At 39.9% G+C, this 62,411-nt stretch overlaps 3 protein-coding genes across 9 annotated transcripts; all 3 read right to left on the bottom strand.

Annotated features, from left to right (window-relative positions):
* Positions 1 to 1,859: 1,859 nt before the first annotated feature.
* On the bottom strand, positions 1,860 to 42,530 carry LOC135533542 (zinc finger protein 664-like). Of its 4 annotated transcripts, none has more exons than XM_064960828.1 (5): positions 42,432 to 42,530; positions 41,195 to 41,428; positions 10,171 to 10,416; positions 5,857 to 5,979; positions 1,860 to 5,185 (listed from the first exon to the last, which is right to left on the bottom strand). In XM_064960828.1, the coding sequence occupies exons 2-5, from the start codon at positions 41,262 to 41,264 to the stop codon at positions 4,269 to 4,271; spliced, it is 1,356 nt and encodes a 451-aa protein (XP_064816900.1). In that variant the 5' UTR covers positions 41,265 to 41,428; positions 42,432 to 42,530; the 3' UTR covers positions 1,860 to 4,268. The 4 variants fall into 4 exon arrangements, with proteins under 4 accessions (XP_064816900.1, XP_064816901.1, XP_064816898.1 ...); XM_064960829.1 differs by having other exon boundaries at positions 41,195 to 41,416; positions 42,432 to 42,518; XM_064960826.1 differs by lacking the exons at positions 41,195 to 41,428; positions 42,432 to 42,530 and adding exons at positions 11,488 to 11,718; positions 12,714 to 12,782.
* LOC135533540 (zinc finger protein 883-like) lies at positions 22,315 to 34,249 on the bottom strand. Of its 4 annotated transcripts, none has more exons than XM_064960822.1 (5): positions 34,142 to 34,249; positions 32,989 to 33,219; positions 29,775 to 30,008; positions 26,892 to 27,140; positions 22,315 to 26,098 (listed from the first exon to the last, which is right to left on the bottom strand). In XM_064960822.1, the coding sequence occupies exons 2-5, from the start codon at positions 33,089 to 33,091 to the stop codon at positions 24,831 to 24,833; spliced, it is 1,854 nt and encodes a 617-aa protein (XP_064816894.1). In that variant the 5' UTR covers positions 33,092 to 33,219; positions 34,142 to 34,249; the 3' UTR covers positions 22,315 to 24,830. The 4 variants fall into 4 exon arrangements, with proteins under 4 accessions (XP_064816894.1, XP_064816893.1, XP_064816895.1 ...); XM_064960821.1 differs by having other exon boundaries at positions 32,989 to 33,225; positions 34,142 to 34,248; XM_064960823.1 differs by lacking the exon at positions 34,142 to 34,249 and adding an exon at positions 32,369 to 32,464 and having other exon boundaries at positions 32,989 to 33,067.
* A 14,444-nt stretch (positions 42,531 to 56,974) lies between the features above and the next one.
* LOC135533539 (gastrula zinc finger protein XlCGF17.1-like) lies at positions 56,975 to 59,990 on the bottom strand. Its single transcript, XM_064960820.1, has 2 exons — positions 59,682 to 59,990; positions 56,975 to 59,103 (listed from the first exon to the last, which is right to left on the bottom strand). Exons 1-2 carry the CDS (start codon positions 59,779 to 59,781, stop codon positions 58,088 to 58,090), a joined length of 1,116 nt encoding a protein of 371 aa, XP_064816892.1. The 5' UTR covers positions 59,782 to 59,990; the 3' UTR covers positions 56,975 to 58,087.
* Between the last annotated feature and the right edge of the window lie 2,421 nt (positions 59,991 to 62,411).

The raw sequence follows: 62,411 nt of genomic DNA, 5'->3' as shown, positions 1-62,411 counted from the left end.
TGGTGCAGGTCTAGAATTTTGTTTCTGGTTCCTTTGACAGCTCTTTGGTCTTGGCCATAGTGGAGTTTGGAGTGTGACTGTTTGAGGTTGTGGACAGTTGTATACTTCAAACAGGTGCCATTAATACAGGTAACGAGTGGAGGACAGAGGAGCCTCTTAAAGAAGTTTCAGGTCTGTGAGAGCCAGAAATCTTGCTTGTTTGTAGGTGAACAAATACTTGTTTTCCACCATAATTTGCAAATAAATAAATTAAAAATCCTACCTTGTGATTTTCTGGATTTTTTTTCTAATTTTGCCTGTCATAGTTGAAGTGTCCTTATGATGAAAATTACAGGCCTCTCTCATCTTTAAGTGGGAGAACTTGCACAATTGGTGGCTGACTAAATACTTTTTTGCCCCACTGTATGCTGTATTGCATGGAAACTGTAGGCTACTAACAACAGCAGTTACATAGTCTAGACTACAATAGGCCTGTCCCTCAGGCCAGGGTATACAAAGTGGTAATGTTGTGTATTGTATATACAGTTTTTCACTTCAAAAAGTGTATTTAATTGAGTTATACACAAAAGAAAAGCAGCTGCCCAGCATAAATTAATGTACAAACATTTTTCATTGCTTTGTCAATTAGCAGATGTTCTTATCCAGAGCAATTTACAGGACAAATAAGGGTCAATTGCTTTGCTCAAGGGCACAATTACATATTTTTCACCAAGTCGGCTCGGGATTCAAACCAGCAACCTTTCAGTTACTGGCCCAACACTCTTAGCCGCTAGGCTACCTGACACCAGATCAATTCACAAACACACAGTTATTCAAATACATTCATCATCAATGACAAAAATAATGAATCTAGTATTCAAATACAATTTAATAAACACAAGTAGTCGATTCATAGCCTGTTTACCATTAAACAAAGTTGTTTAGTAATATAAAATAATCTACCCAAACTAATGCTAAAAACTGATCATCACACCATCTTTATCTGATATACACGGAGTACAAAACATCAGGAACACCTTCCTAATATGGAGTTGCACCCCCTTTGTCCTCAGAACAGCCTCAAATCGTCACGGCATGGACTGTCCAAGGTGTTGAGAGCGTTCCACAGGGATGCTGGCCCATGTTGACTCCAATGCTTCTTACAATCGTATCAAGTTGGCTGGGAGTGGATCTCTACTCTGAATAGCTCGTTCCATCTCCTCCCACAGTAAGCTGAATTCTCTGTAATGTTCTTGGAACCATTCCTGGACAATTCTTGGGGCATAATCCTGCTGCAAGAATCCATTTGCAAATGGATACACTGCTGACATGAAGGGATGCACCTGATTGACAATGACGTTTCGATATCATGTGGCATTCAAACATTGCTCAACTTTTATCAAGGGGCCCAATGTGTGCCCCGAAAACACACTCCACGCCATCACACCACCACCCTGCAATGCTGACACACGGCATGAATGCATGCAGTGGTGTAAAGTACTTAAGTAAAAGTGATTTAAAGAACAAATTCAGTCGATTTTTGGGGGTATTGTTATTTCACTTGGCTATTTATATTTTTGACCATTTTTATTTCACTACATTCCTGAAGAAAATTATGTACTTTTTACTCCATACATTTTCCCTGACACCCAAAAGTACTCGTTATATTTTTTATGATTAGCAGTACAGAAAATGGTCAAATTCACACACTTAGCAACATAACATCCCTGGTCATCCCTACTGCCCCTGATCTGGTGAACTCACTAAACACAAATGCTTCATTTTAAAATTATGTCAGTGATGTAGTGTGCCCCTGGCTATCCGTAATATCTTTTTTAAACAATGTAGGAGAATACCACATTAGATCTGGTAAAAGATAATACAAACAAAAAAAACAGTTTATTTTTCATCATCTTTGAAATGCAAGAGAAAGGCCATACTTTCAGATAGGAGTCTAGGTGTAATTTAGATTTTGGCCACCAGGTGGCAGCAGTGTGTGCTCAGTTTGACTGATCCAGTGAAGAATTACATTACTGCACTGTTTCAAGTAGAGGTCGACCGATTATGATTTTTCAACGCCAATACCGATTATTGCAGGACCAAAAAAAGCCAATACGGATTAATCGGCCGATTTTTACAAATGTATTTGTAATATTGACAATGACAACAATACTGGAATGAACACTTATTTTAACTTAATATAATACATCAATAAAATCAATTTAGCCTCAAACAAATAATGAAACAGGTTAAATTTGGTTTAAATAATGCAAAAACAAAGTGTCGGAGAAGAAAGTAAAAGTGTAATATGTGCCATGTAAGAAAGATAACGTTTAAGTTCCTTGCTCAGAACATGAGAACATATGAAAGCTGGTGGTTCCTTTTAACATGAGTCTTCAATATTCCCAGGTAAGACATTTTAGGTTGTAGTTATTATAGGAATTATAGGACTATTTCTCTCTATACCATTTGTATTTCATTAACTTTTGACTATTGGATGTTCTTATAGGCACTTTAGTATTGCCAGTGTAACAGTATAGCTTCCGTCCCTCTCCTCGCTCCTCCCTGGGCTCGAACCAGGAACACAACGACAACAGCCACCCTCGAAGCAGCGTTTGCCATGCAGAGCAAGGGGAACAACCACTCCAAGTCTCAGAGCGAGTGACTTTTGAAATGCTATTAGTGTGCACCCGCTATCTAGCTAGCCATTTCACATCGGTTACACCAGCCTCCTCTCGGGAGTTGATAGGCTTGAAGCCATAAACAGCGCAACGCTTGATGCACAACAAAGAGCTGCTGGCAAAACACACGAAAGTGCTGTTTGAATGAATGCTTACGAGCCTGCTGCTGCCTACCACCGCACAGTCAGACTGCTCTATCAAATCATAGACTTAGTTCTAACATAATAACACACAGAAATACGAGCCTTGGGTCATTAATATGGTCGAATCCGGAAACTATCATCTCGAAAACAAGAGGTTTATTCTTTCAGTGAAATACGGAACCTTTCCTAAGGGATGAGATCCATTAGTCTAAATATTCCTGTTACATTTGCACAGCATTCAATGTTTTGTCATAATTACGTAAAATTCTGGAAAATTAGGCGGCCCAAACTGTTGCATATACACTGACTCCGCGTGCAATGAACGCGAGAGAAGTGACACAATTTCACCTGGTTAATATTGCCTGCTAACCTGGATTTCTTTTAGCTAAATATGCAGGTTTAAAAATATATACTTCTGTGTATTGATTTTAATAAGAAAGGCATTGATGTTCATGGTTAGGTACACATTGGAGCAACGATACGCACCGCATCGATTATCTGCAATGCAGGACAAGCTAGATAAACTAGTAATATCAACCATGTGTAGTTGATTGATTATGATTGTTTTTTATAAGAGAAGTGTAATGCCAGCTAGCAACTTACCTTGGCTTACTTCATTTGCGTAACAGGCAGTCTCCTCGTGGAGTGCAATGAGAGGCAGGTGGTTAGAGCATTGGACTAGTTAACTGTAAGGTTGCAAGATTGAATCTCCCGAGCTGACAAGGTGAAAATCTGTCATTCTGCCCCTGAACAAGGCAGTTAACCCACCATTCCTAGGCCGTCATTGAAAATAAGAATGGGTTCTTAACTGACTTGCCTCGTTAAATAAAAGGTGTAAAAAATACATTTAAAAAAACGCCAAATTGGTGTCCAAAACCAGTAGAACCAGTTCCTACATTTGAACATAAAAATGGATTTTATTAGACGAAACTACGCTACATTTTATCTGTGGGACCCTCAGGATGACAAATCAGAGCAATATGACTGAATGAAAATACATTCACCTCTGAAAGTAAATAATGTATCAAATCATTTGCGAGATAAGCTTGTTGTTGTGCACTCTCTTCAAACAATAGCATGGTCTTTTTTCACTGTATTAGCTACTGTTAATTGGACACTGCAGATTGATAAACAAAAATTTAAGCTTTCTGCCCATATAAGATATGTCTATGTCCCAGAAAGATGGCTGTTGTATACAACGTCAATCTAGTCAGACTAGCGCACCTTAGCTACAACCGTCCCAGTTTAGGGACACCCATCCCGTAGGGGTAATTTAAGGAATTGGAAATTATGCATACTTTTACTTTTGATAATTAAGTATATTTACAACCAAATACTTTTCCTCAAGTAGTATTTTACTTGGTGACTATCACTTGAGTTACTCTTGCCACATTAAGAGCAAAAGTAAGGTTCCCTCTTGACCTTTCAGCTCAGCTGTTTTTTCAAAAAAAATTCTACAGTCAGGTCAGTGGTAAGGCTTCTCTCCTCTATGTACACGTTCATGTGTTTTTAAGAGACCTATTCGAGAAAAACTCTTCCCACAGTCAGAGCAGGAGTAAGGCTTCTCTCCAGTGTGTGTTCGCTGATGAACTTTTAGTTCAGTTGATGTTATGAAGCATTTTACACATCCAGAGCAGGAGTACGGCTTCACTCCTGTATGTATATGTTCATGTCTTTTCAAGTGGGCCAGTTGAGAGAAAATATTTCCACAGTCAAAGCAGGAGTAAGGCTTCACTCCTGTATGTATACGTTCATGTATTTTTAAGAAAGCCAATTGAGAGAAAGTCTTCCCGCAGTCAGAGCAGGAGTAAGGCTTCTCTCCTGTGTGTGTTCTCTGATGAAGTTTTAGCTCAGTTGATGTTATGAAGCATTTTACACAGTCAGAGCAGGAATAAGGTTTCACTCCTGTATGTGTATGTTTATGTCTTTTCAAGTGGCCCAGTTGAGAGAACATCTTTCCACAGTCAGAGCAGGAGTAAGGCTTCTCTCCTGTATGTATACGTTGGTGTGTTTGTAAGGCATCGAGTCGAGAGAAACTCACCCCACAGTCAGAGCAGGAGTAAGGCTTCTCTCCTGTATGTATACGTTCATGTATTTTTAAGAAAGCCAATTGAGAGAAACTCTTCCCGCAGTCAGAGCAGGAGAAAGGCTTCTCTCCTGTGTGTGCTCGCTGATGAACTGTCAGAGCCCCTGATGTTGTGCATCTTTTCCCAGAGTCAGTGAAGGAATACAGATTCTCTCCTGTGTGTATCTTTAGGTGTATTTTTAGCTTTGATAGTGATGGGAAGATCTCCTCACAATGTGGGCAGTGGTGAGACCTCTTAGCTCTGTGATCTTCCTGCTGTTGCTCTCTGGATGTAGAGAATGTGGCACCATGGTTTCCTGTGTGAACAACATCAGAAGAACCAGTCAGTTGGTGTGATATACATGTCAATCAAATTTATATTATGAAGCCCTTTTTACATCATCAGCTGTCACAAAATGCTTTATAGAAACCCGGCCTATAATTCCCAAAGAGCAAGCAATGCAGATATAGGAAGCACAGTGACCAGGAAAAACTCCAGAAAGAGCAGGAACCTTGGAAGAAACGTAGAGAGGAACCTGGCCCAAAGGGGTGACGTATTTATTCATATCAGTAGGCTGTACAACACAAAAGGGGAATGAAACAATTCTAAAAGTGGGTAAGAGTTGAAAGCTAAAAAGGGGGCGTGTCATCCTCTACTCACTATCACAGGGGTTAGTAACTACACAGACTAATTTCATATCATCCTCCTCTCACTATCACAGGGGTTAGTAACTGCACAGACTTGTTTCATATAACTTTAAAAACACTGGCAGTTGGTCTACTTCACTTCTTTAGTCTACACTCTGATCACTCCAGATAGCCCAGTTAATAAAACTAATGCAGACAATACTGGTGTCAAACCATGCAAGTCTCAGTAGCATGAAATAACATCTACCTTCTCATTGAAACAGTTCATCTGCACCTTTTCATACACAGTGTGAAGTTGGAATGAATAACCCAAACTTAGTTAGATAGAACCTGCTCTTACCATGAGAAACATATGTCCCAATCTTCTCCTCCTCTTCTTCATCTTTAATGTCAACATTCAGCTCCAGTGTTTGACTGCAGTCTTCCAACTTCACTGATGTTCCCAGACTTAATTCTAGTCGTCCTGTAGTAACAATGAGAAACAGACAAAAAGTTAGCCTTGACAGTTCCGTCGATTTCTTTCTACTTCTAAAAATATATTCTATTTCTTCTTGTTCAATTATCTAATTCAGTGCTCGACTTGGACTGAAATAGGTGCAGGTACTGTTTATATTTAGGTTCAATAGCTCCACAACACTGTTGAGCTAATATTCTATAAGAGGAACATGAGCTCAAACAGTAGAAATTTGAGGTGAGCTCTTGTCCAAGTCAAGCACTGATCTCATTTCAATAGATCTGGTAGCGAAGCATTGACAACAAAACATTCATTAATGCACATTAGAAAAGGACACACTTTAAAATTAGGCTACACAAACATAAGTTAACTTAATCAAAAGTAATGTCCTAAATTCACAAATGACAGAAACACTTAGTACAAGGTTGGAGTCTGTTTTAGGCAGCACTATGCACTATTGTTATGAATAACCTTGTCTTCACTGTATTTCCACATCAAAAAAACAATTGTATTTCCCGTTCACACCATAGAACCATTTACAGATAAATATGGAAACAAATGTGTCTGAATATTACTACACATGATAATCATTACATTCAGCTTCAAAACTGTAGTGCGATCGTGAAATTGTCTCTCTGCATCCGCACTGCAGTCCGTTGACGCAGACAGTGGGCACGCTCTGTTATCAGTCCACGGATTTCACACAAACCAATTACATGCCAAATGAACTCAAATCTCAAATTAATTAATTAATTAAAATTACCATGAAGAAATTATGTACATCCCATTCAGACAAACCCAAAGTTTCTGTGACTTTTAAAATAGTTTATCACGTTATTTTTGTGTCAAACCAAGTGAACAAACCTTTACCAAACGTGATAATATCTTAACGGATTTGTTACCTAGCATGGAATGACATGTTCTTTTGTAGAGCAAGGGAAACAACCACCCCGAGGCTCAGAGCGAGTGAAGTTTGAAACGCTATTAGCGCGCGCTAACGAGCCAGTCATTTCACTTCGGTTACACCAGCCTCATCTCGGGAGTTGATAGGCTTGAAGTCATAAACAGCGCAATGCTTTGACGCACAACGAAGAGCTACTGGCAAAACGCACAAAAGTGAGTTTGAATGAATGCTTAAGAGCCTGCTTCTGCCTACCACCGCTCAGTCAGATACTTAGATACTTGTATACTCAGTCAGATTATATGCAACACAGGACACGCTAGATAATATCTAGTAATATCAACCATGTGTAGTTAACTAGTGATTATGATTGATTGTTTTTTATAAGATAAGTTTAATGCTAGCTAGCAACTTAGCTTGGCCTACTGCATTTGCGTAACAGGCAGTCTCCTTGTGGAGTGCAACGAGAGGCAGGTCGTTATTGCGTTGGACTAGTTAACTGTAAGGTTGCAAATTTGGATCCCCAAGCTGACAAGGTGAAAATCTGCCTTTCTGCCCCTGAACGAGGCAGTTAACCCACCGTTCCTAGGCCGTCATTGAAAATAAGAATGTGTTCTTAACTGACTTGCCTAGTTAAATAAAAGGTGCAAAAAAATGTGTTTAATAAATAAAAAATATATATTAAAAAATAAAATATACAAAAATTTGGCAAATCGGATCCCAAAAACACAGATTTCCGATTGTTATGAAAACTTGAAATCGGCTCTAATTATTCGGCCATTCCGATTAACCGGTCAACCCCTAATGTCTACAATGATGCTTATTAGCGTTTTTTAATCGGAGAGGAAATAGAGACTAATATATTGGTAAGTCACCAAGTCCGAGATAAATTTCCATGGTTATCAAAACGTCACGCCAGGGTAAGCCTACACGAAACGCAGCCTTACTTTTATTGTTTCTAAAAAAAAAAATCACTGAAAAATTATTGGAACCATTTCAATTTCCCCCCCCCCCCCCAAACGGAAATAACACATTTACATAAATATTCAGAACCTTTACTTTACTCCATACTTTGATGAAGCACCGTTGGCAGTGATTACAGCCTTGAGTCTTCTTGGGTATGAAGCTTCAAGCTTGGCATACCTGTTTTGGGGAGGTTCTCCCATTCTTCTCTGTAGACGTGTCGCCATACAGCTATTTTCATATCTCTCCAGAGATATTTGATTGGATTCAAGTCTGGGCTCTGGCTGGGCCACTCAAGGACATTCAGAGACTTGTCCCGAAGACACTCCTGTGTTGTCTTAGCTCTGTGTTTAGGGTAGTTGGAAGGTGAACCGTCACCCCCATTGTGAGGTCCTGAGTGTTCTGGAGCAGGTTTTCATAAAGGATCTATCTGTACTTTGTTGTACTTTCCAACTAGTCTCCCAGTCCCTGCCGCTGAAAAACATCCCCACAGCATGCTGCTGCCACCACCATGCTTCACTGTAGGGATGGTGCCAGGTTTCCTCCAGGCGTGATGCTTGACATTAAGGCCAAAGAGTTCAATCTTGGTTTTATCAGAACAGAGAATCTTGTTTCCCATGATCGGAGTCCTTTCGGTGTCTTTTGGCAAACTCCAAGCAGGTTGTCGTGAGCCTTTTACTGAAGAGTGGCTTTCATCTGGGCAGTCTACCATAAAGGCATGATTAGCAGAGTGCTGCAGAGATAGTTGTCCTTCTGGAAGGTTCTCCCTTCGCCACAGAGGAGCTCTGTCAGAGTGAGCATCGGCTTCTTGGTCACCTCCCTGACTAAGGCCCTTCTCCACTGATGTCTCAGTTTGGCCTTGGCATCCAGCTTCCTAAAAAGTCTTGGTGGTTCCAAACTTCTTCCATTTAAGAATGATGGAGGCCTTTCGATCATATCCTTGGACTAAAATGATTGACACTCACATGCAAAGGAACTTTGGGTAACGTGGCACATATTCAATGGCATATTTTTCTCACGGAGGCTGTTCATTTCTGATCTTTGATACTTTTTTTGGTTTGTAACCATATCATGGTATACTATGTTAACGCTATATGGGAGGGCCACTTTGTTACTTGGTAGCTACTAGCAAAAAACCCTGTGTTGTGGATCATCTACAACTATTTTGGACTGTCCATACTGTAACGTTAGTCTCAGGCTTCACTAACTAGCATTACTGTTATAGGTGGAGCTATTCTTTCCTACTTTTCAAACAAATACTGTAATATTTCACATATCTTGCTAGATATGTATCTTGTTGTGATATTTCACATAACTAGTATGTGCTTTGAAAGCCTTCCATCTGGTACTTGCTGACGTTTGGTCAGTGTTCAATGTAAAATAAACATCTATATGCACTCCAACATAATGTAAGAAGTCTGGGTCCTGTAACCATCTGGGACACAAACGCCATCTAGATGATCCTTTTACTAGTTTTGTATCCCTATAGAATAATGACACAGGGGAACGGTCACTCAGAACAATACTATCATATCCGCTTCCTGCTACATTGGGAAGCAAGGAGCAAGAAACTAAAAAGTAGTCTGTACGAGAAAATGATTTAAAATGTTAACGAGTAACAGGAATACTCCCTTTTACTCTGGTTCTGAATCCTCCAAGGTTCACATAGATTTAAGTCCTTAATGAAAAGCTGTAATTTCTTTCTACTCTGTTAGTGGGAAGTGTCTAAACCAGAGGAGCGATCGAGATCAGGAGCAATTAAAATCCCCTGCCATGAGGACTTTACCAGGAAGGGAGGTAACTAGACTAATTAATTCTCAGTTACTCTAATATCTAAATAAACGATAATACTTCATACGGCGTCTAGTATGTTCAATAAGAAAGGAAAATGACGAAGAGAGCGCCCTCGTTCACGCGGGCAAAGAGACTCATTTTCTCTCAGTGCTCTCCATGGATAAACAACCATTACTGGTTTGTTTTTCAAAAAACAAGCCTGAAACCATGTATAAAGACTGTTGACATCTAGTGGACGCAATATCATCCTCCACTCACTATCACAAGGGTTAGAAACTACACACTCATTTCATAGAACTTTAAAACACTGGCAGTTTGTCTACTTCATTTCATCGGTCTACTCTGAACACTCCAGACAGCCCAGTTAATAAAACAAATGCTGACAATACTGGTGTCAAACCATGCAAGTCTCAGTAGCATAAAATAACATTTACCTTCTCATTGAAACAGTTCATCATGAAACAGTTCTACTGCAACTTTTCATACACAATGGGAAGTTGGAATGAAAAACACAAACTTAGTTAGATAGAACCTGCTCTTACCATGAGAAACAGATTTCCCAATCTTCTCCTCCTCTTCTTCATCTTTAATGTTGACGTTCAGCTCCAGTGTTTGACTGCAGTCTTCCAGCTTCACTGATGCCATCTCTGGATCCTCCAGTGCAAACTGGGCTCCACTGTCACAATCAGAACCCAGTGACTGTAGGTTTGGAGTCAGTGTGGAAGGAGAGAGGCCTGCGTTTGTCCTCACTGTTGAGGTTACCGGCCTCATACCAGAGTCGGCAAGTACTAGAGGAGAAACGGACACAAAAGTTGTGTCTTCAAAGTCCTGGCACTTTCTTTATTCACTATTAAATATATTTGATTTTTTCTTGGTCAATTATCTAATTCAGTGCTTGACTTGGACTGAAATAGTTGCCGATACTCATTTTGTGTGCTGGTACTGTTTATATTTATGTGCAGGAGTTTCATAATACATTTGAGCTAATACTTAACCTGTAGTAGATAAAAGCATAAATCACTCAAAAACTATTTAGTACAAGGTTACAGTTTGTTTTTGGCAGCACTATGTACTATTTTCCTTAACCTTCTTCACGGTATTATTCCAATCAAAAAACAATTGTATTTCCATATAGAAATACATAGACAAACTGAATGTGTCAATATTCTACACATGTAGAAACTGATAATCATTACATTTAGCTTCAAAACAGTAGTGTGACCTGAAAATGGTCTCTGCTGCACCCACACTGTCTGCACTAAAGTCCGTTGACGCAGACCGGATTGGCGCCGCCATTTTGCCAGCTTGTGAATTTTTCCTTCCATGGACCTCTACGGACAATTCCTTCCACCTCATGGCTTGGTTTTTGCTCTGACAGGGCTGGGCGATGTGGCCAAAATATCATACCATGACATTTTTCACATTTTTGATGGTATTTTATGTTTTTGATTAATAAAAGTTTGACATTTGCTTTATGAGTAGTGCATGACCCCAGGGTGGCAACACTTATATTCTAAATTAATTCAATGGGTCTTTCTCAATTCTGATTGTTTTATACTGTTCAATTCAACTTCAACCTAAAACAATTTCCTGCACTCATTTGAGATCATTTACACTGCCACGATATGGGCAAAAATACTAGGGCTTATTATTAACCAAATGTTGCAATTTAGATCAAAACACCAAGGTGAACTTTTGGAATCATGGAAATAGAATGATTATTCTAATTCTATAGTTAGAATATAAATAATGGGCACTTCTACCTTCTCATTGAAACAGTTCATCATGAAACAGTTCTACTGCAACTTTTCCTGCACAGTGGGAAGTTGGAATGAAACAAACTTAGAACCTGCTCTTACCATAAGAAACAGATTTCCCAATCTTCTCCTCCTCTTCTTCATCTTTAATGTTGACATTCAGCTCCAGTGTTTGACTGCAGTCCTCCAACTTCACTGATGCCATCTCTGGACCCTGCAGTGCAAACTGGGCTCCACTGTCACAATCAGGACCCAGTGACTGTAGGTTTGGACTCAGTGCAGAAGGAGAGAGGGCTGGGTTTGTCCTCACTGTTGATGTTACCGGCCTCATACCTGAGTCGGCAAGTAGTAGAAGAGAAACAGACAAACATTATTGTCTTGCCAGTTCTGGCACCCTCTTTATCCTCTAAAAATATATTCTATTTCTTCTTGTTCAATTATCTAATTCAGTGCTTGACTTGGACTGAAATAGGTGCCAGTACTGTTTATATTTAGGTGCAGGAGCTCCACAACACTGTTAAGCTAATATTCTATAAGAGGAACATGTGCTCAAACAGTAGACATTTGGAGGTGAACTCTTGTCCAAGTCAAGAACTGATCTCATTTCAATAGATCAGGTAGGTAAACATTGACAAGAAAACATTGATGCATTAATATTAGACACACAACGTAAGATCACTTAATATATAGATTTCCTAAATTCACATAAAATGACTAAAAAACCATGAAGAACAGGGTTAGTTTGTTTCAGGTCGCATTATGTTTTATTTTCCTGAAGAACCGCGCGTCTTCGTTGTTTCAATCAAAAACCAGCAGTATTTCCGTTCACACCATACTCAAATGTATAGATAAAGATAGAAACAACTGCATGTGTCTGAATATTAGTACACATGTAGAAAACCAACAATCATTACATTCAGCTTCAAAACAGTTGCGCAACCGTAACATTATCTGCACTTTAGTTCGTTGACCCAGTCCGAGTCGACGCCGCCATTTTCACAGCGTGTGAATTTTACACAAAACCGATAACATGCAGCTCGGAAATCTCAAATAAATTGATTCTTTATTAAAATTAACCTGAGCAGAATATGTACATCCACTAACACCAACACCAACGTCTCTAGTTACGTGACTTGTAAAATAGTTTAACGTCACCACTTTCTCCACTCGGTTTGACACAAAAATAACACATCAAACCTTTACCAAACCTGATAATAATTGAATGGATTTGTTACCTAGCATGTAATGACATGTTCTTTCGACAGTAGAAAGTTTAAACGTGCTATTACGTACCTGTAGTAATAAAATGAAACGGGCACAAAAGTTACCTTATTGACTGCACAGTTCTGGCGCATTTTTTATTCTGAAGAATGGTGCGTCTCTGTCGGGAACTTCCTGTTCACCCACTAACACAGTCCGTGCATTTCGGGATCCTTGGGTTGGCCCTATCCCATTTCATGGGAGGGGAGTAGGGGCTGCTGCTGGCCTGGCTGCTGCTCCTTCTCTGGGACACTTCTCCTTTGCATAGTGTTGATCAAGCTGTCGATTGTTTCCTGTGGAATGTTGTCCCACCCCAGCTTGCACAGTGGATCTGGGCGGATTCCGGCTGTGTGTGGGGGCACTCGGCTGAGAGTCAGACTCGGCCGACATCATGTGGCCTGGGATGCGGGGATTGAGCTCGGGCCCAAATATTTAACCAGGCAAGTCAGTTAAGAACAAATTCTTATTTTCAATGACGCCCTGGGAACAGTGGGTTAACTGCCTGTTCAGGGGCAGAGCGACAGATTTGTACCTTGTCAGCTCGGGGGTTTGAGCTCGCAACCTTCCGGTTACTAGCCCAACGCTCTAACCACTAGGCTACCCTGCCCCCCCTAAATTATAGGCTATTATCCATCGATTCTGTCAGCCTATTCCTTCAGTCACCATTAGAGTTGAATAATTTCCCGGGATTTTACAAATGTGCCATCCTGAGTGGAGCAGTGGTCTAAGACACTGCATCTCAGTGCTAGAGGCATCACTACAGATCCTGGTTTGATTCCAGGCTGTATCACAACCGGCTGTGATTGGGAGTCCCATAGGGCAGAGCACAATTGGCCCAGTGTCGTTTGGATTCCTTCTGCATTTTGCTGTGGGAATGAGCTAGTAGACACAACAACATACTCTGAGTGTACAAAACATTAACGACACCTGCTCTTTTCATGACAAACTGACCAGGTGAATCCAGGTTAAAAGCTATGATCGTTAATAATGTCATTTTTGTGTGTTTATTATGGATCCCCATTTGCTTTCAGCAAAAAAACAAGAAACTGTGGTTGCAGTGGGCTAAGGAATGAAAACACTGGACACTGAAAAATTGGAAACATACTGCCTGGTCTGATGAATCCCTGTTCCTGCTGTTTCATGCTGATGGGAGGACTGGGGTATGGAGGAAACCACGAGTACATACATCCAGTGGTGGAAAAAGTACCTAACTGTCATACTGAGTGAAAGTTATGAAACCTTAATAGAAAATTACTCAAGTGAAGGTGAAAGTCACCCATTAAAATACTACTTGAGTAAAAGTATTTGTTTGTAAATACACTTAAGTATCAAAAGTAAAAGTATTAATCATTTCAAATTCTTGAAATTTAGCAAACCAGACTGTACAACTGTCTTTTTTATATATATTACAGATAGCCAGGGGCTCACTCCAACACTCAGACATCATTTACTAACAAAGCATTTGTGTTTAGTGAGTCTGCCAGATCAGAGGCAGTGGGGAGGACCAGGGATGTTCTCTTGATAACTGTGTGAATTGGACCATTTTCTGTCCTGCTAATCATAAACAATGTAACAAGTACTTTTGGGTGTCAGGGAAAATGTATGGAGTAAAACGTACATTTTCTTTAGGAATGTAGTGAAATAAAAGTTGTCACCAATATAAATAGTAAGGTACAGGTACCCCCAAAAACTACTAAAGTAGTTCTTTAAATAATGTTTATTTAAGTACTTTACACCACTGCCTGCTTCCATACCGTGTGTCAGCATTACAGGCTGGTGGTGTGATGGTTGGGGTGTGTTTTCAGGGCACACATTGGGGCCCTTGATATAAGATGTGCAATGTTTGAATGCCACAACGTTTTCGTCTTTTGAGCTTCTATTGATGAAATCTATGCAGCCTACTCAATCACTTTTTATAGCTACTGTTTACAGGCCTCCTGGGCCATATACAGCGTTCCTCACGGAGCTCCCTGAAGTCCTATCGGACCTTGTAGTCATAGCAGATAATATTCACATTTTTGGTGACTTTAATATTCACATGGAAAAGTCCACAGACCCACTCCAAAAGGCTTTCGGAGCCATCATCGACTCAGTGGGTTTTGTCCAACATGTCTCCGGACCTACTCACTGCCACAGTGATACTCTGGACCTAGTTTTGTCCCATGATATAAATGTTGTGGATCTTAATTTATATTTTTCCTCATAATCCTGGACTATTGGACCACCCATTTTATTATGTTTGCAATCGCAACAAATAATCTGCTCAGACCCCAACCAAGGAACATCAAAAGCCGTGCAATAAATTCTCAGACAACACAAGGATTCCTTGATGTCCTTCCAGACTCCCTCTGTCTACCCAAGGACGTCAGAGGAAAGAAATCAGTTAACCACCTAACTGAGGATCTCAATTTAACCTTGCACAATAACCTAGATGCAGTCGCACCCCTAAAAACTAAAAAATTTGTCATAAGAAACTAGCTCCCTGGTATACAGAAAATACCTGAGCTCTGAAGCAAGCTTCCAGAAAATTGTAACAGAAATGGCGCCACACCAAACTGGAAGTCTTCCAACAAGCTTGGAAAGACCGTACCGTGCAGTATCAAAGAGCCCTCACTGCTGCTCGGTCATCCTATTTTTCCAACTTAATTGAGGAAAATAAGAACAATCCAACATTTATTTTTGATACTGTCGCAAAGCTAACTAAAAAGCAGCATTCCCCAAGAGAGGATGGCTTTCACTTCAGCAGTAATAAATTCATGAACTTCTTTGAGGAAAAGATCATGATCATTAGAAAGCAAATTACGGACTCCTCTTTAAATCTGCATATTCCTCCAAAGCTAGGTTGTCCGGAGTCTGCACAACTCTGCCAGGACCTAGGATCAAGGGAGACACTTAAGTGTTTTAGTACTATATCTTTTGACACAATGATGAAAATAAGCATGGTCTCTAAACCTTCAAGCTTCATACTGGACCCTATTCCAACTAAACTACTGAAAGAGCTGCTTCCTGTGCTTGGCCCTGCTATGTTGAACATAGTAAACGGATCTCTATCCACGGGATGTTTACCAAACTCACTAAAAGTGGCAGTAATAAATCCTCTCTTGAAAAAGCCAAACCTTGACCGAGAAAATATAAAAACCTATCGGCCTTTTTCGAATCTCCCATTCCTCTCAAAAAAAATGAAAAGGCTGTTGCGCAGCAACTCACTGCCTTCCTGAAGACAAACAATGTATACGAAATGCTTCAGTCTGGTTTTAGACCCCATCATAGCACTGAGACTGCACTTGTAAAGGTGGTAAATTACATTTTAATTGCATCAGTCCGAGGCTCTGCATCTGTCCTCGTGCTCCTAGACCTTAGTGCTGCCTTTGATACCATCGATCACCACATTCTTTTGGAGAGATTGGAAACCCAAATTGGTCTACACGGACAAGTTCTCGCCTGGTTATCTGTCGGAAAGATATCAGTTTGTCTCTGTGGATGGTTTGTCCTCTGACAAATCAACAGTAAATTTCGGTGTTCCTAAAGGTTCTGTTTTAGGACTACTACTGTTTTCACTATATCAGAGGTCAATCGAAAACATAATGTTAACTTTCACTGCTATGTGGATGACACACAGCTGTACATTTTGATGACACACGGTGAAGACCCAAAATTTCCCTCGCTGGAAGCCTGTGTTTCAGACATAAGGAAGTGGATGGCTGCAAACTTTCTACTTTTAAACTCGGACAAAACAGAGATGCTTGTTCTAGGTCCCAAGAAACAAAGAGATCTTCTGTTTAATCTGACAAATAATGTTGATGGTTGTACAGTCGTCTCAAATAAAACTGTGAAGGACCTCGGCGTTACTCTGGACCCTGATCTCTCTTTTGACGAACATATCAAAACTGTTTCAATGACAGCTTTTTTCCATCTACGTAACATTGCAAAAAACAGAAATGTTCTGTCCAAAAATTATGCAGAAAAATGAATCCATGCTTTTGCCACTTCTAGGTTAGACTACTGCAATGCTCTTACTTTCCAGCTATCCGGATAAAGCACTAAATAAACTTTAGTTAGTGCTAAATAGTTAGTGCTAAATGCTGTCTCTGCCTGGCCGGCTCCCCTCTCTCCACTGGGATTCTCTGCCTCTAACCCCATTACAGGGGCTGAGTCACTGGCTTACTGGTGCTCTTCCATGCCGTCCCTAGGAGGGGTGCGTCACTTGAGTGGGTTGAGTCACTGACATGGTCTTCCTGTCTGGGTTGGCGCCCCCCTTTGGTTTGTGCTGTGGCGGAGATCTTTGTGGGCTATACTCTGCCTTGTCTCAGGATGGTTAATTGGTGGTTGAATATATCCCTCTCGTAGTGTGGGGGCTGTGCTTTGGCAAAGTGGGTGGGTTTATATCCTTCCTGTTTGAGTATCTCTACCACTCCTGCTGTCTCTAGAGGCATGGTCCACTGTGGCCCCATCCGATGATACCCCCGGACAGGGCCACAGTGTCTCCTGACCCCTCCTGTCTCAGCCTCCAGTATTTATGCTGCAGTAGTTTGTGTCGGGGGGGCTAGGGTCAGTCTGTTACAGTGCCTTGCGAAAGTATTCGGCCCCCTTGAACTTTGCGACCTTTTGCCACATTTCAGGCTTCAAACATAAAGATATAAAACTGTATTTTTTTGTGAAGAATCAACAACAAGTGGGGCACAATCATGAAGTGGAACTACATTTATTGGATATTTCAAACTTTTTTAACAAATCAAAAACTGAAAAATTGGGCGTGCAAAATTATTCAGCCCCTTTACTTTCAGTGCAGCCAACTCTCTCCAGAAGTTCAGTAAGGATCTCTGAAATATCCAATGTTGACCCAAATGACTAATGATGATACATACAATCCACTTGTGTGTAATCAAGTCTCCGTATAAATGCACCTGCACTGTGATAGTCTCAGAGGTCCGTTAAAAGCGCAGAAAGCATCATGAAGAACATGGAACACACCAGGCAGGTCCGAGATACTGTTGTGAAGAAGTTTAAAGCCGGAATTGGATACAAAAATATTTCCCAAGCTTTAAACATCCCAAGGAGCACTGTGCAAGCGATAATATTGAAATGGTATCAGACCACTGCAAATCTACCAAGACCTGGCCGTCCCTCTAAACTTTCAGCTCATACAAGGAGAAGACTGATCAGAGATGCAACCAAGAGGCCCATGATCACTCTGGATGAACTGCAGAGATCTACAGCTGAGGTGGGAGACTCTGTCCATAGGACAACAATCAGTCGTATATTGCACAAATCTGGCCTTTATGGAAGAGTGGCAAGAAGAAAGCCATTTCTTAAAGATATCCATAAAATGTGTCGTTTAAAGTTTGCCACAAGCCACCTGGGAGACACACCAAACATGTGGAAGAAGGTGCTCTGGTCAGATGAAACCAAAATTGAACTTTTTGGCAACAATGCAAAACGTTATGTTTGGCGTAAAAGCAACACAGCTCATCACCCTGACCACACCATCCCCACTGTCAAACATGGTGGTGGCAGCATCATGGTTTGGGCCTGCTTTTCTTCAGCAGGGACAGGGAAGATGGTTAAAATTGATGGGAAGATGGATGGAGCCAAATACAGGACCATTCTGGAAGAAAACCTGATGGAGTCTGCAAAAGACCTGAGACTGGGACAGAGATTTGTCTTCCAACAAGACAATGATCCAAAACATAAAGCAAAATCTACAATGGAATGGTTCAAAAATAAACATATCCAGGTGTTAGAATGGCCAAGTCAAAGTCCAGACCTGAATCCAATCGAGAATCTGTGGAAAGAACTGAAAACTGCTGTTCACAAATGCTCTCCATCCAACCTCACTGAGCTCGAGCTGTTTTGCAAGGAGGAATGGGAAAAAAATTCAGTCTCTCGATGTGCAAAACTGATAGAGACATACCCCAAGCGACTTACAGCTGTAATCGCAGCAAAAGGTGGCGCTACAAAGTATTAACTTAAGGGGGCTGAATAATTTTGCACGCCCAATTTTTCAGTTTTTGATATGTTAAAAAAGTTTGAAATATCCAATAAATGTCATTCCACTTCATGATTGTGTCCCACTTGTTGATTCTTCACAAAAAAATACAGTTTTATATCTTTATGTTTGAAGCCTGAAATGTGGCAAAAGGTCGCAAAGTTCAAGGGGGCCGAAAACTTTCGCAAGGCACTGTGCATCTGGAGTATTTCTCCTGTCTTATCCGGTGTCCTGTGTGAATTTAAGCATGCTCTCTTTAATTCTTTACATTTACATTTACATTTAAGTCATTTAGCAGACGCTCTTATCCAGAGCGACTTACAAATTGGTGAATTCACCTTCTGACGTCCAGTGGAACAGCCACTTACAATAGTGCATCTAAATCATTTAAGGGGGGGTGAGAAGGATCACTTATCCTATCCTAGGTATTCTTTCTTTCTTTCTCTCTCTCAGAAGACCTGAGCCATAGGACCCATGCCTCAGGGCTAACTGGCATGATGACTCCTTGCTGTCCCCAATCTACCTGGCCATGCTGCTGCTCCAGTCTCAACTGTTCTGTCTGCGCCTTTGGAACCCTGACCTGTTCACCGGATGTGCTACCTGTCCCAGACCTGCTGTTTTCAACTCTCTAGAGACAGCAGGAGTGGTAGAGATACTCTCAATGATCGGCTATGAAAAGCCTTCTGACATTTACTCCTGAGGTGCTGACCTGTCGCACCCTTGACAACTACTGTGATTATTATTATTTGACCATATAATATTTGACCATGTAAGAACTGTGCAGTCAAGAAGATAACCTTTGTTTCCGTTTCAATTTACTACTACAGGTATGTAATAACACATTTAGACTTTCTAGTGTCGAAAGAACATGTCATACCATGCTAGGTAACAAATCCGTTAAGGTATTATCACGTTTTGGTAAAGGTTTGATGTGTAATTTCTGTGTCAAACTGAGTGAAGAACGTGGTAAACTATTTTACAAGTCACATAGCTCGAGACTTTGGCTTTGTCTGAGTGGATGTACATATTTTTCACAAGGTAATTCCATAAAGAATCAATTTATTTGAGATTTCTTTGTTGCATGTTATTGGTTTTGTGTAAAATTGACGAGCTGGTAAAATGGCGGCCCCCACTCGGTCTGTTACTGTAGTGTGAACGGGAAATACAATAGTTTTTTAATTTAAATAATACAATGAAGACGCGGATGTTCAGGAAAATAGTAACAGTGCTGCCTAAAACAAACAATGACCTTGCGATGTACTACATGGTTTTTGAGTCATTTTATGTGAATTTAGGAAATCTACTATAAAGTGCTCTTACGTTGTCCTTTGTGTCTGTGAATGAGTTCATGTTTTCAAATCACATTTTATTTGTCACAAGCGCCAAATACAACATGTATAGACCTTAAAGTGAAATGCTTACTATCTACAAGCCCTTAACCAACAGTGCAGTTTGAAGAAAATACCTTAAAGTAAGAAAGAAAGATAATTAAAGAGCAGCACTAAATAACAAGAGCGGGCAATGTACAGGGGGAACCTGTACAGAGTCAATGTGCGGGGGGCACCGGTGTCGAGATAATTATGTATTTGTAGGTAGAGTTATTAAAGTGGTTATGCATAGATACAAGTAGTAGCACCGGTGGGTGGGTGGGGGGGGTGCAAATAGTCTGGGTAGCTATTTGATTAGCTGTTCAGGAGTCTTATGCCTTGGGGGTTGAAGCTGTTTAGAAGCCTCTTGGACCTAGACTTGGTGCTCCAGTACTGCTTGCCGTGCGGTAGCAGAGAGAACAGTCTATGACTTGGGTGGCTGGAGTCTTTGACAATTTTTAGGGCCATTCCTCTGACACCGCCTGATATAGAGGTCCTAGATGGCAGGAAGCTTGGCCCTAGTGATGTACTGGGCCGTACGCACTACCCTCAATAGTGCCTTTGTGTCTCAGGGTTCGATTTTTAAAATAAAATGCTCATTTAGATTTGTTTATTTCACATCCATTAAGTAGATACTAAAATAACCTTCAACTCTTTTTCTTCCAGCATGTCATGTCTGTTTTTGTTCTGTCTCACACGACTTTTGACATTCTTCTTTGTATTACACTTTAAAAAAGTATTGATAATTACAAAATATTTAATGCACCTGTTTAAAAAGAGTCAATTACATGGAAACTATATATATATTAGATGTGCATAAGCCATTTGATACTTTCTTTACACAAAATACAGTCGTCTCTAAGTATTGTGTCATTAACACCACGACAAGCTAATGACATGACAATAACCTTTTTTCAAAAGTGTGTACTTGGTTACCATGGATATGAATAGTGACAGTGGAGCACATGGATGTCATGGAGTCTATTTGGTCATTACCAAATAGGCTATAATTTCATCAAATTATGTTAATTTTTGAAATTGTTTTAATTATGTGTATTTAGGGTACATTGTATGCTAGCTGTTCAACTGGAGTTAGCATGCTAGAATCCCTGCTATTTATGACCAAATGTCATAAAATTGTTACTCCCACCACGTCATTACTACCACATAATGAACTGTGATGGTAAGGACAGAATCTGGTGGTAATGACAATGTTTTAGTTCATACATTTTCACTTGCCGTAAGACCCGAAAAGACAAACAAATGACATATGATCATGGTTCAGTTGAAATTGAACACTAAATAAGACCATTACATGATGTATTATGTTAGGATGGTTGAGTGATTTTGATGTCTATTCATGTGACTTACTATGGTTATTACTGGGTTAGGGTTAAATAACATTTAGACATGACAACTCACTACCGAGTTACTGGGTTAGGGTTAAATATCAACATTTAGACATGACAACTCACTACCGAGTTACTGGGTTAAATATCAACATTTAGACATGACAACTCACTACCGAGTTACTGGGTTAGGGTTAAATATCAACATTTAGACATGACAACTCACTACCGAGTTACTGGGTTAGGGTTAAATATCAACATTTAGACATGACAACTCACTACCGAGTTACTGGGTTAGGGTTAAATATCAACATTTAGACATGACAACTCACTACCGAGTTACTGGGTTAGGGTTAAATATCAACATTTAGACATGACAACTCACTACCGAGTTACTGGGTTAGGGTTAAATATCAACATTTAGACATGACAACTCACTACCGAGTTCCAAACTGCCACTATCACAAGGGTCAGTAACTACCAAGGGCGAGAAAGAATTCATTTCAAGTAGTTCCAGTGAAAGAAAATAACGCTCGAGCATACGATGACATTCTAGATGATTCTGTGCTTCCAGCTCTGTGGCAACAGTTTTGGGGAAGGCCCTTTCCTGTTTCAGCATGACAATGTACCCGCGCACAAAGCAAGATCCATACAGAAGTGGTTGGTTGAGATCAGTGTGGAAGAACTTGAATGGCCCGCACATTGGCCTGACCCCATCGAACAACTTTGGGATGAATAATAATAATAATAATAATATTTCACATTACTTTAGAAATTAAGATTTTGATGTGGTAAATACACGTTTGAGTATCATCAAGGCATACAGTGGGGCAAAAAAGTATTTTGTCAGCCACCAATTGTGCAAGTTCTCCCACTTAAAAATATGAGAGAGGCCTGTAATTTTCATCATAGGTACACTTCAACTATGACAGACAAAATGAGAGAAAAAAATCCAGAAAATCACATTGTAGGATTTAATGAATTTATTTACAAATTATGGGGGAAAATAAGTATGAAATATTCATTGTCTCTGTGAATTGAAATTATATTGTTGCCCACCAGTGCACTCAGAAGAGGAAACAATGATACAATACAGTCTAACAACAGCTCTCTCAAACAGCACAATGTGATTCACTGTAGAAGCACTGGTCCTCTTACATTTTAATTCCAGGTTGCATATTACAATATTTAAGGGCATATCAGATGGTCTGTTCTGACCATACCAGTCACACCAAGCACAGGGTTGGTTGGTATAAGATTGAAATGGGTAAATAATGTACCTCGTAGTTACTTAGCCTGATAACATATCACTCCCAAAAGACATAAGCAGAAATGTAGCAGCCTATACACCTAATCATTAGTGATCTGACATGCTGTATTACATGGAGACTGTAGGCTACTGACAGCAGCAGTTACATAGTCTAGTTTACTATGGTCCTGTCCCTCTGACCAGGGTAAACAAAGTGGTAATGTTGTTTATAGTATATACAGTTTATTTCATTTAATTATACACAAGAGAGAAAAGAAATGTACAAACATTTTTCATTACATTCTTGTAATTTAGCGGATGCTCTTATCCAGAGAGATTTACAAGACAAATAAGGGTACAGGACAAATAAGGGTTAATTGGCTTGTTCAAGGGCACAATGACAGATTTTTACACCAAGTCGGCTCGGGATTCAAACAAGCAACCTTTCAGTTACTGGAATAACACTCTTAACCGCTAGGCTACCTGCCACCAGATGAATTAACTTCAATACAGTCTTTCAAATACATTCATCATCAATGACTACAATAATGAATCAAGTATTAAAGACAATTTAATAAACAAGTAGTAGATTCATAGTCTGTTAATCATTAAACAAAAGTTTAGTAATAAAATAATACACCCATACCAATGCTAAAAACTGACCACCTCATCTTTATCTGATATACACCGTGTACAAAACATTAGGAACACCTTCAAAATATTGAGTTGCACCTCCCTTTGTCCTCAGAACATCCTCAATTCATCAGTGCATAGACTGTCCAAGGTGTCAACTCCGAATAGCTCGTTCCATCTCCTCCCACAGTAAGCTGAATTCCCTGTCATGTTATTGGAACAATTCCTGGACAAGCCTTGTGGCATAATCCTGCTGAAGAAAACAACTTGCAGATGGATACACTGCTGCCATGAAGGGAGGCACCTGATTGGCAGTAATTATTTAGATATCCTGTGGCAGTCAAACATTGCTCAACTTTTATCAAGAGGCCCAATGTGTGTCCTGAAAACACACCCCAACCATCACACCACCAGCCTGTAATGCTGACACACGGCATGGATGCATGCAGTGGTGTAAAGTACTGAAGCAAAAATTATTTAAAGACCTACTTTAGTTGTATCTGTACTTTACTATTTATATATTTTTTGTTTGTTTTTAATTTGACCCCTTTTTTCAGAATAATTTCTTTAAATAACAAATTTAGCAGTTTTTTGGGCGTATCTGTACTTTATTATTTATATTGTTGACAACTTTTACTTCACTACATTCCGAAATAAAATAATGTACTTTTTACTCCATACATTTTCCCTGACACCCAAAATACCCGACATTTTTTACGACTAGCAGGACAGGAAATGGTCCAATTCACGCACTAAAAGACAACATCCCTGGTCATCCCCACTGCCTCTGATCTGGCGGACTCACTAAACACAAATGCTTCGTTTGTAAATGATGTCTGAGTGTTGGAGTCTGCCCCTGGCTATCCGTACTATATATATTTTTTAAAGACAAATGTGCCGTCTGGTTTGCTTAATTGAAGGAATTTGAAATTATTCATACTTTTACTTTTGATACTTAAGTATATTTACAACCAAATACTTTTACTCAAGTAGTATTTTAATGGGTGACTCACTTTCACTTGAGTCATTTTATATTAAGGTATTATTACTTTTACTCAAGTATGACAGTTAGGTACTTTTTCCACCATTTCGTCCCATCAGTATGAAACAGCATGAACTGGGATTCATCAGACCAGGCAGTATGTTTCCAATAAATACACAACTAGATCATTAAAGATCATAGCTTTCACCTGGGTTCAGCTGGTCAGTCTATGTCAAGGAAAGAACAGTTGTCGTTAATGTTCTGTACACTCAGTGCATGTTGTAACTACTAGCTCAATCCCACAGAAAACTGCAGAGTGAAGCAGTACCACTCAGTTAACCATCAGACTCCACTGTGAGAAGCCTCACAAAGGATATTCAACCTTAAGGGCAAATCCAAGGTCATCTCAATATCTTTACAGTAGATGCTAACAAAACTCACCAAAACTGTCAAGGTGTACAATGATCAGTAAAGACAGGCTTACATTCTATAATGCTCCATTCCCTCTGAACAGTTCTCTCACAGTGAGAAACAACAAGAGTGTTCTACGCTTTCTTCATTTGATTCAATTCAACGTTGCCAATTATTTAATGACATGAGAATTAAGTGGTGTCTAATCTTAGCTGGTCTGAGAGAACTGATGAGACTTCTCTCCTTTATGTATACATTGGTGTCTTTTTAAATGGCCCAATCTGTAGAATCTCTTCTCACAGTCAGTGCAGTGATAAGGCTTTTCTCCTGTGTGTAAACGTTGATGTCGTTTTAAGTTGCACAGTAGAGAGAAACCCGCCGCACAGTCAGAGCAGGAGTAAGGCTTCTCTCCTGTGTGTATACTTTCATGTCGTTTTAAGTGGCACAGTACAGAGAAACTCGCCGCACAGTCAGAGCAGATGTAAGGCTTCTCTCCTGTGTGTGTTCTCTGATGAACTTTTAGCCTAGTTGATGTTGTGAAGCATTTTACACAATCAGAGCAGGAGTAAGGCTTCTCTCCTGTGTGTGTTCTTTTATGAACTTTTAGCTCAGTTGATGTTGTGAAGCATTTTACACAGTCAGAGCAGGAGTAAGGCTTCTCTCCTGTATGTATATGTTTATGTGTTTTTAAGTGGCCCAGTCGAGAGAAACTCTTTCCACAGTCAGAGCAGGAGTAAGGCTTCTCTCCTGTATGTATATGTTTATGTGTTTTTAGGTGGCCCAGTCGAGAGAAACTCTTTCCACAGTCAGAGCAGGAGTAAGGCTTCTCTCCTGTGTGTATAAGTTCATGTCGTTTTAAGTTGCACAGTAGAGAGAAACTCGCCTTACAGTCAGAGCAGGAGTAAAGCTTCTCTCCTGTGTGTAAACGTTCATGTCGTTTTAAGTTGCGCAGTAGAGAGAAACTCGCCTTACAGTCAGAGCAGATGTAAGGCTTCTTTCCTGTGTGTATACGTTCATGTCGTTTTAAGTTGCACAGTAGAGAGAAACTCGCCTTACAGTCAGAGCAGGAGTAAAGCTTCTCTCTTGTGTGTAAACGTTCATGTCGTTTTAAGTTGCGCAGTAGAGAGAAACTCGCCTTACAGTCAGAGCAGATGTAAGGCTTCTCTCCTGTGTGTGTTCTTTGATGAACTTTTAGCCTAGTTGATGTTGTGAAGCATTTTACACAGTCAGAGCAGGAGAACAGCTTCTCTCCTGTGTGCACTCTCTGATGAACTGTCAGAGCCTTGGATGTTGTGAAATTCTTCCCACTGTCAGTATAGGAATAACGATTCTCTCCTGTGTGTATTTTTAGGTGTACTTTTAGCTTTGATAGAAATGGGAAAATCTCCTCACAATGTGGGCAGGGGTAAGACCTCTTAGCTCTGTGAGCTTCCTGCTGTTCCTCTCTGGATGTAGAGAATGTCTCAACATGGTCTCCTGTGTGAACAACATCAGAAGAACCAGTCAGTTGATGTGATATACATGTCAATCACATGCATTTTATGTAGCCCTTATTACATCAGAAGTTGTCACAAAGTGCTTTACAGAAACCCAGCCTCAATCCTCAAAGAGCAAGCAACGCAGATGTAGAAACAAAGTGGCCACGAAAAACTCCCCAGCAAGCAGGAACCTAGGAAGAAACATAGAGAGGAACCAGGCTCAAATAGGTGGCCAGTCCTCTTCTGGCCGTACCGGGAGACATACGTATTCATATTAGTAGACTACACAATAGGAAAGGGAACAGAACTATTCTAAAAGTGGGTAAAAGCCATATCATCCTCCAATCACTATCAAAGGGTTAGTAACCAGGCTGTATCACATCTGGCCATGATTGGGAGTCCTAATAGGGTGGCTCACAATTGGCCCAGCGCTGTCCGGGTTTGGCCGGGGTAGGCCGTCAATGTAACTAATAATTTGTTCTTAACTGACTTGCCTAGATAAAAAGATTTTAAAAAACAAAAAAAACATGTTTTAACTAATTTCATAGAACTTTAAAACACTGGCAGATTGTATACTTCACCACTTAGGTGTACTACTCTTTGAGCACTCCAGATATCCCAGGGAATAAAACAAATGCTGGCAATACTGGTGTCAAACCATGGAAGTCGGAGTAGCATGAAGTAACATTATCTTCTCATTGAAACAGTTCATCATGAAACAGTTCTACTGCAACTTTTCATACAGTGGGAAGTCGGAACGAACAACTAACTTAGTTAGAACCTGCTCTTACCATGAGAAACAGATTTCCCAATCTTCTCCTCCGTTTCTTCATCTTTAATGTTGACATTCAGCTCCAGTGTTTGACTGCAGTCTTCCAGCTTCACTGATGCCATCTCTGGATCCTGCAGTGCAAACTGGGCTCCACTGTCACAATCAGGACCCAGTGACTGTGGGTTTGGACTCAGTGTGGAAGGAGAGAGGCAGGCTGGGTTTGTCCTCACTGTTGATGTTACCGGACTCAGACTTAATTGTAGTGGTCCTGTAGTAACAATGAGAAACAGACAAAAAGTTATTGTCTTGACTGTTCCGGCACTCTCTTTACTCTCTATTAAAATATATTCGATTTTTTTCTTGTGCAATTATCTAAATCAGTGCTTAACTTGGACTGAAATAGTTTGATACTCATTTTAGGTGGTGGGGTACTGTGTATATTTAGATGCAGGAGCTCCACAATACTGTTGAGGTAATATTCTATAAGAGGAACATCAGCTCAAGCAGTAGAACATTGAGCTCCTGTCCATCTAATTTCAATAGATGAGGTAGGTAAGCATTGACAACAAAAACAAGAATTCGTTCAAATTAGACAAAGTACACGCTACACAACGTAACTAAACTTAACCTATAGTAGATTTCTTGGATTTACATAAATTAATAAACAACTCAAAAACCATTTAGTACAAGGTTGCAGTATGTTTTAGGCAGCACTATGTACTATTTTCCTGAATAACCTTGTCTTCACTGTATTATTTAAATCAAAAACCAATTGTATTTCCCATTCACACCATATTAACATTTATAGACAAAGATAGAAACTGAATGTGTCTGAATATTAGTACACATGTAGGAAACTGATCGTCATTACATTCAGCTTCAAAACAGTAGTGCGACCATGAAATTGCCTCTCTTTGACGCAGACAGAGTGGGCGCCGCCATTTTCCCAGCTCGTGAATTTTACACAAAACCAATAGCATGTAAAACGAACTCAGAAATCTCAAATAAATTGATTTGATTATTAAATTACCTTGAGAAAATGATGTACATCCACTCAGTTCCAAGATGGCGTAGCAGTCAGTCGTCTTTGCCTTGTCCCATGTATATCGTTTTCTTCGCATTCTTTTTAATAATTTTACTAAACCTCAACTTCAAATACTCTCCTTCTCAACCCGCCTCACCCAATGTGTTGTGGATCTGTTTTTATTCCTAAAGTATTTCTATTTACCTCAGAACTGGAATCCCTCAACTGAAGCTAACTAGCTAACTAGCTACCAGCTATCAGACAGCTAACCACTGCTAGCGGTCAGCAGCTTACCTTTAGCTCGGACAGCTCTCGCCAGTTCTTACAACGCATTTCAAACCAGAGCAAACCGGACCTATTTCTCTCTCCATATCCTCCGGATTCCTACCTCCAAACTCTGAACCTTTTCATCTGGATCATCGCCGCTTGCTAACCAAATTTGTATACCGAGTATGTCCACATCTCCGTCAGACCATTTTATTGGTACACTACATGGTAATTTTAAAATTTGCATTTTTTAGTGATCCAATACATAATATAGTACACTTATCATAATTTGGTTTTAATCCAGAGAGAATAGCAAAAGTATCTAGATCCTCTATGAGGCCGTGGAGAGACTAATTGGGGTTTTAAAAGAAAACATAAAATCAGCAGCATACAATGACACCTTAGTTTTTAAGCCACGGATTTTGTAATCCCTAAATATTATTGTTTGATATAATATTAACAGCTAACATTTCGATGGCAATAATAAATAGATATGCCGATAGTGGACAACCTTGTTTTATTCCTCTAAATAGTTTAAAACTTTGAGATGTAGCCATTATTTACTATTTTACACCTAGGGTTACTATACATAACTTTAACCCATTTTATAAAGAGATTTCCCAAAACTGAAATATTCTAGGCATTTATACAAACTCCATTCGTACTTTATCAAAATCCTTCTCAAAATCAGCTATGAAAACCAGGCCTGGTGTCCCTGATATTTCATAGTATTCTATTGTTTCCAGTACTTGTCTTGTATTATCTCCAATGTATCGTCAATGTAAAAAAAAGGTAACGAGTGGAGGTAACGAGTGGAGGACAGAGGAGCCTTTTGCCCCACTTTAACTAAGTCTATGATTTCATAGAGCAGTCTGACTGAGCGGTGGAAGGCAACAGCAAGCTCGTAAGCAATCATTCAAACAGCACTTTTGTGTGTTTTGCCAGCAGCTCTTCGTTGTGTTTCAAGCATTGCACCATTTATGACTTCAAGCCTATCAACTCCCGAGATTAGGTCAGTGTAACCGATGTGAAATGGTAAGCTAGTTAGCGGATTGCGCGCTAATAGCGTTTCAAACGTCACTCGCTCTGAGACTTGGAGTGGTTGTTCCCCTTGCTCTGCATGGGTAACGCTGCTTCGAGGGCGGCTGTTGTCGCTGTGTTTCTGGTTCGAGCCCAGGTAGGAACGAGGAGAGGGACAGAAGCTATTGCCAGTGTAACAGTATACTAAAGTCCCTATAAGAACATCCAATAGTCAAAGGTTAATGAAATACAAATGGTATAGAGAGAAATAGTCCTATAACTACAACCTAAAACTTCTTACCTGGGAATATTGAAGACTCATGTTAAAAGGAACCACCAGCTTTCATATGTTCTCATGTTCTGAGCAAGGAACTTAAACGTTATCTTTCTTACTCATCTGATCACTGTAGATAGCACAGTGAATAAACAAATGCTGGCAATACTGGGGTCAAACCATGCAAGTGTCAGTAGAATTATATATTTACCTTCTCATGGAAACAGTTCATCATGAAACAGTTCTACTGCAAATTTTCATACACAGTGGAAAGTTGTAACAAACAACAAAAGTAGATAGATAGAACCTGCTCTTACCATGAGAAACAGATTTCCCAATCTTCTCCTCCTCTTCTTCATCTTTAATGTTTACATTCAGCTCCAGTGTTTGACTGCAGTCTTCCAGCTTCACTGATGCCATCTCTGGATCCTGCAGAGCAAACTGGGCTCCACTGTCACAATCAGGACCCAGTGACAGTAGGTTTGGACTCAATGTGGAAGGAGAGAGGCAGGCTGGGTTTGTCCTCACTGTTGATGTTAACGACCTCATACCTGAGTCGGCAAGTAGTACAAGAGAAACAGACACAAAAGATATTTTCTTGAAAGTTCTGGCAAGGTCTTTATTCTCTATTAAATCTTATATTTTTTATTGTTCAATTATCTAATTCAGTGCTTGACTTGGACTGAAATATTTGCCGATACTCATTTTGGGTGCCGGTAGGGTTTATATTTGGGTGCAGGAACTCCACAATAGTTTTGAGCTAATACTTGGTGGTTCATTTCTGTATTACCAAATGAGGAGAGACAAACTTTACACACCAGTCAGAGTTGTACTTAAACTACATCTTTAATAATAAGAGCTTTGCAATCGCAATGACTTTCAATGATGCACCATTTCTAATGAACCATTGAAAAGTGACAACACAAAAGTACAAAGATCTTTTATAGCCAAGATACACCCCTCTCAACCTACATGACGAACAACAGATACATAGAATGGTGACAAGGTTAAGATTTGTATGAAAGGGTATCTATAATACATAGCAGACAGCAACTGCTATGTCAACAGTTTATTGTATAGACCAGTGTCTGGTCCTCCTAGAGCACAAAAACATTACCTCATGTTATCTGGAATGCTCTTTAGGTTTAATCAACCAAAAACATTGTAAAACTCCTCTGTCAGTGTTATCTCATTGAGTCCCTCCTCAGTAGAACACACACACAATAGTTAACAGAACACTCTATTCTGTCGAATAAAACAACCATTATAATGCAATACAAGTATTATAACATAATCTTGCAATTTCCACAACGTACTTTTTTTTATTTTTAAATTTGACCTTTAACTAGGCAAGTCAGTTAAGAACAAATTCTTATTTTCAATGACGGCCTGGGAACAGTGGCTTAACTGCCTGTTCAGGGGCAGAACGACAGATTTGTACTTTGTCAGCTCGAGGATTTGAACATGAAACCTTTCGGTTACCAACGCTCTAACCACTAGGCTACCCTGCCTCCCCGACTTACACCTGTCTACTATAGGTTGTGCCTTTCCAAAACATGTCCAATCAATTGAATTTACCACAGGTTGACAACAACCAAGTTGAAGAAATATCTCAAGAGTGATTAATGGAAACAAGCTGCACCTGAGCTCAATGTCGAGTCTCATAGCAAAGGGTCTGAATACTTATGTAAAAACATATTTTAAATGTTTTATATGTGAAAACATTTCTAAAAACCTGTGTTTGCTCTGACATTATGGGATATTGTATGTAGATTGAGGAACATTTTTGATTTAATCCATTTTAGAATAAGACAGTAACGAAACAAAACATCTACCTTCTCATTAAAACAGTTAGTCAAGAAATCCTGCCATGCCTTTCTAGTCTTCAAAAGCCAAGTTAACAAACAGATCACCGACCATTTCGAATCCCACCGTACCTTCTCTGCTATGCAATCTGGTTTTCTAGCTGTTCACGGGTGCACCTCAGCCACGCTCAAGGTCCTAAACGATATCACAACTGCCATCGATGAAAGACAGTACTGTGCAGCCGTCTTCATTGACCTGGCCAAGGCTTTCGACTGTATTCGTATTGGCAGACTCAACAGCCTTGGTTTCTCAAATGACTGCCTCGTCTGGTTCACCAACTACATCTCAGAGTTCAGTGTATCAAATCGGAGGGCCTGTTGTCCGGACCTCTGGCAGTCTCTATGGGGGTGCCACAGGGTTCAATTATCTGTATTTTTCAATGATGTCGCTCTTGCTGCTGGTGATTCTCTGATCCACCTCTACGCAGATGACACCATTCTGTATACCTCCGGCCCTTCTTTGGACACTGTGTTAAACCTCCAGACGAGCTTCAATGGCATACAACACTCCTTCCGTGGCCCCCAACTGCTCTTTAAATGCAGGTAAAGCTAAATGCATGCTCATCAACTGATCGCTGCCCGTACCTGCCCAACTAGCATCACTACTCTGGACAGTACTGACTTAGAATATGTGGACAACTACAAATACCTAGGTGTCTGGTTAGACTGTAAACTCTCCTTCCAGACTCACATTAAGCATCTCCAATCCAAAAATAAATCTAGAATCTGCTTCCTATTTCACAACAAAGCCCCCTTCACACGTGCTGCTAAACATACCCTTGTAAAACTGACTATCCTACCGATTCTTGACTTCGGCAATGTCATTTACAAAATAGCCTCCAACAGTACTCAGCAAATTGGATGTAGTCTATCACAGTGCCAACCGTTTTGTCACCAAAGCCCCATATACTAGCCACCACTGCGACCTGTATGCTCTCGTTGGCCGGCCTTCGCTTCATACCCATTGGCTCCAGGTCATCTATAAGTCTTTTTCTAGTTAAAGAACTGCCTTATCTCAGCTCACTGGTCACCATTGCAACACCCACCCTTAGTACATGGTCCAGCAGGCATATTTCACTGGTCATCCTCAAAGCCAACTCCTCTTTTGGCTCCCTCTCCTTCCAGTTCTCTGCTGTCAATGACTGGAACGAATTGCAAAAATTACTGAAGCTGGAGTTTTATATCTCCCTCTCTAACTTTAAGCATCAGCTGTCAGAGCAGCTTACCGATCATTGCACCTGTACACAGCCCATCTGTAAATAGCCAACCTAACTACCCCATCCACATAGTTATTTATTTTTGCTCTTTTGCACCCCAGTATCTCTACTTACACATCATCATCTGCACATCTATCACTCCAGTGTTAATGCTAAATTGTAATTAATTCGCCACTGTGGCTTTTATTGCCTTACCTCACTAATCTTACTACATTTGCACACTGCATATAGATTTTTCATTTGTTTATCCCATGTGTTGTTTTTGTCGCACTGCTTTGCTTTATCTTGGCCAGGTCGCAGTTGTAGATGAGAACTTGTTCTCAACTGGCCTACCTAGTTAAATAAAGGTGAAATACAATACATAAATATAACAGTTCTACAGCAACTTTTTATGCACAGTGGGAAGTTGGAACGAATAACAAACTTAGTTCGATAGAACCAGCTCTTACCATGATTAACAGATGTCCCAATCTCCTCCTCCTCTTCTTCATCTTTAATGTTGGCATTCATCTCCAGTGTTTGACTGCAGTCTTCCAGCTTCACTGATGCCATCTCTGGATCCTGCAGTACAAACTGGGCTCCACTGTCACAATCAAGACCCAGTGACTGTAGGTTTGGAGTCAGTGTGGAAGGAGAGGCAGGCTGGGTTTGTCCTCACTGTTGATGTTACCGGCCTCAGACTTAATCTGAGTTGGCCAGTATTAATAAAGAGAAACGGACACAAAAGTTAGTGCCAGAACTGTCAAGACTTTCTTTATTCTCTAAAAATATGGTTTATATTTAGGTAAAGGAGCTCCACAATACTGTTGAGCTAATTTTCTATAAGAAGAACATGAGCTCAAACAGTAGACGTTTGAGGTGCCGGTACTCAGCTCCAGTGAGCTCCTGTCCAAGTCAAGCACTGATCTCATTTCAGTAGATCTCGTAGCTAAGCATTGGCAACAAAACATTAATTAAACAAAGCATACACTTTAAATTAGGCTACTCAACTCTAAATGCACTTAATCTATAGTAGATTTCCTGAATTCACATAAATGCATAAATTACTAAAAAAACATTTAGTACAAGTTTGCAGTATGTTTTAGGCAGCACTATGTACTATTTTCCAGAATAACCTTGTCTTCACTGTATTATTTCAATCAAAATAGTATTTCCGTTCACACCATAGTAACATTTATACATTTAAACTGATTGATAATCATTACATTTAGCTCCAAAACAGTAGTGCAACCGTAAAATTGTCTTTCTCTGCTGCACCCTCAGTGCCTGCACTAAAGTACGTTGATGCAGACCGAGTGGGATCCGCCATTTTACCATCTCGTGAATTTTACACAAAACCAAAAAGGACATGTAAAACGATCCCAGAAATCTCAAATAGATAGATCCTTTATGAAATTACCTTGACGAAATTATATACATCCCTTCAGACTACCAAAGTATATAACTATGTGACTTGAAAAAGGTGATCACGTTCACTCACGCCGTTTGACATTAAAAAAATAGCACATAAAACCTTTTATCAAACCTGATAATACCTTGACGTATTTGTTACCCAGCATGTTATGAAATGTTCTTTCGATATTATAACGTGCTATTACATACCAGTAGTAATACATTTGAAACGGACACAGAAGTTGTCGTCTCGACTGCACAATTCTGACGTATCCTTTATTCTGAAGAATGATGTGCGCCTGCGCGGAACTTCCTGTTCCCCCACTACCAGTTTCTCAACACAGAGACGTAACAACGCGAGACTTCAGATAACGCTTGGGAAGCAGACCAAGCCGGGGTTTGAGAAGTTTGAGAATTGAACAATTCTGATACTTTTGCAGCGGCTAATGGGGATCCGAATAAATACCAACAAGATTCCGTCGGCACAAACTTGAAACATGGCCATTCTTTTATCAATTTTATAACTGAAATGGCTTATTCACAATAGCTCACACTGCATATGATATATATCCTAGCATCACAGGTAGCCTGGTGGTTGGAGCTGGAAAGTTGCTGAATCGAATCCCCGAGTTTACATAGCATTAATCTGTCGTTCTGTTCCTGAACAATGTAGTTAACCCACCGTTCCTTAGTAGGCAGTCATTGACATAAAGGTCAAAAATATATATTTAAAAAATCACGAGTAGCCAGACCGAGGTGAAGTTGGTTTCATATTCAGACATTCATTCGCCAAAAGCCATTGCAATTTCAAAAATCTATAACAAATGAATTGATTGTCACAGAAACAAAAATAGATATGGTTTATTCTATAAAATCTATCAAATATCATGTAAAACTGTATAAATGAAAAACTAATTCACCGTTTGTCACAGAAACATCAAACTATGTATGATTTATTCTATAAATGTCTAGTATACTTTTACAACCTTTGCTTTGAGTAGAAATTCCCGTTTTGATTTGATAGAAATACATAACATCTCAAATATTGCATTTAATGATGAAGAAATCAACTCATTCAGTGATTGTGTCTTGAAAAAAGTGAGAATATGCATTTAAAATAACTTTAAAATAAATGTTAATTTCAAGTGCAATTTGTTCTATATGATGTTAGACAATGTGTACATAAAGTTGTACAATGTTTACAATCTTAAATTGTATGTCAAATCAATGTTTGCATTTTTAGTGCAACAGGTCCACATTTTAAAGTAGTTACAAGGAACAACAGTCATTTATATATACGTCTCTAATTTAACAGCAAAAAGGCCCCTTACAATAATTTTCTATTTTGGCTTTGTTGAAGTCCTTCTTTGTCATCCCCAGACAAGCTAAATGGAACCATCTCTGGCACACAGAGCGTTCTATCTGCAGTATTAAAAACATAAAACTGGGTTATGTTGATTTACATGTAAACAACAGTTCTGGAATACCCAAATTCTGTTACATGTTTTTGCAATTAGGAACCATTTAAAATTTAAATTAATTTTTGTTCAATTGCTAAATTGCCTTTCAATGACATGCATTTGACCAGAACCCTGACAGAAGCACACTGAACTGAGGTGCTAATCATCGTTGAGTATTCAGCCAATATAAATCGCAAAGTAAAAAAGGCACACATTTGCAAAAAAAAACGTATCAAACATTACAAGAATGGCATCTTATAGATTTGACATATTTCTATCAAATCATAACTGGAATTTATATTAAAAACAAAGGTTGTAAAAATATGCTAGACATTTATAGAATAAATCATATCTAGTTTGATGATTCTGTGACAAAGGCTGAATTAGTTATTGATTTAAACAGCTTCACATTGCATTTCAGATTTTATATATTTCAATTAAATCAAAACTGGATTTTTTTATTCAAAACGAAGGTTGTAAAAGTATCCTAGACATTTAAAGAATAAACCATATCTATTTTTATATTTCTGTGACAATCAATGAATTAGTTACAGATTTGTACAATAATTAAGGGCTTTTTGCAAATGTCTGCTGATTGTCTGCTTAATGTCCAAATGTGTGAATATAAAAGCAACTTTACCTCGGGAGTAGGCAGATTATCTTCTTCAAACAACAGTAAAACTGATTGACTTTCTTCCTTCTATCCATCTACTACACAGTTTAGTGCTCCAACCACTCCTGGAATCTTCTGCTCAAGACGATGAGCCTCAATATATAACAAAACCCCAGATATAACACCCTTTAATCGCTGCATCTTTATCTGATATACACTGAGTGCACAACACATTAGGAATGGCTTCCTAATATTGAGTTATACCTCCTTTTGTCCTCAGAGCAGCCTCAATAGTCGGGGTATGGACTCTCCAAGGTGTTGAGAACATTCCACAGGGATGCTGGCCCATGTTGACTCCAATGCTTCCCACAATTGTGTCAAGTTGGCTGGGAGTGGATATACTCTGAATAGCTCCTTCCATGTCCTCCCACAGATGCACAATTGGATTGAGATCTGGTGACTCGGCAGGCCACTGCAGTAAGCTGAATTCCCTGTCATGTTCTTGGAATCATTCCTGGCCACCATGAAGGGATGCACCTGATTGGCAATGATTTTTACACAAACGTTGCTCCACTTTTATCAAGGGGCCCAATATGTGGCATGAAAACATATCATCATACCACCACCACCAGCCTGCAATGTTGTACTCGTGGTTTCCTCCCATCAGCGTGAAAGAGCAGGAACAGGGATTCATCAGACCAGGCAATGTTTTTAAAATTCTCCAGTGTTTTCATTCCTTAGCCCACTGCAACATCTTGTTTTCTACTGAAAGCTAATGGGGATCCAAAATAAATACAACAACAACTACAGTGGGGCAAAAAAGTATTCAGTCAGCCACCAATTGTGCAAGTTCTCCCACTTAAAAAGATGAGGCCTGTAATTTTCATCATAGGTAGACTTCAACTATGACAGACAAAATGAGAAGAAAAAAATCCAGAAAATCACACTGTAGGATTTTTAATGAATTTATTTGCATATTATGGTGGAAAATAAGTATTTGGTCAATAACAAAAGTTTCTCAATACTTTGTTACATACCCTTTGTTGGCAATGACAGAGGTCAAATGTTTTCTGTAAGTCTTCACGAGGTTTTCACACGCTGTTGCTGGTATTTTGGCCCATTCCTCCATGCAGATCTCCTCTAGAGCAGTGATGTTTTGGGGCTGTTGCTGGGCAACACAGACTTTCAACTCCCTCCAAAGATTTTCTATGGGGTTGAGATCTGGAGACTGGCTAGGCCACTCCGGGACCTTGAAATGCTTCTTACGAAGCCACTCCTTCGTTGCCCGGGCGGTGTGTTTGGGATCATTGTCATGCTGAAAGACCCAGCCACGTTTCATCTTCAATGCCCTTGCTGATGGTAGGCTTTGTTACTTTGGTCCCAGCTCTCTGCAGGTCATTCACTAGGTCCCCCGGTGTGGTTCTGGGATTTTTGCTCACCGTTCTTGTGATCATTTTGACCCCACGGGGTGAGATCTTGCATGGAGCCCCAGATCGAGGGAGATTATCAGTGGTCGTGTATGTCTTCCATTTCCTAATAATTGCTCCCACAGTTGATTTCTTCAAACCAAGCTGCTTACCTATTGCAGATTCAGTCTTCCCAGGCTGGTGCAGGTCTACAATTTTGTTTCTGGTGGCCTTTGACAGCTCTTTGGTCTTGGCCATAGTGGATTTTGGAGTGTGACTGTTTGAGGTTGTGGACAGGTGTCCTTTATACTGATAACAAGTTCAAACAGGTGCCATTAATACAGGTAACGAGTGGAAGACAGAGGAGCCTCTTAAAGAAGAAGTTACAGGTCTGTGAGAGCCAGAAAACTTGTTTGTTTTTAGGTGACCAAATACTTATTTTCCACCATAATTTGCAAATAAATTCATAAAAAATCCTACAATATGATTTTCTGGATTTTTTTGTTTTCATCTTTTTAAGTGGGAGAACTTGCACAATTGGTGGCTGACTAAATACTTTTTTTGCCCCACTGTATATCATTAAGGATTATAGTTTTCACCTGTGTTCACCTGGTCAATCTATGTAATGAAAAGAGCAGGTGTCCTTAATGTTTTGCAAAATCAGTGTATGTTGTGTCTACTAGCTCATTCCCACAGAAACCTGCAGAGGGAAGCAGTACCACCCAGTCACCCATCAGACTCCATTGTGAGACGTCTCACAGAGGATATTCAACCCTAAAAGCAAATTCAAGGTAATCTCAATATCTTTACAGTAGAAGCTAACAAAACACACCAAAACTGACAAGGTGCACACTGATCAGTAAAGAGAGACTAACATTCTGTAAAACTCCCTTTCCTCTGCATTGTTCTCTCAATGTGAGAAACTACAGGATTACAATAGTGTTCTACACTTTCTTCATTTGATCCAATTCAACGTTGCCAATTATTTAATGACATGATAATTAAGTGGAGTGTCTAATCTTAGCTGGTCTGAGAGAACTGATGAGGCCTGTCCTTTATGTATACATTTGTGTCTTTTTAAATGACCCAATCTGTAGAACCTCTTCCCACAGTCAGTGCAGTGATAAGGCTTCTCTGAAGTGTGTATCCGTTGGGGTGTTTTTACATTGCCCAATTGGGAAAAACTCTTGCCACATTGAGAGCAGAAGTAAGGCTTATCTCTTTTGTCTTTTCTCTAATGACCTTTAAGCTCAGCTGGTGTTTTAACATTTTCTATAGTCAGATCAGTGGTAAGGATCCACTCGTGTTTCCCTTGGTGTCTTTTGAAATGGCACATTCAAGAGAAACACTTTCCACAGTCAGAGCAGGAGTAACACTTATCTCCTGTGTGTATATGTTCAGGTCATTCTAAGGTGTCCGGACGAGAGAAACTTGCCCCACAGTCAGAAAAGGAGTAAGGCTTCTCTCTTTTGTGGATACATTCATGTTGTTTTAAGGTACCCAGGTGAAAGAAACTCTTTCCACAGTCAGAGCAGGAGTAAGGCTTCTCTCCTGTGTGTGTTCTCTGATGAACTTTTAGTGATGATGATGATTTGAAGCATTTTCCACATTCAGAACATGAGTAAGGCTTCTCTCCTGTGTGTATACGTTCATGCTGTTTTAAGGTACCCATTAGAGAGAACCTATTTCCACAGTCAGAGCAGGAGTAAGGCTTCTCTCCTGTGTGTATATGTTCATGTCTTTTTAAGTGGCCCAGTTGAGAGAAACTCACCCAACATTCAGAGCAGGAGTAAGGCTTCTCTCCTGTGTTTGTTTTCTGATGATGTTTTAGTGATGCTGATGTTTTGAAGCATTTTCCACATTCAGAGCAAGAGTAAAGTTTTTCTCCTGTGTGTATTTTTAGGTGTATTTTTAGCTTGGGTAGAAATGGGAAAATCTCCTCACAATGTGGGCAGTGGTGAGACATCTTTGCTCTGTGATCTTCCTGCTGATGCTCTCTGGATGTAGAGAATGTCTCAACATGGTCTCCTGTGTGAACAATATCAGAACAACCAGTCAATTGGTGTGATATACATGTCAATCAAATGTATTTTATGAAGCTCTTTTTACATAAGTTGTAACAAAGTCCTTTTACATAAATCAACCCGAAATCCCCAAAGAGCAAGCAATGCAGATGTAGAAGCACAGTGGCCACGAAAAACTCCCTAGAAAGCAGGAACCTTGGGAGAAACAGAGGAACCAGGCTCAAATGGGTGGCCGGTCCTCTTCTGTCTGTACCGGGAGACATTTGTATTCATATCAGTAGGCTGTACAATACAGGGGAATAAAACTATCCTGGGTAAGAGCTGAAAGCTAAAAAAGGGGCGTGTCATCCTCCACTCAGCATCACAAGGGTTAGAAACTACACAGACTCATTTCATAGAACTTTAAAACACTGGCAGTTTGTCTACTTCACTTCTTTAGTCTACTCTCTGATCACTCCAGATACCTCAGTTAATAAAACAAATGCTGGCAATACTGGTGTCAAACCATGCACGTCTCAGTAGCATGAAATAACATCTACCTTCATTGAAACAGTTCATCATGAAACAGTTCTACTGCAACTTTTCATACACAGTGGGAAGTTGGAATGAACAACAAACTTAGTTCGATACAACCTGCTCTTACCATGAGAAACACATTTCCCAATCTCCTCCTCCTCTTCATCTTTAATGTTGACATTCAGCTCCAGTGTTTGACTGCAGTCTTCCAGCTTCACTGATGCCATCTCTGATTCCTGCAGTGCAAACTGGGTTCCACTGTCACAATCAGGACCCAGTGACTGTAGGTTTGGAGTCAATGTGGAAGGAGAGAGGCCTGCATTTGTCCTCACTGTTGAGGTTACCGGCCTCATACATTTACATTTACATTTAAGTCATTTAGCAGACGCTCTTAATCCAGAGCGACTTATACCAGAGTCGGCAAGTACTAGAGGAGAAGCGGACACAAAAGTTGCGTCTTCAAAGTCCTGGCACTTTCTTTATTCACTATTAAATATATTAGATTTTTTCTTGGTCAATTATCTAATTCAGTGCTTGACTTGGACTGAAATAGTTGCCGATACTCATTTTGTGTGCTGGTACTGTTTATATTTATGTGCAGGAGTTTCATAATACATTTGAGCTAATACTTAACCTGTAGTAGATAAATGCATACAAGACTCAAAAACCATTTTAGCACAAGGTTACAGTTTGTTTTTGGCAGCACTATGTACTATTTTCCTTAACCTTCTTCACGGGAATATTCCAATCAAAAAACAATTGTATTTCCATATAGAAATACACAGACAAACTGAATGTGTCAATATTCTAGACATGTAGAAACTGATAATCATTACATTTAGCTTCAAAACAGTAGTGTGACCTTAAAATGGTCTCTGCTGCACCCACACCGTCTGCACTGAAGTCCGTTGACGCAGACTGAGTGGGAGCCGCCATTTTACCAGCTTGTGAATTTTTCCTTCCATGGACCTCTACGGACAATTCCTTCCACCTGGCCTGGTTTTTGCTCTGACAGGGCTAGGCGATGTGGCCAAAATATCATATCAAATGTTGCAATTTAGATCAAAACACCAAGGTGAACTTTTGGAATCATGGAAATATGATTATTCTAATTCTATAGTTAGAATATAAATAATGGGCACTTCTACCTTCTCATTGAAACAGTTCATCATGAAACAGTTCTACTGCAACTTTTCATACACAGTGGGAAGTTGGAACAAACAACAAAAGTAGATAGATAGAACCTGCTCTTTCCATGAGAAACAGAATTCCCAATCTTCTCCTCCTCTTCTTCTTCATCTTTAATGATGACATTCAGCTCCAGTCTTCCAGCTTCACTGATGCCATCTCTGGATCCTGCAGTGCAAACTGGGCTCCACTGTCACAATCAGGACCCAGTGACTGTAGGTTTGGACTCGGTGTGGAAGGAGAGAGGAGGGCTGGGTTTGTCCTCACTGTCGATGTTACTAGCCTCATACCTGAGTCAGCAAGTAGTAGAAGAGAAACAGACAAACATTATTGTCTTGCCAGTTCTGGCACCCTCTTTATTCTCTAAAAAGATATTATATTTATTCTTGTTCAATTATCTAATTCAGTGCTTGACTTGGACTGAAATAGGTGCCAGTACTGTTTATATTTAGGTGCAGGAGCTCCACAACACTGCTAATCTAATATTCTATAAGAGGAACATGAGCTCAAACAGTAGACATTTGGAGGTGAATTCTTGTCCAAGTCAAGAACTGATCTCATTTCAATAGATCAGGTAGGTAAACATTGACAAGAAAACATTGATGCATTAATATTAGACACAAAGGACACACAACGTAAGGTCACTTAATATATAGATTTCCTAAATTCACATAAAATGACTAAAAAACCATGAAGAACAGGGTTAGTTTGTTTCAGGTCGCATTATGTTTTATTTTCCTGAAGAACCGCGCGTCTTCGTTGTTTCAATCAAAAACCAGCAGTATTTCCGTTCACACCATACTCAAATGTATAGATAAAGATAGAAACAACTGCATGAGTCTGAATATTAGTACACATGTATAAAACCAACAATCATTACATTCAGCTTCAAAACAGTTGCGCAACCGTAACATTGTCTGCAATTTAGTTCGTTGACCCAGTCCGAGCGGCGCCGCCATTTTCACAGCGTGTGAATTTTACACAAAACCGACAACATGCAGCTCGGAAATCTCAAATAAATTGATTCTTTATTAAAATTAACCTGAGCAGAATATGTACATCCACGAAGACTAACACCAACGTCTCTAGTTACGTGACTTGTAAAATAGTTTAACGTCACCACGTTCTCCACTCGGTTTGACACAAAAATAACACATCAAACCTTTACCAAACCTGATAATAATTTAATGGATTTGTTACCTAGCATGTAATGACATGTTCTTTCGACATTGGAAAGTTTAAACGTGCTATTACGTATCTGTAGTAATAAAATGAAACGGGCACAAAAGTTACCTTATTGACTGCACAGTTCTGGCGCTTTTTTTTATTCTGAAGAATGTAGCGTGCCTGTCGTGAACTTCCTGTTCCCCCACGAACACCGTCCGTGCATTTCGGGATCCTTGGGTTGGCCCTACCCCATTACACGAGAAGGGGGTAGCTGCTGCTGCTCCCCGCCCTCTCTTGCTGCTCCTCCTTCTTCTCTGGGACACTTCTCCTTTGCATAGTGTTGATCAAGCTGTCGACTCTGCCCGAGGATGCGGGGATTGAGCTCGGGCCGAATCCGGTGTGAGTTATCTGGCCCAAATGTATTACTTGGGGCTCGGGACGACTGGGGCTACTCTCTGGCAGATGATTACACGGGCGCCTGTATATAATTAACATTTCATTATTTATTTATTTGTCCATATTTTTTAATTATTTCCGTGATTAAAAAAAATACAATTAACTTTTAAATTAAATAATTTTAGAGTCCGGTTTAAGTTGTATTTTAGTATTTTGATACTTTGTACATGGCAACTGATAAGCATTAACACAGCAGTCGCGGTGCAGATCCTCTAAGGGTGAAACATTTTCTGGCGACAGTAGTCTGTGAAGTCTTGGAGGCCCAAAAACTTCTCAGCTGTAGATATAATTATGTCCAGGAAGCTTGGCGCCAGTGATGTACTGGGCCGTTCGCGCTACCCTCTGTAGTGCATTGCTGTCGGAGGACGAGCAGTTGCCGTAACAGGCAATGATGCAATAGGGGGAATAGGTTTTGTCATGCCTGCTTCACGACTGTCTTGGTGTGCTTGGACCATGTTAGTTTGTTGGTGATGTGGACACCAAGGAATTTGAAGCTCTCAACCTGCTCAAAAATGAAATGCTAATTAGCTGCTAATGTGGCTATCATAAAGAACTACAAGTAAAATGACAGCCTACCCTGGGCAAACCCTAATCCGAACGACACTGGGCCAATTCTGCTCTGCCCTATGGAACTCCCAATCACAGCCGGTTGTGATACAGCCTGGAATCATACCAGGGTCTGTGGTGATGCCTCAAGCACTGAGATGCAGTGTCTTAGACCACTGCCCCACTCAGGATGGCACATTTGTAAAATCCCGGGAAAATATTCAACTCTAATGGTGACTGAAGGAATAGGCTGACAGAATCTATGGATAATAGCCTATAATTTAGTCTGTCAAACAAGTATATGTAACAGTATTACTTTTGACCGTCCCCTCGCCCATGCCCGGTCATGAACCAGGGACCCTCTGCACATATCAACAACAGTCACCCACGAAGCATCTTTACCCATCGCTCCACAAAAGCCGCGGCCCATGCAGAGGAAGGGGAACTACTACTTCAAGGTGTCAGAGCAGGTGACGTCACCTATTAAACGATGGTTTTTAGCCCGAACCACCGCAAACTAAGCTAGCGTTTCACATCCGTTACATATAGGCCTACCTCTGCTTCCTTGAATTGGAAGGAATATGCGCCAACAAAAAGCGCTCCTGTTAGTAGCCTAAAGTCAGTTTAATTTGAAGACTGTTTAAACGAAATAGACCTTCTCCAATTAGCCTACTTTCAGCACCCATGTGTTGTTCATCTCCACGGCTACCGCTTCATAGTAATGTAAGTTGTGTAAATTACTTGAATATGGCTCATTGTGAGGTCAATAACTATGTGCAATGAAACCTTGTTTTCATTCAAATCAATTACAGACGTTGCACTAATTTTCCTCATCTTCAGGTTATCAAACTGAACAGGACATCTGTAGTCCGCGGGCACGGATATTTATATATATACAGGTGTTGTCGGAAGTTTACATACACTTAGGTTGGAGTCATTAAAACTAGTTTTTCAACCACTCCACAAATTTCTTGATAATAAACTTTAGGTTTGGCAAGTGTTAGTGTTTAAATACTGGAGAGTCGAGACCAAATCACGGGCGCTGGACAGAGTGGATTTCAGTTGTAACAAAAGGCAGTTTTATTGAGTCAAAAGATATCTTGTCCCGCAGTTTAACGTGCACGGATCTAGTTCATATAACTCCGCAAGGAGTCAGGTGAAAAAGAGGCCTAGATATTGGTCACAGTAGATTTTATACATGGAATATGTAGGTGGAGTCTTGTCGTGTCGGTCTTCTGACTGGTCCCGAAGGGTTGGAGGCGGATCTGCTCTAGCCATAGCAGGGGTCCCATTGGTGCAGAGCAGAGCCTTCTGCTCTGAGCACTCGACCAGTAGAGGGGGATGTGTGTGTTTTATCCAACAAGATATTTGTGTGTCAGGGGACAGTGAGACAGGAGAGCAGAGGGGTCGTGAAACATCAGAGCTGAGGGGGTAGTTTTATTGCAGGGAGAGTGACCTGGTTCCTGTTTTAGCAGGGGTACGTGAAATGACTTGAGTCAGGCAGATTAGCTTAGCATTGAATAATATATGAGCTATGTGTATGAATGTTTACATATATATATATATATGACACAAGTCAGTTATGACATCTACTTTGTGCAGGACACAAGTAATTTTTCCAACAATTGTTTACAGACAGATTATTTTACTTATAATTCAATGTATCACAATTCCAGTGGGCCAGAAGTTTACATACAGTAAATTGACTGTGCCTTTAAACAGCTTGGAAATTCCAGAAAATTATGTCATGGCTTTAGAAGCTTCTGATAGGCTAATTGACATAATTTGAGTCAATTGGAGGTGTACCTGTGGAAGCATTTGAAGGCATACCTTCAAACTCAATGCCTCTTTGCTTGATATCATGGGAAAATCAAAAGAAATCAGCCATGACCTCAGACAAAAAAATGTAGACCTCCGCAAGTCTGGTTCATCCTTGGGAGCAATTTCCAAATGCCTGAAGGTACCACGTTCATCTGTACAAACAATAGCATGCAAGTATAAACACCATGAGACCACGCAGCCGTCATAACGTTCTGGAAGGAGATGCATTCTGTCATCTAGAGATGAACGTACTTTGGTGCAAAAAATGTAAATCAATCCCAAAACAACAAAGAAAGGACCTTGTGAAGATGCTGGAGGAAACAGGTACAAAAGTATCTATGTCCACAGTAAAATGAGTCCTATATCGACATAACCTTAAAGGCTGCTCAGCAAGGAAGAAGCCACTGCTCCAAAACCACCATAAAATAGCCAGACTACGGTTTGCAACTGCACATGGGGACAAAGATTGTACTTTTTGAGAAATGTCCTTTTGTCTGATGAAACAAAAACAGAACTGTTTGGCCATAATGACCATCGTTATGTTTGGAGGAAAACATAGGCAAGCCGAAGAACAATATCCCAACCGTGAAGCACGGGGGTGGCAGCATCATGTTGTGGGGGTGCTTGGCTGCAGGAGGGACTGGTGCACTTCACAAAATAGAAAATTATGTGGACAATGATGCCAAGCATACTTCCAAAGTTGTGGCGAAATGGCTTAAGGACAACAAAGTCAAGGTATTGGGGTGGCCATCACAAAGCCCTGACCTCAAACCTATAGAACATTTGTGGGCAGAACTGAAAAAGAGTGTGCGAGCAAGGAGGCCTTCAAACCTGACTCAGTTACACCAGCTCTGTCAGTAGGAATGGGCCAAAATTCACCCAACTTATTGTGGAAAGCTTGTGGAAGGCTACCCAACACGTTTGACCCAAGTTAAACAATTTAAAAGCAAAGCTACCAAATACTAATTGAGTGTATGTGAACTTCTGACCCACTGGGAATGTGATGAAAGAAATTAAAGCTGAAATAAATCACTCTACTATTATTCTGACATTTCACATTCTTAAAATAAAGTGGCGATCCTAACTGACCAAAAACAGGGAGTTTTTACTAGGACTAAATGTCAGGAATTGTGAAAAACTGAGTTTAAATGTATTTGGCTAAGGTGTATGTAAACTTCCAACTTCAACTGTAGTTTCTCACTATGAGATAACTGTACAGAGGAAAGGGAGTGTTGTAGAATGTTATCCTCTCTTTACTTTACTGATCAGTGCGCACCTTGTCAGTTTTGGAATGTTTGTTTTGTTAGTTTCTACTGTAAAGACATTGAGATTACCTTAGGAATATCCTCTGTGACTGGGTGGTACTGCTTCCCTCTGCAGTTTTCTGTGGGAATGAGCTATAGACACAACAACATACTCTGAGTTCAAAACATTAACGACACCTGCTTTTTCATGACAAACTGACCAGGTGAATCCAGGTTAAAAGCTATGATCGTTAATAATGTCATTTTTGTGTGTTTATTATGGATCCCCATTTGCTTTCAGCAAAAAAACAAGAAACTGTGGTTGCAGTGGGCTAAGGAATGAAAACACTGGACACTGAAAAATTGGAAACATACTGCCTGGTCTGATGAATCCCTGTTCCTGCTGTTTCATGCTGATGGGAAGACTGGGGTATGGAGGAAACCACGAGTACATACATCCAGTGGTGGAAAAAGTACCTAACTGTCATACTGAGTGAAAGTTATGAAACCTTAATAGAAAATTACTCAAGTGAAAGTCACCCATTAAAATACTCCTTGAGTAAAGGTATTTGGTTGTAAATACACTTAAGTATCAAAAGTAAAAGTATTAATAATTTCAAATTCCTGAAATTAAGCAAACCAGATGGCACAATTTTATTGTTTTTTTTATATTACAGATAGCCAGGGGCTCACTCCAACACTCAGACATCATTTACTAACAAAGCATTTGTGTTTAGTGAGTCTGCCAGATCAGAGGCAGTGGGGATGACCAGGGATGTTATCTTGACAAGTGTGTGAACTGGACCATTTTCTGTCCTGCTAATCATAAACAATGTTACAAGTACTTTTGGGTATCAGGGACAATGTATGGAGTAAAAAGTAAATTTTCTTTAGGAATGTAGTGAAATAAAATTTGTCACCAATATAAATAGTAAAGTACAGATACCCCCCAAAAAACTACTAAAGTAGTTCTTTAAATAATGTTTATTTAAGTACTTTACACAACTGCCTGCATCCATGCCGTGTGTCAGCATTGCAGGGTGGTGGTGTGAAGGCGTTGGGGTGTGTTTTCAGGGCACACATTGGGCCCCTTGATAAAAGATCTGCAATGTTTGAATGACACAACGTTTTTGTCTTTTGAGCTTCTATTCATGAAATCTATGCAGCCTACTCAATCACTTTTTATAGCTACTGTTTACAGGCCTCCTGGGCCATATACAGCGTTCCTCACAGAGCTCCCTGAAGTCCTATCGGACCTTGTAGTCATAGCAGATAATATTCAAATTTTTGGTGACTTTAATATTCACATGGAAAAATCCACAGACCCACTCCAAAAGGCTTTCGGAGCCATCATCAACTCAGTGGGTTTTGTCCAACATGTCTCCGGACCTACTCACTGCCACAGTGATACTCTGGACCTAGTTTTGTCCCATGATATAAATGTTGTGGATCTTAATTTATATTTTTCCTCATAATCCTGGACTATTGGACCACCATTTTATTATGTTTGCAATCGCAACAAATAATCTGCTCAGACTCCAACCAAGAATCATCAAAAGTCGTGCAATAAATTCTCAGACAACACAAGGATTCCTTGATGTCCTTCCAGACTCCCTCTGTCTACCCAAGGACGTCAGAGGAAAAAATCAGTTAACCACCTAACTGAGGATCTCAATTTAACCTTGCACAATAACCTAGATGCAGTCGCACCCTAAAAACTAAAATAATTTGTCATAAGAATCTAGCTCCCTGGTATACAGAAAATACCCGAGCTCTGAAGCAAGCTTCCAGAAAATTGTAACGGAAATGGCGCCACACCAAATTGGAAGTCTTCCAACTAGCTTGGAAAGACCGTAGCGTGCAGTATCAAAGAGCCCTCACTGCTGCTCGGTCATCCTATTTTTCCAACTTAATTGAGGAAAATAAGAACAATCCAACATTTATTTTTGATACTGTCGCAAAGCTAACTAAAAAGCAACATTCCCCAAGAGAGGATGGCTTTCACTTCAGCAGTAATAAATTCATGAACTTCTTTGAGGAAAAGAACATGATCATTAGAAAGCAAATTACGGACTCCTCTTTAAATCGGCATATTCCTCCAAAGCTCGGTTGTCCAGAGTCTGCACAACTCTGCCAGGACCTAGGATCAAGGGAGACACTTAAGTGTTTGTACTATATCTTTTGACTATATCTTTTGACACAATGATGAAAAGAAGCATGGCCTCTAAACCTTCAAGCTTCATACTGGACCCTGTTCCAACTAAACTACTGAAAGAGCTGCTTCCTGTGCTTGGCCCTGCTATGTTGAACATAGTAAACGGCTCTCTATCCACGGGATGTTTACCAAACTCACTAAAAGTGGCAGTAATAAAGCCTCTCTTGAAAAAGCCAAACCTTGACCCAGAAAATATAAAAAACTATCAGCCTTTTTCGAATCTCCCATTCCTCTCAAAAAAAAAATGAAAAAGCTGTTGTGCAGCAACTAACTGCCTTCCTGAAGACAAACAATGTATACGAAATGAAAGAAAGATATCAGTTTGTCTCTGTGGATGGTTTGTCCTCTGACAAATCAACTCTAAAGGTTCCGTTTTAGGACTACTATTGTTTTCACTATATATTTTACCTCTTGGGGATGTCATTCGAAAACATAATGTTAACTTTCACTGCTATGCGGATGACACACAGCTGTACATTTTGATGACACACGGTGAAGACCCAAAATTTCCCTCGCTAGAAGCCTGTGTTTCAGACATAAGGAAGTGGATGGCTGCAAACTTTCTACTTTTAAACTCGGACAAAACAGAGATGCTTGTTCTAGGTCCCAAGAAACAAAGAGATCTTCTGTTGAATCTGACAATTAATGTTGATGGTTGTACAGTCGTCTCAAATAAAACTGGGAAGGACCTCGGCGTTACTCTGGACCCTGATCTCTCTTTTGACGAACATATCAAAACTGTTTCAATGACAGCTTTTTTCCATCTATGTAACATTGCAAAAACCAGAAATGTTCTGTCCAAAAAAGATGCAGAAAAATGAATCCATGCGTTTGCCACTTCTAGGTTAGACTACTGCAATGCTCTTACTTTCCAGCTATCCGGATAAAGCACTAAATAAACTTTAGTTGGTGCTAAATACGGCTGCTAGAATCCTGACTGAAACAAAACAAATTGATCATATTACTCCAGTGCTAGCCTCCCTACACTGGCTTCCTGTTGTTTAGGCAAGGGCTGATTTCAAGGTTTTACTGCTAACCTACAAAGCCTTACATGGGCTTGCTCCTACCTATTTTTCCGACTTGGTCCTGTCGTACATACCTACACGTACGCTATGGTCACAAGAAGCAGGCCTCCTAATTGTCCCTAGAATTTCTAAGCAAACAGCTGGAGGCAGGGCTTTCTCCTATAGAGCTCCATTTTTATGGAATGGTCTGCCTACCCATGTGAGAGATGCAGACTCAGTCTCAACCTTTAAACCTTTAAGTCTTTATTGAAGACTCATCTCTTCAGTAGGTCCTATGATTGAGTGTAATCTGGCCCAGGAGTGTGAAGGTGAACTGAAAGGCACTGGAGCAATGAACCGCCCTTGCTGTCTCTGCCTGGCCGGTTCCCCTCTCTCCACTGGGATTCTCTGCCTCTAACCCCATTACAGGGGCTGAGTCACTGGCTTACTGGTGCTCTTCCATGCCGTCTCTAGGAGGGGTGCGTCACTTGAGTCGGTTGAGTCACTGACATGGTCTTCCTGTCTGGGTTGGCGCCCCCTTGGTTTGTGCTGTGGCGGAGATCTTTGTGGGCTATACTCTGCCTCGTCTTAGGATGGTTAGTTGGTGGTTGAATATATCCCTCTAGTGGTGTGGGGGCTGTGCTTTGGCAAAGTGGGTGGGGTTATATCCTTCCTGTTTGAGTATCTCTACCACACCTGCAGTCTCTAGAGGCATGGTCCACTGTGGCCCCATCCGATGATACCCCCGGACAGGGCCACAGTGTCTCCTGACCCCTCCTGTCTCAGCCTCCAGTATTTATGCTGCAGTAGTTTGTGTCGGGGGCTAGGGTCAGTCTGTTATATCTGGAGTATTTCTCCTGTCTTATCCGGTGTCCTGTGTGAATTTAATGCTCCCTTTATGCTCCCTTTAATTCTCTTCTTTCTTTCTTTTTCTTTCTTTTTCTTTCTTTCTTTCTTTCTTTCTCTCAGAAGACCTGAGCCATAGGACCCATGCCTCAGGGCTACCTGGTATGATGACTCCTTGCTGTCCCCAATCCACCTCGCCATGCTGCTGCTCCAGTTTCAACTGTTCTGTCTGCGCCTTTGGAACCCTGACCTGTTCACCGGACGTGCTACCTGTCCCAGACCTGCTGTTTTCAACTCTCTAGAGACAGCAGGAGCGGTAGAGATACTCTCAATGATCGGCTATGAAAAGCCTTCTGAAATTTACTCCTGAGGTGCTGACCTGTCGCACCCTTGACAACTACTGTGATTATTATTATTTGACCATGTTGGTCATTTATGAACATTTGAACATCTTGGCCATGTTCTGTTATAATCTCCACCCAGCGCAGCCAGAAGAGGACTGGCTACCCCTCATAGCCTGGTTCCTCTCTAGGTGTCTTCCTAGGTTTTGGCCTTTCTAGGGAGTTTTTCCTAGCCACCGTGCTTCTACACCTGCATTGCGTGCTGTTTGGGGTTTTAGGCTGGGTCTCTGTACAGCACTTTGTGGCATCAGCTGTATTAAGGGCTTTATAAATACATTTGATGTGATCTTACATTCAGGACTTCAAGTTATAAAATAGTGAACTACTCCTTTAATAGAGTGGTAGGCTCTATGAAAGGGATGTTTCACCCCAAAACAATTATTGTAGTATTTTGTTCATGAGTACACTCAATCCCGTTTTCAAGAACTTTCAGTACAAAGCAAAAAGTGTGATGGTGATGATAATGATATGAAAATGACAATTGCCTGTAATTTGCATCATCACACCTTTTGCTGTGTACTGCAGTGTACCCTAATCCTGGTCCTGGGGATCCATAGAGGTGTGCTTTTTTTGTTTTTGCCCCTAACACTCACACACTGGATTCAACTAAGCAACTCAAGCCTTTGAATTGAATAAGGTATGAGAGTGTGAGGGCAAAAACACACATGTACACCCCTTGGGACCAGGATTGGGGAACACTGCTGTATTGAAAGTCCTCCATCTTCAGAACTTCACTGTTGACATGTACATTTTTGGGATTGTATACAGGGTGATGAAACCAATGTGTACATTTGTAATTTGATTGAACTGTCCCTTATGTTACAGTTCCTTTGGAGTTACATTTAGTTAGAGGTGCATTTGCTCTCAGCATGTGTTATAAATTAACATTAATTTATTTTATAAAGAAAACTGCTTTTGTCATCTCTTAAATATTGTTTACCTTTGTACTTTAGTTTACGCCACTGAGGAAGCGGCGGCAGCATTAGTAGCATCTTCCGCCTTCTTGTGGCATGGGATAGGGCCATCCCAAGGATCCCGGAATGCACGGAAGGTTGTGTGGTAGTGGGGGAGCAGGAAGTTCCCGGCAGGCGGGCACCAGTCTTCGGTTTAAAGAAAGCGCCAGAACTGTGCAGTGTTGATAAAGAGATATGATGAAGGGCGAGCCGGTCAAGGATCGATGCAGACAAGGTGGTAGATTGTATGACAAGCGACAGTTTATTCAGAGTAAAGATATCTGGTACAGCGTATATACGGGCCCTTCTATTAGCTCATGAGGAACCAACAAAAAAGCCCCGCTAATCGTTTGCACAAGCAATTAATACAGAACAGAAAGTAGGTTGATTCTAGAAGTTCTGTTCTTCGGATTGGTTCAGGCTCAGGCTGGGGTGTAGTCTTCCGTCATTGGCTCAGTTGTCTGTCCGTCATCGTAGAATCCCTCCATGCCTGTTCTCAGTCACACAATGTTCAGCTAGAAAAAGGAGGTTATGTGTGTGCGCTAGTCTCTCCCTATTCTGTTTCTCCTGCCAATGTGTGTAGGAGTCTTATCTGTATGTCCTCGGTAGTTAGTGTGTAATGTGTGTGCGTTCGTGTCCTCACTGGATGTTGTGGCCGAACTGAAGGCTAGCACCTGTGGCTAGGATGTATCCTATTTTGACAGTGTTGTGGATGATTTAAGTGAGTCTGTGAAAATACGTTGCTATGTGTTGTCTCAGTTACAGCAAGGCAATAGCAGTAAGTTGGTCACCTGCATAAGAATTAACATTTCTTTACAGCAGTCAAGAAGATAACCTTTGTGTCCGTTTCAATTTACTACTACAGGTATGTAATAACACGTTTAGACTTTCTAGTGTCGAAAGAACATGTCATACCATGCTAGGTAACAAATCCGTTAAGGTATTATCACGTTTTGGTAAAGGTTTGATGTGTAATTTCTGTGTCAAACTGAGTGAAGAACGTGGTAAACTATTTTACAAGTCACATAGCTCGAGACTTTGGCTTTGTCTGGGTGGATGTACATATTTGTCACAAGGTAATTCCATAAAGAATCAATTTATTTGAGATTTCTTTGTTGCATGTTATTGGTTTTGTGTAAAATTGACGAGCTGGTAAAATGGCGGCCCCCACTCGGTCTGTTACTGTAATGTGAACCGGAAATACAATACTTTTAATTTAAATAATACAATGAAGACGCGGATGTTCAGGAAAATAGTAACAGTGCTGCCTAAAACAAACAGTAACCTTGCAATGTACTACATGGTTTTTGAGTCATTTTATGTGAATTTAGGAAATCTACTATAAAGTGCTCTTACGTTGTCCTTTGTGTCTAATGTGAATGAGTTCATGTTTTCAAATCACATTTTATTTGTCACAAGCGCCAAATACAACATGTATAGACCTTATAGTGAAATGCTTACTTACTAAGGCCCTTAACCAACAGTGCAGAGTTTTAAGAAAATACCTTAAAGTAAGAGAGAAGGATAATTAAAGAGCAGCACTAAATAACAAGAGCGGGTCAATGTGAACCTGTCAAGTCAATGTGCGGGGGCACCGGTGTCGAGATAATTATGTATTTGTAGGTAGAGTTATTAAAGTGGTTATGCATAGATACAAGTAGTAGCACCGGTGGGTGGGTGGGGGGGTGCAAATAGTCTGGGTAGCTATTTGATTAGCTGTTCAGGAGTCTTATGGCTTGGGGGTTGAAGCTGTTTAGAAGCCTCTTGGACCTAGACTTGGTTCTCCGGTACTGATTGCCGTGCAGTAAGAGAGAACAGTCTATGACTAGGGTGGCTGGAGTCTTTGACAATTTTTAGTATTCTCTGACACCACCTGACTTGGGTGGCCCTGTGATGTCTGACAATCAATTTTTGTGTCTCAGGGTTCGATTTTTAAGATAAAATGCTAATTTAGATTTGTTTATTTCACATCCATTAAGTAGATACTAAAATAACCTTCAACTCTTTTTCTTCAGCATGTCATGTCTGTTTTTGTTCTGTCTCACACCACTTTTGACATTATTCTTTGTATTACACTTTTAAAAAGTCTTGATAATTACAAAATATTTAATGCACCTGTTTAAAAAGTCAAATACATGGAAACTATATATATTTAATGTACATAAGCCATTTGATACTTTCTTTACACAAAATACAGTTGTCTCTAAGTATTGTGTCATTAACACCACGACAAGCAAATGACATGACAATAACTTTTTTTCAAAAGTTTGTACTTGGTTACCATGGATACCATGGATATGAATAGTGACAGTGGAGCACATGGATGTCATGGAGTCTATTTGGTCATTACCAAATAGGCTATAATTTCATCAAATTATGTTAATTTTTGAAATTATGTTTTTAGGATATATTGTATTTAGCTGTTCAACTGGATTAGTATGCTAGAATCCCTGCTATTTATGACCAAATGTCATATTTTGTTATTCCCACCACGTCATTACAACCACATAATGAACTGTGATGGTAAGGACAGAATCTGGTGGTAATGACTAAATGTTTTAGTTCATACATTTTTACTTGCTGTAAGACCTGAAAAGACAAACAAATGACATATGTATTATGATCATGGTTCAGTTTTTGAAATGTGAACACTAAATAAGACCATTACATGATGTATTATGTTTTAGACATGACAACTGGTTGAGTGATTTTTAGATGTCACTATTACATGTGAAATTCAACATTTGACATGACAACTTATTACTGGGTTAGGGTTAAATATCAACATTTAGACATGACAACTCACTACTGAGTTACTGGGTTAGGGTTAAATATCAACATTTAGACATGACAACTCACTACTGAGTTACTGGGTTAGGGTTAAATATCAACATTTAGACATGACAACTCACTACTGAGTTACTGGGTTAGGGTTAAATATCAACATTTAGACATGACAACTCACTACTGAGTTCCAAACTGCCACTATCACAAGGGTTAGTAACTACCAAGGGTGAGAAATAATTCATTTCATGTAGTTCCAGAATCTTAACGCTCGAGCATACGATGACATTCTAGATGATTCTGTGCTTCCAGCTCTGTGGCAACAGTTTTGGGGAAGGCCCTTTCCTGTTTCAGCATGACAATGTACCCGCGCACAAAGCAAGATCCATACAGAAGTGGTTGGTTGAGATCAGTGTGGAAGAACTTGAATGGCCCGCACATTGGCCTGACCCCATCGAACAACTTTGGGATGAATTGGAACAAATGGTCTGTTCTATATCTTCAATCAAATTAAACATGTACTACTGTGACATTAAAATGTTTCATGGTATTTGTCATCATTTGTTTTATATGAAATGTGATTTCCACCACACTCTGTCATTACCACAACGCTAAGTCATTACCATCATGGTACATATTTTTGTGGCAACGGTGTATTAAATTACAATTGATATTGATAATTTTTCCCATATGTGAACCTTTTATACCTGTTCTTAAGATAATTTCTAAAGTAATGTGAAATATTAAGATTTTGATGTGGTAAATACACGTTTCTGATTATCATCAAGGCATACAGTGGGGCAAAAAAGTATTTAGTCAGCCACCAATTGTGCAAGTTCTCCCACTTAAAAATATGAGAGAGGCCTGTAATTTTCATCATAGGTACACTTCAACTATGACAGACAAAATGAGGGAAAAAAATCCAGAAAATCACATTGTAGGATTTAATGAATTTATTTACAAATTTTGGTGGAAAATAAGTATTTGAAATATTCATTGTTGCCCACCAGTGCACTCAGAAGAGGAAAAAATGATACAATGCAGTCTAACAACATCTCAAACAGCACAATGTGATTCACTGTAGAAGCACTGGTCCTCTTACATTTTAATTCCAGGTTGCATATTAGAATATTTAAGGGCATATCAGATGGTCTGTTCTGACCATAACAGTCACACCAAGCACAGGGTTGGTTGGTATAAGATTGAAATGGGTAAATAATGTACCTCGTAGTTACTTAGCCTGATAAGTCGCTCTGGATAAGAGCGTCTGCCAAATGACTTAAATGTAATGTAACATATCACTCCCAAAAGACATAAGCAGAAATGTAGCAGCCTATACACCTAATCATTAGTGATCTGACATGCTGTACTACATGGAGACTGTAGGCTACTAACAGCAGCAGTTACATAGTCTAGTTTACTATGGTCCTGTCCCTCTGACCAGGGTAAACAAAGTGGTAATGTTGTTTATTGTATATACAGTATTTCACTTCAAACAGTTTTTCATTTAATTATACACAAGAGAGAAAAAAATGTATGAACAAACATTATTTCTCATTACATTCTTGACAATTAGTGGATGCTCTTATCCAGAGAGATTTACAAGACAAATAAGGGTACAGGACAAATAAGGGTTAATTGGCTTGTTCAAGGGCACAATGACAGATTTTTACACCAAGTCGGCTCGGGATTCAAACAAGCAACCTTTCAGTTACTGGAATAACACTCTTAACCGCTAGGCTACCTGCCACCAGATGAATTAACTTCAATACAGTCTTTCAAATACATTCATCATCAATGACTACAATAATGAATCAAGTATTAAAGACAATTTAATAAACAAGTAGTAGATTCATAGTCTGTTAATCATTAAACAAAAGTTTAGTAATAAAATAATACACCCATACCAATGCTAAAAACTGACCACCCCATCTTTATCTGATATACACCGTGTACAAAACATTAGGAACACCTTCAAAATATTGAGTTGCACCTCCCTTTGTCCTCAGAACATCCTCAATTCATCAGTGCATAGACTGTCCAAGGTGTCTACTCTGAATAGCTCGTTCCATCTCCTCCCACAGTAAGCTGAATTCCCTGTCATGTTATTGGAATCATTCCTGGGCAAACCTTGTGGCATAATCCTGCTGAAGAAAACAACTTGCAGATGGATACACTGCTGCCATGAAGGGAGGCACCTGATTGGCAATGATGTTTAGATATCCTGTGACATTCAAACATTGCTCAACTTTTATCAAGAGGCCCAATGTGTGCATGGCCTGAAAACACACCCCAACCATCACACCACCAGCCTGTAATGCTGACACACGGCATGGATGCATGCAGTGGTGTAAACCAGCCTACTGATGCATGCAAAAGTACTGAAGCAAAATTATTTAAAGATCTACTTTAGTTGTATCTGTACTTTACTATTTATATATTTTTTGTTTTTTTAATTTCACCCCTTTTTTCAGAATAATTTCTTTAAATAACAAATTGAGCAGTTTTTTGGGCGTACTATTTATATTGTTGACAACTTTTACTTCACTACATTCCGAAAGAAAATAATGTACTTTTTACTCCATACATTTTCCCTGACACCCAAAATACCCTTGACATTTTTTATGACTAGCAGGACAGGAAATGGTCCAATTCACACACTAAAAGACAACATCCCTGGTCATCCCCACTGCCTCTGATCTGGCGGACTCACTAAACACAAATGCTTCGTTTGTAAATGATGTCTGAGTGTTGGAGTCTGCCCCTGGCTATCCGTACTATATATATTTTTTAAAGACAAATGTGCCGTCTGGTTTGCTTAATTGAAGGAATTTGAAATTATTCATACTTTTACTTTTGATACTTAAGTATATTTACAACCAAATACTTTTACTTAAGTAGTATTTTGATGGGTGACTCACTTTCACTTGAGTCATTTTATATTAAGGTATCATTACTTTTACTCAAGTATGACAGTTAGGTACTTTTTCCACCATTTCCTCCCATCAGCATGAAACAGCAGGAACAGGGATTCATCAGACCAGGCAGTATGTTTCCAATTTTTCAGTGTCCAGTGTTTTCATTCCTTAGCCCACCTGGGTTCACCTGGTCAGTCTGTCATGGAAAGAGCAGGTGTCCTTAATGTTTTGTACACCCAGTGCATGTTGTGTCTACTAGCTCAATCCCACAGAAAACTGCAGAGTGAAGCAGTACCACTCAGTTAACCATCAGACTCCACTGTGAGAAGCCTCACAAAGGATATTCAACCTTAAGGGCAAATCCAAGGTCAGCTCAATATCTTGACAGTAGATGCTAACAAAACTCACCAAAACTGTCAAGGTGTACACTGATCAGTAAAGACAGGCTAATATTCTATAATGCTCCATTCCCTCTGAACAGTTCTCTCACAGTGAGAAACAACAGGATTACAAGAGTGTTCTACGCTTTCTTCATTTGATTGAATTCAACGTTGCCAATTATTTAATGACATAAGAATTAAGTGGTGTCTAATATTAGCTGGTCTGAGAGAACTGATGAGACTTCTCTCCTTTATGTATACATTGGTGTCTTTTTAAATGGCCCAATCTGTAGAATCTCTTCTCACAGTCAGTGCAGTGATAAGGCTTTTCTCCTGTGTGTAAACGTTGATGTTGTTTTAAGTTGCACAGTAGAGAGAAACTCGCCGGACAGTCAGAGCAGGAGTAAGGCTTCTCTCCTGTGTGTATACTTTCATGTCGTTTTAAGTGGCACAGTACAGAGAAACTCGCCGCACAGTCAGAGCAGATGTAAGGCTTCTCTCCTGTGTGTGTTCTCTGATGAACTTTTAGCCTAGTTGATGTCGTGAAGCATTTTACACAGTCAGAGCAGGAGTAAGGCTTCTCTCCTGTGTGTGTTCTTTTATGAACTTTTAGCTCAGTTGATGTTGTGAAGCATTTTACACAGTCAGAGCAGGAGTAAGGCTTCTCTCCTGTATGTACATGTTTATGTGTTTTTAAGTTGCCCAGTCGAGAGAAACTCTTTCCACAGTCAGAGCAGGAGTAAGGCTTCTCTCCGGTATGTATATGTTGGTGTCTTTTTAAGTGGCCCGGTAGAGAGAAACTCTTTCCACAGTCAGAGCAGGAGTAAGGCTTCTCTCCTGTGTGTATACGTTCATGTCGTTTTAAGTTGCACAGTAGAGAGAAACTCGCCTTACAGTCAGAGCAGGAGTAAGGCTTCTCTCCTGTGTGTATACGTTCATGTCGTTTTAAGTTGCGCAGTCGAGAGAAACTCGCCTTACAGTCAGAGCAGATGTAAGGCTTCTCTCCTGTGTGCACTCTCTGATGAACTGTCAGAGCCTTGGATGTCGTGAAATTCTTCCCACCGTCAGTATAGGAATAACGATTCTCTCCTGTGTGTATTTTTAGGTGTACTTTTAGCTTTGATAGAAATGGGAAAATCTCCTCACAATGTGGGCAGGGGTAAGACCTCTTAGCTCTGTGAGCTTCCTGCTGTTCCTCTCTGGATGTAGAGAATGTCTCAACATGGTCTCCTGTGTGAACAACATCAGAAGAACCAGTCAGTTGATGTGATATACATGTCAATCACATGTATTTTATGTAGCCCTTATTACATCAGAAGTTGTCACAAAGTGCTTTACAGAAACCCAGCCTCAATCCCCAAAGAGCAAGCAACGCAGATGTAGAAACAAAGTGGCCACGAAAAACTCCCCAGCAAGCAGGAACCTAGGAAGAAACATAGAGAGGAACCAGGCTCAAATGGGTGGCCAGTCCTCTTCTGGCCGTACCGGGAGACATTCATATTAGTAGACTGCACAAAAGGAAAGGGAACAGAACTATTCTAAAAGTGGGTAAAAGCCATATTATCCTCCAATCACTATCAAAGGGTTAGTAACCAGGCTGTATCACATCTGGCCATGATTGGGACTCCAGATATCCCAGGGAATAAAACAAATGCTGGCAATACTGGTGTCAAACCATGCAAGTAGGAGTAGCATGAAGTAACATTATCTTCTCATTGAAACAGTTCATCATGAAACAGTTCTACTGCAACTTTTCATACAGTTGGAAGTCGGAACGAACAACTAACTTAGTTAGAACCTGCTCTTACCATGAGAAAAAGATTTCCCAATCTTCTCCTCTTCTTCATCTTTAATGTTGACATTCAGCTCCAGTGTTTGACTGCAGTCTTCCAGCTTCACTGATGCCATCTCTGGATCCTGCAGTGCAAACTGGGCTCCACTGTCACAATCAGGACCCAGTGACTGTGGGTTTGGACTCAGTGTGGAAGGAGAGAGGCAGGCTGGGTTTGTCCTCACTGTTGATGTTACCGGACTCAGACTTAATTGTAGTGGTCCTGTAGTAACAATGAGAAACAGACAAAAAGTTATTGTCTTGACTGTTCCGGCACTCTCTTTACTCTCTATTAAAATATATTTTATTTTTTCTTGTGCAATGATCTAATTCAGTGCTTAACTTGGACTGAAATAGTTTGATACTCATTTTAGGTGGTGGGGTACTGTTTATATTTAGATGCAGGAGCTCCACAATACTGTTGAGGTAATATTCTATAAGAGGAACATCAGCTCAAGCAGTAGAACATTGAGGTGCTGGTACTCAGCTCCAGTGAGCTCCTGTCCATCTCATTTCAATAGATGAGGTAGGTAAGCATCGACAACAAAACAAGAATTCATTCAAATTAGACAAAGTACACGCTACACAACGTAACTAAACTTAACCTATAGTAGACTTCTTGGATTTAAATAAATTAATAAACGACTCAAAAACCATTTAGTACAAGGTTGCAGTATGTTTCAGGCAGCACTATGTACGATTTTCCTGAATAACCTTGTCTTCACTGTATTATTTAAATCAAAAACCAATTGTATTTCCCATTCACACCATATTAACATTTATAGACAAAGATAGAAACTGAATGTGTCTGAATATTAGTACACATGTAATATTAGTAGGAAACTGATCGTCATTACATTCAGCTTCAAAACAGTAGTGCGACCATGAAATTGCCTCTCTTTGACGCAGACAGAGTGGGCGCCGCCATTTTCCCAGCTCGTGAATTTTACACAAAACCAATAGCATGTAAAACGAACTCAGAAATCTCAAATAAATTGATTTGATTATTAAATTACCTTGAGAAAATGATGTACATCCACTCAGTTCCAAGATGGCGTAGCAGTCAGTCGTCTTTGTCTTGTCCCATGTATATCGTTTTCTTCGCATTCTTTTTAATAATTTTACTAAACCTCAACTTCAAATACTCTCCTTCAACCCGCCTCACCCAATGTGGTGTGGATCTGTTTTTATTCCTAAAGTATTTCTATTTACCTCAGAACTGGAATCCCTCAACTGAAGCTAACTAGCTAACTAGCTACCAGTCAGCTAACCACTGCTAGCGGTCAGCAGCTTACCTTTAGCTCGGACAGCTCTCGCCAGTTCTTACAACGCATTTCAAACCAGAGCAAACCGGACCTATTTTTCTCTCCATATCCTCCGGATTCCTACCTCCAAACTCTGAACCTTTTCATCTGGATCATCGCCGCTTGCTAACCAAATTTGTATACAGAGTATGTCCACATCTCCGTCAGACCATTTTATTGGTACACTACATGGTAATTTTAAAATTTGCATTTTTTAGTGATCCAATACGTAATATAGTACACTTATCATAATTTGGTTTTAATCCAGAGAGAATAGCAAAAGTATCTAGATCCTCTATGAGGCCGTGGAGAGACTAATTGGGGTTTTAAAAGAAAACATAAAATCAGCAGCATACAATGACACCTTAGTTTTTAAGCCACGGATTTTGTAATCCCTAAATATTATTGTTTGATATAATATTAACAGCTAACATTTCGATGGCAATAATAAATAGATATGCCGATAGTGGACAACCTTGTTTTATTCCTCTAAATAGTTTAAAACTTTGAGATGTAGCCATTATTTACTATTTTACACCTAGGGTTACTATACATAACTCTAACCCATTTTATAAAGAGATTTCCCAAAACTGAAATATTCTAGGCATTTATACAAACTCCATTCGTACTTTATCAAAATCCTTCTCAAAATCAGCTATGAAAACCAGGTCTGGTGTCCCTGATATTTCATAGTATTCTATTGTTTCCAGTACTTGTCTTATATTATCTCCAATGTATCATCCATGTAAAAAAAAGTCTGATTACTATGAATAATAGCTGACAATACTTTTTCAATTCTATGCGCCAAGCATTTTGCTAGGATTTTTGCATCACAACACTGAAGTGTAAGAGGTCTCCAATTTTTTAAATGGAGTGGATCTTTATATATACCACTTGGGTCCTGTTTCAGTAATAATGATATCAGACCTTCTTGTTGTGTGTCTGATAATCTACCATCTTTATAGGAGTGGTTAAAACATGCTAATAATGGTCCTTTGAGTATATATATAAAAAACGTGTATACTTCCACTGGTACGCCATCCAGCCCTGGAGTTTTCCCATCCTTAAAGGCCCCAATTGCATCAAGCAGTTCCTCCTCTGTAATTTGGCCTTCACATGAGTCTTTCTGTACCGATGTTAATTTTAAAATCCATACAATTAGTTTCAGTTAGTGGAGATGGAGGAGCCTGAAACGAAAACATATTCTTAAAGTACTTCACTTCCTCTTTCAAAATATCATTTGGTGAATCATGCGTGACTCCATCATTTTAATACTTTATTTTGGTAGCATTTCTATATTGAAGATTGAAATAGAATTTGGTGCATTTTCCCCCATATTACATCCAGTTCGCTTTATTTTTTATAATATATTACACTGGATCTTTCTTGAATAAGTTCCTCCA

This window comes from Oncorhynchus masou, unplaced genomic scaffold (genome assembly GCF_036934945.1).
Source record: "Oncorhynchus masou masou isolate Uvic2021 unplaced genomic scaffold, UVic_Omas_1.1 unplaced_scaffold_2435, whole genome shotgun sequence".
In the NCBI taxonomy this organism is placed as follows: Eukaryota; Metazoa; Chordata; class Actinopteri; order Salmoniformes; family Salmonidae; genus Oncorhynchus; species Oncorhynchus masou.
This window is presented reverse-complemented; position numbering and strand designations above follow the sequence as displayed.

What these genes read in the sequence shown, in the direction of transcription:
- LOC135533539 (XM_064960820.1), bottom strand. Translation starts at nt 59,781, where the DNA reads ATGGCATCAGTGAAGCTGGAAGACTGCAGTCAAACACTGGAGCTGAAT. An exon ending in TGGGAAATCTTTTTCTCATG is followed by an intron (nt 59,104 to 59,681) that starts GTAAGAGCAGGT and finishes TTGTTCACACAG; the next exon opens with GAGACCATGTTGAGACATTC.
- LOC135533542 (XM_064960826.1), bottom strand. Translation starts at nt 11,716, where the DNA reads ATGAGGCCGGTAACATCAACAGTGAGGACAAACCCAGCCCTCTCTCCT. An exon ending in TGGGAAATCTGTTTCTTATG is followed by an intron (nt 10,417 to 11,487) that starts GTAAGAGCAGGT and finishes TTTCTCCTCTAG; the next exon opens with TACTTGCCGACTCTGGTATG. An exon ending in TGGGACATATGTTTCTCATG is followed by an intron (nt 5,186 to 5,856) that starts GTAAGAGCAGGT and finishes TTGTTCACACAG; the next exon opens with GAAACCATGGTGCCACATTC.
- LOC135533540 (XM_064960822.1), bottom strand. Translation starts at nt 33,091, where the DNA reads ATGGCATCAGTGAAGCTGGAAGACTGCAGTCAAACACTGGAGATGAAT. An exon ending in TGGGACATCTGTTAATCATG is followed by an intron (nt 30,009 to 32,988) that starts GTAAGAGCTGGT and finishes TTGCCGACTCAG; the next exon opens with GTATGAGGTCGTTAACATCA. An exon ending in TGGGAAATCTGTTTCTCATG is followed by an intron (nt 27,141 to 29,774) that starts GTAAGAGCAGGT and finishes TTGTTACTACAG; the next exon opens with GACCACTACAATTAAGTCTG.